At 47.8% G+C, this 71323-nt stretch overlaps 2 protein-coding genes across 5 annotated transcripts; one reads left to right on the forward strand and one right to left on the reverse strand.

Moving 5' to 3' along the window:
* The first annotated feature begins 5953 nt into the window (after positions 1-5953).
* CIPC (CLOCK interacting pacemaker) lies at positions 5954-24674 on the forward strand. 4 transcript variants are annotated; one of them, XM_080941021.1, is made up of 4 exons: positions 5954-6082; positions 11718-11905; positions 18782-18951; positions 21183-24674. In XM_080941021.1, exons 2-4 carry the CDS (start codon positions 11728-11730, stop codon positions 22068-22070), a joined length of 1236 nt encoding a protein of 411 aa, XP_080797147.1. In that variant the 5' UTR covers positions 5954-6082; positions 11718-11727; the 3' UTR covers positions 22071-24674. The 4 variants fall into 4 exon arrangements, with proteins under 4 accessions (XP_080797147.1, XP_080797148.1, XP_080797149.1 ...); XM_080941022.1 differs by lacking the exon at positions 5954-6082 and adding an exon at positions 6992-7114; XM_080941023.1 differs by lacking the exon at positions 5954-6082 and adding an exon at positions 12481-12529 and having other exon boundaries at positions 11811-11905.
* A 16942-nt stretch (positions 24675-41616) lies between these two features.
* ZDHHC22 (zDHHC palmitoyltransferase 22) lies at positions 41617-46868 on the reverse strand (the record flags this gene model as incomplete). Its single annotated transcript, XM_080920003.1, has 2 exons — positions 41617-41882; positions 46343-46868. The coding sequence occupies 2 exons, from the start codon at positions 46866-46868 to the stop codon at positions 41617-41619; spliced, it is 792 nt and encodes a 263-aa protein (XP_080776129.1).
* Between the last annotated feature and the right edge of the window lie 24455 nt (positions 46869-71323).

Consider the following 71323-nt stretch of genomic DNA (forward strand, 5'->3'; position numbering starts at 1 on the left):
ACAATTAGGCAGACTCCACCCTAACACTGGGCACCCTCTAAGCAGCCTGCTGCAGTGTGGTCAGGGCAGAGGTAGGAGACAGTCAAAAGAAAGACGGTTGTGTCCCTCCCTCTGGCTATCATGCCTTTGAAACAACAAACTCCAGCTAATTAAATTTTCTCCAGGAATCCCTTTGAGGGAAAGGAAAGGCTGAAATTCTCACACCCACCACTGGGGGAACTTGCTTCCTAGGAAGACCTTTCACATGGCTCTGAGAGCTTTGCACGTGTATATTTCCTGGCTTATTTAGTTTTTCCTGCAGAGGAAATGCAGAGAAAATAGTTTTTCTTTTCTTGGTTCAGGCAAACTATACATAAATACACTTAATTTCCTTTATTAATTTACATTTACACACACGAATATACATACACAAACAAAAAAGGACTTTTGAAAGCCAGAGGACAGCTTTGAGTCGATCCTCAGAAGCCATCCACCTCAACTTCTTGACCAAGTCTCTCACTGGGAGCTGGGTCTAGCAGATTAATGCTAGGCTAGCTGGCCAGAAGTTCCAGGGATCCTCTCATTTCTACCTTTCCTGTGATAGTTTGACTGAGAATGGCCCCCACAGGTTTATATACTTGATTGCCAGTTGGTGGACCTGTTTAGGAAGGATTAGGAGGTGTGGCCTCATTGGTAGAACTGTGTCACTGGGGGTTGGCTTGAGGTTTCAGAAACTCAAACCAGGCCCTGTCTCACTATCCTCACTATCTTTGCCTGCCTGTAGATCAGGATGCAAACTCTTAGCTTCTGCTCTAGCACCATGCCTGCCTACTTGTTGCCATACATCTCATATGATGATCACAGACTAGTCCTCTGAAACCATAAACAAGACTCCACATAAATAATAAATGCTTTGTTCCTATGGTTCCCTTGGCCACGGTGTCTTCACAGCAATGTAACAGTGACTAAGACCTCTCTGTTGCTGAGATTACAGGGCATTGTTTGCCTGGCTTTTTACTTAGGTGCTAGAGCATGAACTCCAGCATCGTGCTTTCATGCTGACCACTTTCCTGACTGAGCTACCTACTCAGCCCTTCAGTCTCTTAATCTCTGAAGATACAAGAGAAACGATGAAGCAGTTTGATGAGTCTAAGTGTCCCATTAATGACACTGCCTTAAATAGGCCCAGCTGGTCAATCCTTGGAGTGACACTTTTGAGGATTCAGCCTACCTCCCCTTAGAGTGTGGTATACAAAATTCTTAGAAATGTTTTGGTCTGTCACACAGACACAATTGTCCTCTCTTTTTGACATCCTTTTGAAATTCCAAATACCATCAGCCTTGAGCCAAATCAAATTTAAGAAGGCAAAAAAATATTTTTTTTAGAATGTCAGTTTTTAAAATTATTTTTAAAAATATTTATGTATATGGGTACACTGTTCCTGTCTTTAGACACACTAGAAGAGGGCATCAGATCCCATTTCAGATGGTTGTGAGTCACCATGTGGTTGTTAAGAATTGAACTCAGGACCTCTGGAAGAAGTCAATACTCTTAACCACTGAGCCATCCCTCCAGCCCAGTTTTTTTTTTTTTTTTTTTTTTTTAAGGTTAAAAGAATGTTTATTTGTCTGAATGTTTTGCCTGCATGTATGTCTGAGCAGCATGGGTGGGCAATGCCTATGGAGGCCAGCAGAGGGCATCAGATCCCCTGAGACTGGAGTCAGAGCTGTTTGGTATGTGGGTCCTAGGAATTGAACAAGGGTTCTCTGGAAGAGTAGCCAGTGTTTTAAATCTCTGAGACATCTCTCCAGCTCTTTAAGGTCATTCTTGTATAAATGATCAGGATGGTAATAAAAAACAAAAACAACAAATAGCCATCAAATGACTCCAACAAGAACAATGAGCAGGGCTTCTGTGTTTCTTTCCTTCACTCCCTCCCGTTTCTCTTTGTCTTTCTCTCTGCAGGGTCTCATGTAGTTCAACTTGGCCTTGACTGTTCTAGGCACTAGAGGCTGAGTATCTGAGTGTAAAAGGAATGGAAAGTACCAGCCAGGAGAAAGAAGGCAAGCTAGCTGTTTGGAGGACTGTCCTGTGTTCGTGTAATCAGAGCTGTGGCTGAATGTTAACATCCCAACTGCATCCAAACTCGGTCTTTTTCACCATCCCGCTCTTCCAGATTCTCACCTATGAACACCAGTCAAGAAAAACTTGGCTGGTGAGGGGAAAGAGGCCATGAATCCTTCTACTTCTGACCTGTTCATGTCTCTGTGTGAGATCCGGGGTCTCTCTGGCCTGTCCAGGCTGGAGAGCTGCCTCTCTCTTCAGTATGACTCTGACACTCAGGTGCACACATGTATCCACCACACCATCAAATCCCCTTTGAAAACTCTATGAACTGACCAGCATTAATAATGCTAGGTACTGATTCAGACTAGAGAGTGAGAGAGATGGCTAAGGAAGTTCAGAACAATGAAATTACTGGTTCCAAATGTTGGTCCAAGAACTGATCCAGTCTTTTTTTTTTTTTTTTTTTTTTTTTTAATGGTCCTTGGTAAATCTGGAGAAATGAGAATGTGGTAATTTTTCTATATAGCCCTGGATGTTAACTAAGCAATTAAGAACAGTGTCACACAGCCAGGAAGAACTGATTCAGGTCCCCATACCTGTGCAATAAGCTAGGCATTGCATGTGTGCCTGTAAACCCCAGCTTTGAAGGGTGGAGGCAGGAGGATCACCCGAACCTACCGACTGGAACAATTGCCAACTCCAGGTTCAGGGAGAGACCCTGCCTCTGAGGAAGTCACGGTCACACAGATGTGCACACACGCTTATGCGTGCACTCATACAAATAAATCAGTAGTGTTTAGAAAACCAAGAGTCTTCTGCAGAATACGGGAGACTAGATTTTGGAAGATGAGTAGCAGTTTTTTAGCTGACATGGTGATGTTCTGAGACAGTGTCTTGCTTTGCTGCCTAGGCTGGGCTCCTGAGCTGGAGTGATTCTCTCGCCTCAGCTTCTCACTCCTGGATTCTCATAAACCCCAGGCTGGCCTTAAACGAGCTCCACAGCTGAGGCTGGCTCTGCACCCCTGTCCCCCTGTCTCCACCTCCCATGCTATGGAGCACCAGCACGCTAGAGTTGGTGGGTTTAGGGATCAAACCTGGGGCTCGTGTAAGCCGTGCAAACATTCTACCAACTCAGCAAAAGCACAGCCAAGCAAACATCTTCAAAATGTTTCTAACCTCCCTCCCTGATGTGTGTGTGCGTGCATCTGTGTACATGTGCCATGCTTATACCTGCTGTGGCATTCCTGTGAAGATTGGAAGGTAACTGGTGAAAGGCAATTCTCTGCTTCCACTTTGTAACCTCTGGGGCTCAAACTCAGGTCTTCAGGCTTGGTGGCAAATGCCTTTAAGTAGCTTAGCCATCTTGCTGGCCCCTCTACTAGCATTTTCAAATAAAATTGAGTAACTGGCTTAAAAAAAAAAAACCCTACCTATTAAAACATTTTTAAAAAGTAAAAACTAATTAAAAAATATATGCACATACATACTACATACAATATGGCTAACTCTTCATGCTACCTTACATGGGACTAAAAGTCAACTCCTGATATAGGTAGGTGATAAGTTTATCGAAGCAGACTGGAAGGAGTTGCTGTTTCTGATTCATCTCTGCTTAAAGGGGGAAAAATCTATACCCAAATCCTAATGCAGCATTTAAGGTAGAATGTCTCCCCCTGCTGGAAATGGTGTTGGTAAAATAGGTTTTAGTCTCCAGCAGTTCTGGGGAGGATTCAAATGGTTAAGACTTGAAACCCAGAAGAATTGTGCTTCAAAATTTGTTCTTCACCGCAGGAGCCTTAGCCCAAACAGGAATCCCAGAACAAAGACTACAGGCCTCAAGCCATAGGAATCTATCCATACAGGGGCCAGTTTACAACCCTGGACTATCATTTTTAAAAGAGGAAATTATTTAGCTACCTAACCACATCTACTTTCATAGACTTCATATACAATTATAGAGTAAAATAATTATAAAATTATGCCTCTCTATAAACACCACCGCTTTACTTAGAAATTCAAAGTACTTGGTACAGGATGGTCATCTCCTCATATACAAGGGAAATGTGATTTACTTTCCCTTTTGAAGTTCAAGACAGGCCATTCTTCATGGATCTGCGGATTTCATTTGTTCTTTTCTGCCTGTATTATCTCACCTGTAATCCAAGGCTGTAAATCCAACTTTCATCTGTGCTTAAAATTACCTGCTTTCCTTCTTCTTCCAACAGTGACTCAAGATAAATAATTTTTCCCCTTTGCTTTTACTGATTTGTTCACTTTTCTGGCACATATATTCTCTCGTGTTGGTTATTAGACCATTTTCTTTTTTTTAAATATTCATTTATTTTTATGTTTACAATGTTCTACTTGCATGTATGCCTGCATGCCAGAAGAGGGCATCAGACCCCATCACAGATGGTTGTGAGCCACCATGTGGTTTCTGGGAATTGAACTCAGGTCCTCTAGAAGAGTAGCCAGTGCTCTTAACCTCTGAGCCATCTCTCCAGCCCATGGACCATTTTATTTCATGTGTTTGATTTTTAAGGTGTTTGAGAGCAAAGCTCATTTTAGTTAGGAGCAGTCTTCCTGTTAAAAGAGTTCAGGGTTAGCCACGTCATGGGCACAAACTTCAGTTCCCTCATTTATAAACGAAGGGAAACAGCACCTAGGTCATACAATTGTTGAGATGTCCTGAAAGAATGCATGTCAAACTACAGGCTCTTAACCATTTGACAATGTTTTCATTTCCTCCATCCCCTAAACAACCGCCTTTCAATGTGTATGTAGGCATTCACCTACTATGAGTTGGGAGGGCTTATGCCAACAAGTACATTCATTCTCACTAATACATTAGCTTTATCTGTGTTCGGATGAATAACGCAATTAGCTATGACCTTTAAGCTGCTTGGATTACCAATGCAGGGCTATTTACCATCTAGATCTGCAAGGTGCAATTTAACTTTTTGCAGTGCTAAGAACGTGCGATAATCTTCGCGGTTCAATAAAGTAGTCATTAGCCGCATGTGGCCACTAAGTTCTTGTAATGCCGCCAGCACGGCTTGGAAACGTTAATACCCCCATTTTATTTAATCTTAACAGCTCTTCATAGAGTACCGGGTTGGAGAGACAGGGCAGCTCCAGAACCAGCTTCAAACTGTCAGCAACCCAAACTCGCTCGTTTTACTTCCCTTAGAGATTACGCTCATTTTGTCATTCCCTTTCCCTTCAGCGTGTTCGAGGGGCAATTTTCCATGGCCAGGCATGGGACATCGTCTATAAAACCTGACTTCGCCCGCTGCACGGGGCAAAGCAAGGCAAACATCAAAAGGCATGAAATCATCTCACTAAAATACTCATTGCTTCTGGTCTTCGTGCACGGTCTGGGGAATTGATGGGAAATCAAACCAGGCGACGAGCGTGGCAAAAAATGAGTGAGCCGCCGGGACACCGCTCACTGCTGCCTATCCGGGCGAGTCCTCCCTCCCACGCTGGACGCCGCAGCCGGCCGCGTCCAGTTCCGGTCCCCACCCCTAACAGAGTCAAGAGGCCACACCCCGAGAGCGGCTTCCCCTTAGTGTCCCCAAACGAGTCCCAATTCCTGCCATGTGGCTACAAGCCACTACTCATGCCTTCAAAATCAATCGTGAGATCTCGCCCTCAACACAATAACTCAAGGAACCTGACAAAATGGCGGCGAAGCCTTAAGTGCCAACCATAGAGAGGACCACCTCTGTGGAGAGAGCGACGCTCTCTCCTCGGTGCTCCTTGGGCCTTCCGGCTAGAGCGGAGAGGTGGGGCGGGTCTCCAAGTGCCCTTCTAGGAGCACGGCGCGCAGTCTCCATGGTGCTGGGTCATCCGAACCGATCACGTGACTCACGAAAGCGGTGGTGGAGGCGGAGGGAGGAGAAATGGGCGGGAGGCCTGGGGGATAGCTAGAGACCCGGCGAATACCAGGTTGTCATGGAGTCATGGGGCCCGTCTCGCGCATGCGCCAGCTAACGCGCCGGGCTGGTCATGGAGCGGCGACCCTGGCCCTAGGTGAGAAAGGCAGGGCTCGCTAGACTCCGGGCACAGGGAGAACTGGGATTGGGGTGAGGCTGAGAGGCTGGGACTGGGAGTACGGAGAAAGCAGGTGGGAGCAGGTGGAAGAAGAGGGAGAGCAAAGTGGGCCCAAGGGAGAACCAGGGCTTTGGGGATACGGGGGTGCCAAAAATTGGGAGCAGAGGGACGCGCCATTCCTGGCTTCCTTTAAGTTGGTTTGCTATGAGGGTCGGGCCTGCTGTGAGAAAGGGAATCTGGGGCGAGGCACAGACGATGTGTAGGGACGGGGTTTGTGTGAGGGGCAAGTGGTGTGAGTCTCTTAGAGCATGTGTGCCTTGGCCTGGTCCTGGATACCATTGCTCCCGCTGGAGGAGAATTTGAAGGCCCGAGGGGTTCTATGAATGGGCTGGTCGGTGGGCATGAGGACTGCTTACCGAGTGAGTGTCCAGGACCTTCGTTTAGGAGCTATACCCTAGACACAGGTGCACTGTCTATTTTAGAGGCCTGCGGTCTCTTACTTTTACTGGTTATTTCTCCTGGATGGATGGCTAGCCAAACGTGGGGCCAAGGATAGGGACATGAGGAAGGTGGCTTGTGCCAAGTAAGAAGTCAATGGTTAGTGGGTGGGCAGGACAGTTTTGATCTGGACCAGGGCCAGAGCCAAGCTCTCTTGTTTATCGCCCAAGTTCTGGCATTTGCTCTGGAGACTGGTGGTATGCCAGTCACGGCATGGTCCTGGGGTCTGCCCAGTTCTGCCCTGCTGAGTTGGCAGGCTAGTTGATGCCTGGAGAGTGTGCGTGCTGCCTGGCGCAGATGTCCTGTGGGCTGGTGCTAATGGATAGGTGGGCACTGTTACTGGGAGCCCCCTTTTTGAAGTGATCTGAGAACATTCTCTAATCACACAGTCCCATTTGAAAGGTGAGGATGGAGAGAGCCTCAGGAACAAGGCAGGGTCTTTGACATGACTTTTTCAGCCAGTTTTAAGAACGGGAAGGAGTGTGAAGAAGAATATGAATAATAGTCACGTAGGTAGGTGCAATTTTCCACCACTAAAATATACATTCTCCCGGAGTGGCATTTCTGAAAATGCAGATCAAAAGAAAAACGACCTCAGAGAAAACTTAGTAATAATACATCTGTGGTTCTAACTGGGGTTACTCATGGGTTTATGACTGATAAATTCACTTTCTATGCCTTACCACTTTATTATATGGAAGCCTTTGCTTGGGCTTTCACCTCACACCTCTCTGCACGCGTGTCATACACGTGACACATTTAAAGGGAATGTGAGCTCTCAGGAACGTTGCCAAGTAGCTATAAAAGGAGAGTGCTAAAAGCTGCACATCGGAGTCTTTCCTCTTGACACTTTGATCGCCTTTTCATCCCCAACTCAAAACTCCCGAGAGATTGTGGGTCACACCAGCTTTTAACTTGGTTGGTATACTTGTCCCTGTGGTTTTGTCTTAGATAAGGGGTATTTTGGACTACACCTGATAATTAGACCTTGAGGTGATCACAGTGTTTGAAAATGCAGACTTGACCTTCAAGTTGTTCAGGTATTTTGGTGACTACTAAAACTGCTTGGGTTGCCAGACTCTGCTGGGCTGGTTTGTTAAAATTTATTATTCTCTTGAATACCTCACAAGTCTATTTGCAAAGTTGAAAACAAAATATAGATAGAACCAAGAACTCTGAGGTTCTAGAGTGGTGGTCCTCAACCTTCCTAACACGGGAGACACTTTAATACAGTTCCTCATGTTGTGGTGACCCACAACCACAAGATTATTTTTTGTTGCTATTTTATAACTGTAATTTGCTACTGTTATGAATTGTAATGTAAATATCGGTGCTTTCTGACACTTGTGTGACTCCTTTGAAAAGGTTTGGGACGCACAGATTGAGAACCACTGTTCTAGAGACAAATAATGACTCAAGTGTAAAGAAGTGAAAAACGGAAGTGAGCAGCAAGGGCCGTGAAGCACCTTCTGAAATGTCATCCTCCAACAGTTTATGTGAGCGTTGACTAATTGTCCATTATGAATCTTATACACTGTCTTAAGGGATGCTAGTGGGAAATACCACCTCTGTTTCTCTGCCCAGGGCTTCCTCTGTGTGCTGCATGTGAACCCACTTCCTCCAAAAGAAAAGAGGCGTGTGCAGCTCTCTGTTCTTCTCACATGGGCCTCCACGGCTGGAACACCAAAGCTTTTTTTTTCTGCTTGAGCAGAACTTTATCAAAAACAGAGACTCTCATATTTTTAGTCTTTTTGCATCTAAAATAGACACTTTACCATTTTAAAGTCAGTCGTGTGGGTTTTGTTTTTCTTTTAAAATGCCACCAACTCCCCAGGATGTAAAGTTTTAGAATTTAGTGGATTTGTCAAAGTTTTAGTATTGTGATTCTGCTGTCAATAGTCTATAAATTCCCATGTGAACCAGAGTAAATTCCTAAGTGACTTTCTGTGGCTCCATTTTAATAGCTAACATCTTAATAACTCCTCATGGTCTTGTGACTGGATCATAGAAACTAAATTGGAATGCTTTCTCTAAAATGCCTTGTAAAAGATTCTGTTTAGTAAGATATTGTGACGTTTTCTCAGATTCTTAGTTGCAGCCGCCGTGACCTGCTCTTCTGGATCAACGGCCGGTCAGACCCACATTAGTCTGAAGACCAAAAGCCACTTCTAGTTTCATTTTAAAGAAGGCTCTAGTCACTGTCAAACAGTATTCTTTTAGGAAAATTACACTCTGCACTTTTGTTAGGTTCCATACAAAAGGGTTCTGCTTTAATTAGAGAGACAGCTCTACATCCCCACCTGCTTCTTAAACAGGATTGTCCAGGTTATCAAACACCATAGCTGTCAAACAAAGAGACAGTGCTGTGCCCAGTGCTCTGTAAGGTGTGACATTGTCCTTGTTTATCATTGTGTGTGGAGGGTTAAGCATGTGACTGGTGGGAGAGTCACATGATATGAGCTGGCCGAGGCTGACAAACCGTAAATGAGTTAGATGTGGGGCAAAATGACTTTCACTTGGAGTCATTTAGAATTTCCCTCCGTTCGGATCAGTTTGTGTCCCTTTAGTCCACTGCAGGTGTCTATACGCATATGAGCAAGAGGTTGCCCAAGAGTGCTGGACTCCTGTGTGTCCTGCTCATTCTACCATGCGTCTGTGCTCTGCTGTTTCTCACGAGGTCCTGAACTAGCAGAAAAGTTCAGGTGTGGCACTTGAAGATATCACGGACAGTGCTGCTTAGCTGAGTTGTGTGTTTTTATTCAGGGCAGCTGCATGGAGTCATGAGTGGATTGGGAATTCAATAGTTTCTGGGCTTTTTGTACTTCTACCCAGTCTCATCATTATTGTTTTCCTTGGTGGTACCCTCTTTACTCCTGAAGTGTCTTTTTTTTTTTTTAAAGACAGGATCTCATTAGGTAGCCCTGGCTGGCCTAAAACTCACTATATAGTCGTAGACCAGGTTAGCGTCAAACTCAGAGATCTGCCTGACTTGGCCTCCTGAGTGCTGGGTGAGTGCCACCACTCCTACTGCTCCTTAGTTAGTATCCAGTCTTTCCCAGTGTGCATGGCTCCAAGGCACTGCCTGTCTGTCCTGTGCGTCTGCTCTTCCATCTCTTCCCCACCCCCATGGTGGGTGCTCAGCATTCTGCTCTGACCTCCCTGGCCATTTTACTTCCAAAGGATACCAAGTTCTTTCTTCCTTCAGCCTTCACATTGGCTTGGAACACTGCACAGTCTACCTATGGCCTTTGACCTCACTAATGTGTGCTAACTCCCCATCCTCCAGATTCCAGCTGCAGCTCTTTCTGCCGCCCCAGACAATTAGCTTCACACCTTCATAGTGCCTGTCAAAGCAGTCATGAGCTGTATGACTACTTGGTTAATACCTATTGTTTTCTCTCTAGACCACAAGCTCCAGGAAGCATGCAAACACAAATTATTCTATTCTCTGAGTCCTCAGTCTAGCACAATGGCCAATTTATAGGGAGCACTTGCTACATTTTTAAAATGCATGTTTCTAAATGATGGAATGTAACTGTCTGAGCCTTACCTCTTCATTGCAAAAGGGATCACAGCTGAGCAGGGTTTTGTGAAGCTCAGGAGTAACAGTAACAGCAGTAAATGTTACACATCTTCATGTAAAATAAGTACTTACAGTTTATTTTTTTATGTCCTTTGTGTGTGGGGTGTTTTGTTTGCATGTATGTCTGTGTACCACTTGTGTGCCTAGTGCTCACAGAGGCATCGTATCCACTGGGGCTCGAATTGTTGTGAGCCACCATGTGTATGCTAGGACTCAACCCTGAGTCCTCTGAAGACTGGTAAGTGCTCCTAACTGTTGAGCCATCTTTCTAGCCCAACCCTCATAAGCACATTTTAAACATTTACAATTTTTTTTATTATTTTACTTTTTCACTTTACAGACTGCTTACTGCCCCCTCTCCCACTCACCTCCTCTCCCAGTTCCTCCCAAGTAAGCACTTTTAAAATACGTTGTGTGTACATAAAAGTTTTTGCTTTTTTTGTGGTGATGCTGGCAATCAAACTTAGGCTTTAAGCAACCAAGTAAGTGCTCGGCCAATAGTGCAGCCAGGGGATGGTGAGCCTCCTTGTGGGTGGACACCATTCTGTTTAGTAAACCTGAAGCTTGCTCAGCTAAGACCACAGAGAAGTTGTAGCTGAAGTGAGTGAGGCTAGTGTTCTTGGCCCTTACTTTTCAGGTTAAACTTCAGGCCTGTAAAAGTTGTGTGTGTGTTTTCCATTTAAGTAAGAAAGTAGTATATAGAGGGATAGAGAGATGGCTCAGGGGTTAAGAGCACTGGCTGCTCTTCCAGAGGACCTGGGATCCTACACTCTCACACAGACATACATATAGGGAAACATCAATGCATATAAAATGAAAAGAAATCATTAAAAAAAATGGCAGATAGGGCCAGTGAGATAGTTCAGCAGGTAACGGTACTTTCCACCTGACAGAACCCACCAGGTGGAAGGATACAGCCAACTCCTGTCGGTTGTCTTCTGACCGCTACATGTGAATCACGGCACATATGTGTTCATATAAATGTATATGCACACACAAAAATAGACCAATAAAATAAATGTAAAAAAGGATTTTGAAGTGTGTGTGTGTGTGTATCTGTGTGTGATGTTGGTTGTACTCTGGTCAGTACTTTAAGAACTGACAGGTTTATTTGAGAAATCCTGTATTGTTGAGTGGTCACACTAGGTCATAAGCCACATATGTCTACTGGGAAAGCATGCCTTGCTGGTTGATGTTACCTCTCCTCAGGGAGGAGGGTGAGTTTATTTGGTTACTCATTTCAAAAAGCCTAATCAAATGTCCCTTTGTTAACAGTTCACAAAGCTTCCACTGAATGTGGTTTCGGGAGCCTTGAATTCACAGTGGAATTAGTGCAGCCAGGGGATGGTGAGCCTCCTTGTGAGTGGACACCATTCAGTTAGGTAAAGCTGAAGCTTGCTCAGCTAAGGCCACAGAGAAGTTGTAGCTGAGGCGGGTGAGGCTAGTGTTCTTGGCCCTTACCTTCCTCATCACTTGGCTCATCTCATTCATGCTCCAGGTAATGACTTCTTATGTAATTGTTGTTTCTCATAGAGTAATCCATATGCAAAATCTACCAGTGATCCAGCTTCCAGCCCTCTTAGACATGGAGAGGAAAATCCCATCCAGAGAGAGCCCCAGAAGACTCTCCACCAAGCCAGGCCGAGGCACGGAGATGAAAAAACTAGCCCGACCACTTGGCAGGGTGGCTGCTGACTCAGACAAGGACTCTGGCTTTTCAGGTTAACCATACCTTACTCTTCTGCCTTTTACTGAATGATTTGCATGAAACCCTTCCTCCCTAAAACTCATTAGTGTAAGAAAAACAAGAAGCTTTCCCACACAGGATAACTAACTCTCTGAGCTCTTACGAATATAAGAACCAGGGTGATAGTGCAGGTGATTCTGTGGTATCTTAGGATCTGTCTGTCTATCATAGCACCATGGGGTTAAGTGAAAAAATGATCTGACATTCTTTTTAAATCAGACTTTCAACTTTTAATCCCACATTTCAAACTGTAGCTACTAGAAAAAAAAAATGTAAGCATAGACTAGAAATAGAGTTGAGTTTTGGAGTGCTTGCCTACTATTCAGGAAGCCCTGTTGGATCCCAGCACTTCATAAAACAGGGTGTGGTAGCTTGCTGTGCCTGTAATCCCATTACTAGAAGGTAGGAACAGGAGGATCAGAAGTTTGATGTCATCCTTAGCTACATAGAAGTTCAAGGCCTGTTTGAATTCTAGGAGATCCTGTCTCAAAGACAAGTGTTTTTAAAAATACTCAGAATTCTCTTTTGTTGATTTCTTCTATATGACAGGGAAAGAGAAAAATACTTCTGCATCTTGTTGCCATGTAACAGTGTGAAGGTCAGTTAAAAGTAATATAGTTATGTATTATGTAACGTGAGGCTGGTCCTTATGTGCTTTTTATCCTTGTGTGAACTCTAGGGTGTACTCTCCTAACTGATAATACAGCCCGTAACATGCTTGGTTATGTGGTATAGTCATTATCACATATGTGGTCTGTCATTGACTGAACCTTCTTTATGTGGTGATTATCATTTGTTAAGATAACACTGGTTTAGAAAGTAATTTTGCTTTATTTTAAAAAGTCCCTTCCGTCCAACTTTTTCCTAATAACTACAGTTTGTGTTTAGACTGTGAGCTCTCTGACCTAACTGTAAAGTCTGTTAGAGGTAAAGTAGAACAGGGGGCTGGAGAGATGGCTCGGCAGCAGAGGACATGGGTTCAATGTCTAACACATCAGGTAGTTTACCCCAACTTGTATCTCTCGTTCCAGGAGATCTGACACTTCTTGTAGTCTCTGAGGGCTCTTGCATGTACATGGTGCATGTATATACAGACAGACTAGCAGACACACGTGCACGCGCAAACACACACACACACACACACACACACACACACACAAGAAAATAAGCAAATCTTTGAGCTGGGTATGGTGGCATATTCCTTTAATCCCAGGATTGGGATGCAGAGACAGATGGATCTCTGAGTTTGAAGCCATCATAGCTACATAGTGAGTTCCAGGCCAATCGGGGCAACATGACGCAAAAAATAAAAACCAACCAAACAAACCTCCCAAAACAAATTTATAATTATTACCTTTTTTTCTGTTTCTTTCTTTAAAGATTTATTTATTTTATGTATGTGAGTGCACTGTAGCTGTCTTCAGACACACCAGAAGAGGGCATCAGATCTCATTACAGAGGGTTGTGAGCCACCATGTGGTTGCTGGGAATTGAACTTGGGACCTCTGGAAGAGCAGTCAGTGCTCTTAACTGCTGAGATATCTCTCCAGTACTTCTTTCTTTTCTCTCCTTCCTTCCTTTCTTTTTTTCTTTCCTTCCTTTCAAAAATTTTAAATTAAAAAATTTTTTTTGAGATAGAGTCTCTCTATGTAGCCCTGGCTATCCTGAAACTTAATATGTAGACCAGCTGGGCCTTGAACTCATAGTGATTCTCCTGCCTCCACCAGGACCGGTAGATGGCAGAAGCACCACCATCTCACATGGTCTCAAATACCAAATCTTTGGAAAAAATGTTAAAAAAGAAAAAATGATAGTAGAGCAACCTTCATTGTGAGATGTCCTGAGCCTTCCTTAGATGGGCTGGCTGCATCCCTCCGTGAGCCTCCTGATTTTGTGCTGATGCTCCTCTTTTATTTCTAGGTCTGAAGGTAGCCAGTGGCTTGAACCTCCCTAACTGTACAACCAATGCCAACATTGTCTCAGTAGATTCTCAGGCTCACTATTGTGAGGATGGAGTTTTTTCTAGGGAAAGATTTATACTCAGGCATACACATAGCTCCAGGTATTACCCTGGTTCCACCCATGTTACTGATTTACTACTTTATAGTTGGAAATGCTGCTGTTAGGAATCTAGGACTCTTCCTAGATTCATATGCTTCATCTCATGGGCATGCTGAATGAGAGGCTAAGTTATAAATAGACTGTTACTCAGAGAGGGACAGGACTGACCTGGGGATTAGAACAGAGGAATTAGTGTCCTACCCAGGGCCAGGACAGTGCAGGGAAGGGTGAGCCAGCCTCTAGTACTGTGGGTTCCCTTCTCTGAATGTAATTGCTTGCCAGGCTTCACTTCTCATAAAGCTCACCTGAAGCACTCACTGAAGATTCAGATCCCTCGGCCCTCCTAGAGATTCTGGTACTGAAGCTGGAGAAGGGCCCGGAATGTAGGGTCTATAAAACAAGGTTTAAGGACTGGAAACACTGAGGGCTTTTTTTCTCTTTCAGTATCACACTTGCTTTTGCTCTGCTTCTAGATCATACAGGTAATGCATGCTCATTGTAAAAGTTTAAACACTTGGGGAATCAAAGAAGAAAACAGACTTTACCCACAGTCCTTCTGTTTGTAATTCCCAGGACCATTGGCATTCAGCTCCTTTGTTTTAGTAAGTATTGCACTGTTCAGACACAGTGGTAGTAACTCAGTCGCCCCCACTCCTGTTTCAGAAGGTGGCTCCAGTGAAAGCTTCTGGTCATTCTTGGGGCAGGTTCCAGGGAGTTGGTCCAGTTACTTTGGATATGGTGAAATTTGTACTTGATCATAGCCAGAAGGCTGAAAAGCACTTTGGTAAAATTTGCAAAACAAGGCTAGAGAGGTGGCTCAGTGGTTAAGGGAACTGTCTACTCTTCCACAGGACCCAGGTTCAATCCCCAGCACCCGCATGGCAGTTCACAACTGTCTGTTATTCCAGTTCCAACAGATCTGACACACTCATACCAGTGCACATAAAATAAAACTAAATTTAAAAAATTGCAAAATCAAGATGGAATGTGTTTTCTATTTTAGTTATTTTCCCAAATTTATTTTGAGAAATTTCAAATCTAAAGAAAATGATTGAGTCCCCCACCAGAAAGATACTTTCTTCAGATCTACAGGGAATTATTATTTTTGCCTAATTACATTCCTCCCCTGTGTACATTGCTTAACTGTTTGAAAAGTAAACTTTAAATAATTAGCATTTCATCCCTATAATAAATTCTTCAGTCTAAATCTCAGAAGCGAAGACATTTCTCTGTATGACTATGATGCTGTCATCACACCCAAGAATGCCAACCCTTGTAGAACACTAACCACAGTGGGTCTGAAGTCCCTGCAAGTGAAGTCACTGTAGTGGCTTTTGGCTCCAGCACCCAGTTGAGTGTGCACTGCATGAAGATAGCCTGTGTTTTAATCTTATTTAATCCAGAGTAGCTGTCCATCTTTTCTTTCCTTATGATACTGACATCTTGAACTAGACAGGACTGTAGTTTGATAGAATGTCCCACATTCTGGATTTTCTGATAGCTTTTCCATGTGTGGAATCATTAGAACACCACATTGTTGATGTTGTATACTTTCCATTGCAAAACACAAGGAAAGTGTTAAGTCAGTCTTATTCTACTTTTTGTTTGTTTGTTTTGTTTTAAGATGTATTTGTATGCATGTGTTTGCACACTATTTACATGTAGGTGCCTGTGGGGGCCAGTAAAGGGCATGAGATTCCCTGGAACTGCAGTTACAGGAGGTTGTGAGTCACTTGATGTGGGGACTGGGAATTGATCCTGGGTCTTCTGTAAGTGCTCTTAACTACTGAACCATTTAATTGCTCCCATTTTCATTTTTGATATTCTGATCACTTGGTTAAATGGTACCATGTACCAAATTTCTTTATTGTAAAGATTACCTTTGAGTCAAGCCTGGTGGCACATATCTAGAATCCTAGATTTGGGGGAGGCTAAAGCAGGTGAATTACTTGGTCATGACCTGCCTGGCCTCCTGAGTGCTAGGCCCATAGGCCAGTATCATTACACCTGCCTTCTAGCAAACACTGGTTAGTGTAATGTTTTTGCTTGAACTAACCATCTCAATGATTTAAAATTATAATCTTCTAATGCTGTCATTTTGCCAACTGAACCTTTTTGTGAAAAAATATTTTTCTTCTGTTTCATTTTTGAGTATCATCGTGGATTTATAGAATTTTTTAGTGTTGGTTCATTATCACCATTTTCTGTTAGTACACTGTCTCATGTGACACCTTCTCCCTCAGTGTTTGAGTGAAAGGAACAGGTTGTCTAGGTTCATCTTATGCCTTTTTAGCAAAAGACCTGCGGTAACTCTTTCTCCAGGACACTTGGTTTTTTTTTCTTTTTAAAGATTGATTGATTGATTGCTTGATTGATATGAGGGCACTGTAGCTGTCTTCAAACACACCAGAAGAGGGCATCAGATCTCATTACAGATGGTTGTGAGCCACCATGTGGTTGCTGGGAATTGAACTCAGGACCTCTGGAAGAGCAGTCAGTGCTCTTAACCACTGAGCCATCCCTCCAGCCCTAGTTTCATTATATGTACAATGCATTTCAACTTTAAAGTCCAGGAATCCCATTTGTTTCTAGTCTGGTAGTTCTTAGTCAGAAGTATACATTTAGGTTAACTGTCTGATCAAGGGGAGGACTCCAATAGCCATGATTTTTGACAAGTGTCACTAGACATTCTGAATTACACCTTTGTTGATAAATATCTTTCTGATCACAGTCTTTGCCAAGCTGCACAAAATACATGTACAGTTTATCTTGCTTCATTCAGATTACTCTGACATACTTATGGGACTTTGTTGTTTGTTTGTTTCTTTTTCTTTTAAAGAAGGCATTGGGTGCCCTGGAGCTGGAATTTCAAGTGGTTGTGAGCCACCGTATGTAGGTTCCTGGAAGAGCAACAAGTGCTCTCCAGTCCCCGTTTGTTTTTTGAGATTGGGTCATTCTGTGTGTAACTGAGGCTAGCCTTGAACTTCTCAACCTTCTGGCCCAGCATTCTGAGTGATGGGAATATAGTATGTGCCACCACACTGGTCTGTTCTGATCTATTTCTTCCCCATTTGTCTCTTTCTCTTGTATGCCTACTCTCAAACTCTATGTAGTCAAAGATGATCTTAGACTCCTGATCTTCCTGCCTCTACCTTTTGAGTGCTGACATTACAGGTGTGCACTAGACCTCGCTTTCATGGAGCTTGAGATGGAACCCAGGGTTGCATACTTGCCAGGAGAGCTCTTTGTCAACTGAGCTGCGTGTTGGTGAGCATTTAGAGTAGTTCCAGATACTTCTGGGTTCGTTTTAGCAGGAACCTGGTTGCATTCCTTTTATATGGAGTTTACATGGGGAGAGTATCTGTACTGTCTCCCATCACTATAGCCATGATATCTGACAGGAAGGTTTATGTTGCTCATAGTTTCAGATGGTGTCAGTCCTTTGAGGCAGAAGCTACAGTGGAGCAGCTCTGTCTGTGGAGATGGAGGTGTGCAGCAGTGGGCCAGGAGCAGAGAAAGCAGGCCAGAGCCAGAATCTGGTATAACCTGCAAAGGCCTGCTCCACCCGTCTACCAGCCAAGTCCCCTCTGAAACCTCATGTCTTCAAAATAGAGCCACAAGCTGGGGATCAAGCATTCAAATCGTGGGCCCGTGGGAGACACTTCCGATGCAAACCATAACAGCATCCTTTTATGCCCTGTTGTCCTCTCATGTGTTCAGGACTTCAGCAAAATAGGTACTTAACAGGGTGGCTGGGACAACAGAGCGGAACTGTTTAGCTTCAGCTTTGACAACTGACGTAAGTTTCTTTCCCTGTCACTGATAAAATATTCTCACAAAAGCAACTTATGGGAAAAGGGGTTTATTTCAGTTCACCGTTCAGAGTTATAGTTCACCCTGGCAGGAAAGTCGAGGCAGCAGGAACTTGAAGCAGGGAGCAGTGAATGTTGGTGCTCTGCTTACTTCTTTCTCTGTAGTCAGGGCAGAATCCCTGCCCTGGGAGTGCTCCTGCCTATGCCATTAACCTAACTGATAATCCCTCCCTGGCATTTGCAGAGGCTAAACTTGATCTAGATAAGCCTTGTATTCCTAGAGCTTTGTCTCCTAGATGATTGTAGATTCTGCTAATAGTGGTCACTAACCATTCACATCAGAAAATTCAGGACAGAGCGAGTTTCATTGTAACATGGATAAAAATTTTAATTGGCTTTGCTTTTTATATTTTGTATCTTATGGTTCTAGAGCCTCTGAGGATCTTAAGAATATTACATTTTCTCCTCACTTCTCAAAAACAGTTTTTAAAGTAATGGCCTGGCCCTGGTGAAATGGCTCAGCAGATAAAGTCACTTATCACCAAGGCTGACAACCTATAGCAGAGAATTGACTCCCACAGGTTTCCTCTGTCCCCTACATGTGCAGTATGACACGCATGGCCCACCACGTCCATCCATACAAACTGTAACCACAAATTGTTAAAATAAGAAGATAAAAGTAACCATTTAACTTTGCAGTCTTCAACTAATTTCTCTTGTGATCTGGTGATGATTGCTTTTATACAAACCTTGATTGACACTGGGCTTTGAAGAGTTTTGAAGAAAGTCAAGCAGAGTAGTTAAACCTGTGGATCAGGAAAGATAGTTACTGAACAGCCAGTGAGGTTTCCAGCTTTAGAACATTCACAGACACACCTCTCAAAGATGTTTCTTTCTCTTTGAAGGGGTCCATGGCTTCTTAGGAGCTGGGTTAGAGCCATTAGCTCAAGTGAACTGACCATTTTTCTGCCCACCAGATGGGAGCTCAGAATGTTTGAGCTCTGCAGAGCAGATGGAGTCAGAGGACATGCTGAGTGCCTTGGGCTGGAACAGAGAAGACAAGCTGAGGCAGAACTCCAGAGCGGCAAACCATGCTTTTTCTACGCTGTCCTCCATGGTTGTCATGAAGAATGTGCTGGTCAAGCAGGTGAGGAGACATGTGGATCCAGAGTCTTTGCAGATGAAAGTTTCTGAGCTTCCCATGTGCTCAGTGCAAATGCTCTCTCTGAGGAAGAGATTTCAGAAGATGCTGGAGCCATACTGCTGTGGCCCTTCTCTCCAGGGAGAGACGGTGTTGCCTTTCCACTGTGGATGCTGTTTGGTTTTGTTTTCTGACTGAAAATGTTTTCTTTAAGCACATACACACATACACACACATGGGGAGGGCACTGAAAACATGCAGCCTCTCAGGTGTGAGTGAGGTAGTGAGTCAGGAGTTAGGAAGCTCAGTGACAAACTACCTTCATGGAGTCACTTCTGGGTTTTATTTAGTTATGGAGTTTTTTAGTTTTTGTTTTGAGACACGGTCTCCAGGAGCCCAGGCTGATCTTGAAATCCTTGTGTAGCTGAGCATGAATTTGAGCTCTTGATGTTCCTGCTTCTATTTTCTGGATGCCAAGATGATAGGCATCTGCCACTGTGCCAGGATTGTGTGGGGCTGGGGACCCCATAAGAACTCCAAGCATGTTAGCCAGCACTCCACCAGAAGTGTCACACCCCAGCCTGAGCTTAGCATCTTTTAACCTTGCCAGGAAAATACTCTCTCTGGTCTTAGTGCCTCAGCTCTACCTTACCAATGCCAGTATTTTATCTGCCTCCAGTTTCTTTCTCTGAGTGATAGCTCTTGATTCAAAACAGGTATTTCAGGCTGGAGGGATGGCTCAGCAGTTAGGAGCACTTGTTCTTCCAGTGGACCCAAGTTTTATCCCAGCACCCGTGTTGGACTGCTCACAACCATCTGTAACTCCATCCAGGGGATCTGACATGGGCACCTGCACTCATGTGCACATACCTATTCACAGGCTATCACACATGTGCACATACCTATTCACAGGCCATCATACATGTGCACATACCTATTCACATGCCATCACACATGTGCACATACCTATTTACAGGCTATTACATATGTGCACATACCTATTCACAGGCCATCACACATGTGCACATACCTATTCACAGGCCACCATGCATGTGCACATACCTATTCACAGGCCATCACATATGTGCACATACCTATTCACAGGCCATCACATATGTGCACATACCTATTCACAGGCCATCACACATGTGCACATACCTATTCACAGGCCATCATACATGTGCACATACCTATTCACATGCCATCACACATGTGCACATACCTATTTACAGGCCATCACATATGTGCACATACCTATTTACATGCCATCACATATGTGCACATACCTATTTACAGGCCATCACACATGTGTACATACCTATTCACAGGCCATCACACATGTGCACATACCTGTTCACAGGCCATCACACATGTGCACATACCTAGTCACAGGCTATCACACATGTGCACATACCTATTCACAGGCCATCACATATGTGCACATACCTGTTCACAGGCCATCACACATGTGCACATACCTAGTCACAGGCTATCACACATGTGCACATACCTATTCACATGCCATCACATATGTGTGCATACCTATTCACAGGCCATCACATATGTGCACATACCTATTCACAGGCCACCATGCATGTGCACATACCTATTCACAGGCCATCATATATGTGCACATACCTATTCACATGCCATCACACATGTGCACATACCTATTCACAGGCCATCACATATGTGCACATACCTGTTCACAGGCCATCACACATGTGCACATACCTAGTCACAGGCTATCACACATACAGAGATGGAATTAAAACAAACAAAACAAAACAAAACTCCCCAGGTATTTCCTCAAGTTTTCTCTTAAAAAAAGTTTTGTGTTTGCTTTTGCTTTCTTTCTTTTTTTTTTTTTTAAGATTTTTTTTTTTTTTTTTTTTTAATGTACACTGCCTTTAGACACCCCAGAAGAGGGCATCAGATCTCATTATAGATGGCTATGAGCCACCATGTGGTTGCTGGGAATTGAACTCAGGACCTCTGGAAGAGCAGTCAGTGCTTTTGACCGCTGAGCCATCTCTCCAGCCTGCTTTTTCTTTCTTTTGCTTTTAAGTCTGATGCAGATATAAGGATTTCAGTTCACTTCCCCTGTTCTCAACAAGGGCTCCCCTGTATATGAGGGAAACAGCTACAGCTAAGCATCCTCCTCCTCTGCCTTGGGTGGAAGCCGGAGGCTGCTCTTATCCATTGTGGATGCAGCTGCTCTCTTCCTTTGTTTACAGGGCAGCAGCTCATCCCAGCTCCAGTCCTGGACTGTCCAGCCCTCCTTTGAGGTGATCTCAGCGCAGCCACAACTCTTTGTCCTTCATCCACCTGTGCCATCTCCTGTCAGCCCATGCCACACTGGTGAGAAAAAGTCAGATTCCAGAAACTACTTGCCCATTCTAAATTCTTATACCAAAATAGCCCCCCACCCAGGCAAAAGGAGCCTCAGCTCAGAAGAAAGAGGAACAAGTGGGGTACCAAAGAAAATCTGCACGGAGAGACTGGGGCCAAGCCTGTCTTCCAGTGAGCCAGCCAAGACTGGCCGTGTGCTATCCAGTCCTTCCACTCCAGCCCCGCCCAGCTCCAAACTCACCGAGGACTCGGCTCTGCAAGGGGTCCCCTCCCTTGGGGCTGGCGGAAGTCCACAGACTCTTCAGCCTGTGTCCAGCAGTCATGTAGCTAAAGCTCCCAGTCTGACCTTCGCTTCACCCGCCAGTCCTGTGTGTGCATCAGACAGCACTCTGCATGGCTTAGAGAGCAGCTCCCCTCTCTCCCCACTGTCAGCCAGTTACAGCTCACCTCTGTGGGCGGCGGAGCACCTCTGCCGAAGCCCAGACATCTTTTCTGAGCAGAGGCAGAACAAGCATAAGCGCTTTCAGAATACCCTCGCGGTCCTCCGGAAGTCGGGTTTGCTGGGAATCACTCTGAAAGCCAAGGAGTTGATTCGTCAGAACCAAGCAACTCAGGTGGAACTGGACCAGCTGAAGGAGCAAACCCAGATGTTTATAGAGGCCACCAAGAGCAGGGCTCCTCAGGCGTGGGCCAAGTTGCAGGCATCACTAACGTCGGGGTCCAGTCATTCAGGCAGCGACCTGGACACCTTGTCTGATCCCCCAGACATATAGCACAGAAGCATTTTCCAGTTGTTTGAGTTAAGTCTCTTGCTATTACAACTACACTTGTTTTCCACAGCCTGTTTAAGAGCTTTTCTTTCTAAACTCACCCACAGAGCCACGTGCCAGTCCCTGGCTGCTGTCTTAATCTGTGGCCCATGCACAGGTTACATGTGTTTAAGTTCCTCTGAGGACCTTCAGCTGGAAGTATCTGTGAGTCCCCTTTCCTTAACCTGCAGGCACTTAGCTGGAACTTGGGACAAAGGAGCAGTGACTGTGTCTCTTCCCTCTCACTGTCCGAGATCAGGGTGCAGTGACATGGATGAGTGTAGACAGTGACACTTGTCTAACAACCAAGGCTAGGTGACCTAAGGATCCCTTCACTGTCCTCCTTCAAGTGTTAGTCACAGAAAAAAGCAGGCATTGTGCCTGTTGAAGGAAACGTAAATGCTTTGGGCACAGGTGCCTGAATGCAAGCATTTATCACATAAGGCTTTGTTCCTTACACTTGAAAGTTAAGGGAGAAAGGGCAAAGCCATCTGACACACACACACTGACTGCACACCACATCTCACCTAATACAGGTAGGCGAACACTTCAGATTTCTGAAATATAGAATGGATTTAATACCGTCTGGATTGCTTTTTTGATTTAAAGGTCAAAGAAGCCAGCATTTTTGGTTACTAGCTAGAAGGTTTTGTTAATTTATGCTTGAAATAGCACAACCTATCTAAAAGGCTTGGGATGGGGCTGCAAGATGGCTCTGTGAGTAAAAGCGCTTGCTGCCAATGACCTGAATTTGATCCCCTGAACCCACATGATAGAAGGAGAAAACCTACTACTGCAAATCATTCATCACATGGGCACGTGCGCACACACACACACACACACACACGCCCACACATGATAAATAAGTGAATATAAAATTAAAAATACAAGCTATCATCAACATGAAAACAAGGTAAAACAATCAAAATGGTGAGATGGCTTAGGTGGGTCCTCAGGGTCTAGTGTAAGTCCACCCTCTGCTATTCCTCACAGCTGTGTCTGTGAGGGAAAAATGATTGTGCTTATAAATTTAAGTTAAACAAAACTCCAAGGCCACAAGAATCAGAAAGGATCCTTTCTGTTTTCTTATCTGGACTCACACATGCCCTGTGATTATGGGGGCCACCGTGGATCGTGGATTAGGCTGCAGTGTGATGTCCCTCTCTGAGGCTGGTCTTAGGGTGGGAGCGTGAGGAGTTTCCATTGTCTTCAGCTCCCCAGTACTGGTAACTAAGTGTCTAAATGGTAAAGATCCAAAGGCTTGTGTCCTCTCTGTTAAATTTTCATCCTCCTGGGAATTTTTGTTCTTTACAAATTAACTTGGGTTTTATGACTGGCATCATCTTTTTCTGCAGAGAGAATGCTCTTGGGGCTTTACTAGGTCCAGAGTTAAGGATCACATTTATTCCATAGTTGGTTGTAATTCTAACATAGCTTTAAAAGTATAAGACTCAGGTTGGCTCTACTGTGCTTATCAAGATTGTATTACTATGATATGACTGGTTTAAAAATAATCAACTTAGTAAAATTTCTATTCTTTGGTCAACATAGAATTATTACCTGCTGTTTGCTTTCTGAAAGTTTCCAAAATCAGAGTCAGTGTTTCTGGGTAGACTCAGCTCCTCATGCTATGCTTTCCCTGAATCTGTATGGTATGGTGACCATTCTGCACTCCACTAGGAAGCATCCTCTCTGGCAGAATGTTTGGCAAGAAAGCTGTAGAGACAGGTGCATTCAGAACAGCCTGGGCACCAGCCGAGAGTCTTCCCATGTGTCAGAAGGCTGGAAGCACTTGCTGGGAGCCAAATGTACTACTCCGCTGGAAAAGCCCTCTGTGGTGCTGTAAGCCTATTGGACTCTTCCTCCTAGATCCGGGTTTTCATTTCCCTTTCTGTCGCCATAAAAGATGATGAAAACCACCGAGCATCCTTACTGCTGTGTGGTAGGAGGGTTGGCCCCTTCACTCACTGCTCTGAGATCTCAGGCACAGCTGCAAGTCTCTAGGCTGTTAGCATAGTTCTCTGTTCCTGGTGCAGCTGAAGCAGGTGGACTCCCGCAGAGAAGCTAGAGCTTAGAAGGAGCGACCCTTTGAGGCCAGAGGCCAGACCAGCACTTGGAGGAAGTCTGGAGTAGACCAGAAGAATCTTCACTGGTTGCCCAAGGCTGTAAGTAGCAATGGCCTTCGTGCATGCTGTGAGCATTATGAAGCATTATGTAGGGCCATTGTTTTCTCAAGGCAAAAAGTCAATTTTAACTCAGACCAACCCACAGGAGAACCTTCGTCAAGTTGTATTGGCAATATTGAAACACATTTAGAAAGGTTCCTGACTGAAATTGGTAATGTAATTTACTGTTGTTTGTAACTTACTACACTGTTTTTATTGATGATGGTATTGTCTGACTTTTCTTCTCTAGTATGATTCCTTCAGCAGACAAGTTACTCTTGCCCATATACTGAAGTGGCTTTTCAGCCACATCCTCCTTAGGGTAGAGACTATTTACCAAATGTGAATTCTAAGAAAGTGTGAAGTTCTGTAGAAATTGACTGTGAAATGTCAAAGAAAAAAATAAAAGTCACTTACTTGAAAGCTATTTGGTCTGTTTGCGTTGTAACTGCTTAAACATTCTAAGGCCTAGGCATGTGGCCATGCTTAGGTAGAGTGCTTGCCCAAGTGTGTGAGGCCCTGGGCGCGACCCCTAGAACCAGTGCCCTCGCTCCCACTTCCTCTAAGCCCCTCCAAGTTTCAGACATTGTCTTGTGTTGCTTGGGATAGGGAATTGGATACTGAATATTGGGGACTGTTCAGACCTTGAGTGCTGTGTGTAGCAGCCTGCCAAGGTCGGAGGAAGAAGAAGGACATCCAGTGGCTTCCTCGTCTGACATGTCAGGAGAGAACTCTGAAATGAAGTAAAGCCACCTTAACTGAAGTTCTTTCTACAGCAGAAGGATCCTTAGCAAGAATGTCTCAGCTTCACTTTCCCACCCAGCGAACTGCTTCCCAGCACGGTCCACACTGGGAGCATAGCAAGCCCGCTTTCTCTTTAAAAGATCCACAGGACTGGCAGTGGGACATCCTGTAGACGTGTTTCTGGCCCACATAGTGGACGTGGTGACTTTGAAATATGGTTACAAAGCCACTAAAATGCATTTAAAATGGATAAAGATGACTCAAGAAGGCCCTTCTGAAACAGACACGCCATCCCCCAGAAGTGGCGCTCAGAAGAGAGCAGGAGAGGTGACCCTGTCCTTGATGTGTATCACCTCACCACCCACAACATGAGGATGCAGCCTGGCTTCCAGGTCCGCCTGTGTGTGAGCATGCGTGTTTACGCCGTATCTTGGAAACTTCCACAGTTCAAAGCCTGGTGCAGAAGAGACGAAAGCCTGGCATTTGTGTGCTATTTCTATTTTACTTTTGCTTTTCCATGGTGCTGAAAATTGAAACTAGAGCCCCAGGCATGGTACTGGGTTAAGTCCCCTCCATACCTACTATTATTGGTGACTTCGGCTGACTCGGCCCGTGAGCTGAATAATAAGGAGCTAATCTCCTCCGAGGCTCTTACCAGCATTACCTCTTGTGAGACCTTTGGCAGTGGGTCAGCAGGACAGCCCAGTGAGTACAGGTATTTACTGCCAAGCCTGCTGGCCTGAGGTACCCACCGAGCCTCATAAGCTAGGAGACAACTGGCCCCTGAAAGTTGTTTTCTGACCTCCACATGTGCACTGTGGCACACACACCCCTGCCCCAAACACAAGCAAACAAAATGTAGTTTTACAAGGTTTAGTTTTTAGAAAAACTATATTAGCATAAATAAAATCAACAGACTCCAAAGAACTAATGTGAGGACCTTAGAAATGGGTTGCCTGCGTTCTAGCGAGGTGACTATATTAGTGTCGGTTGGATCTTACTTCTTGCATGTGACTCCAAACAAGCATGTTGCTTCTTTTGCCTTTCTCATAAGTACCTGATTGTATCCTGAGTAACCACTATTCCCATATAAAAACTGCCCTCATCCAGATGTGGTTGCCCAGGCCTTTAATCCCAGCACTCAGGAAAGCAGAGACAAGTGGATCTTTGTGAATTTGAGCCCAGCCTGGAAAACAGAGTTCAGGACAGCCAAGGCTACACAACTGTCTGAACATCAACAAAACATTGCATTCAGACTTTTTTCTTTCTTGTTTTGGGGCAGTGTCTTGCTATATATAGCCCAGACTAGTCTTGAACTTATGGCCCTCTTGCCTCCACTTCCCAAGTTAGACATACGTTTGTCTGTCTGTCTAGTGCTGAACATTGAACCTAGGGCCTTGCATATTAGACAAGCACTTTGCCACATTGAGCTACATCCCTAGGCCTTCAAGCAAGGAATATTGTATGTGTGGTATATACATTGTATATATACATATATGTAGATGTGTGCTCCTCTGTCATACTCTGCTTTTTTCTCTTAACACAGGGTCACTCACTGATCTTGGAGCTCCATGGTTTTTGGCTAGACTGGTGGTCAGCAAGTCTCAGTAATTCTGTCTCTACCACTCATTGGTGCTGGGGTTACAGGTGCACAAGGCCACACATAGCTTTTTACATGGAACCTGGGGATCTGAACTCAAGTCCTTATGCTGTGCAGAAGTATTCTTACCCACTGAGCCGTTTCTCCAGCCTCAAATTCTGTTTTGTTTTTTTCTTTTTCAAGACAGGGTTTCTCTGTGTAGCTCTGGCTTTCCTGGAACTCACTCTATCAAAAAGGCTGGCTTCAAACTCAGAGCTCTGCCTGCCTCTGTCTCCCTGAGTGCTGGGATCAAAGGTGTACACCACCACTGCTGGCTCAGATTCTTATTAGCTAAAACTAAGGGCGTTTGGGGATTAACTCACACTGTGGTCTTTGCTGGTCAGCTGTCTGCAACAGTCCTTTCATCTGAGATGAAAGGCATGAATTTTAGGGATTTTTTTTTTCCTTTATCTTTTTAGAGTGTGTCAGTTGGCTTTTGATTTCCTTTTTGACTTCTCTTCCCACAATCAGGGATGATGTTTCTCCATGTATTGTTAGGAGCTGCGGACTGAGTGAACATTTTCACTGCCAGTAGTCAGGGCTACACAGATGCTAGTGCTCTTTGTGAGGTCTTTTATTCTGGTCCCTGCCTTCGGGTGTCGCCTTTTGTCTGCTTGGAAAGAGGTGGGAGATGAGAAGACCTTCTGTGTCCTTGGCACAGGCGGCGTGGTTGAGAAAGAAGCACCGAGTGTCCTGGCTCTTGCAGCTTTTATCTCTGGTACTTTTAGTTGGGAACAGGGTGGGACTCTGTTCTCGGTTGAGAACAGGGCTGAGATCACAGTGTAAAAGAATGTCATCTTAGGTTTTAAAGTTGCAGAGTAAGGCCACCTTCATTCGTGCAGATCCTGTGATGGAATTCAGCTTCAGAAAGACTTGCTTGGGGATAATTAAGACTCTACTGCCAGAATGTATAGTTAACCCCAAGAAAGCGGATGGCAACTCAGGATGGTTATTCTGCCTGGCTTCCTAGAAGGCCGTGTTCTGTGGGCTCACACGTGACTGCTTGGGCTTCTCTCAGAATCCTTCCTCTTTTTCAGAACACGTGGCTCCCTTGCATTTCTGAGGGCTGGTTATGCAAGACATTAGAGACTTGCTTGAAATAAGCCTGCACGATCCCTGCCGCACACTTCGGCAGCTGGAGATGAGCAAGAAAGTGAGAAAAGCCCGTGACATACCAAGTGAACACAGCAAGTGGGTGGGAACTGGGAGGGGATGAGGGGGGAATTAAAAAAAAAGATGAAGGTTGGATTCTGACACTGGCTCCTCTGGGGGCCTTGGTCGGGATGAGCGCCTGTGCTCTCTGTCAGGAGAGGCTTGAGAACCCCAGAGTAAAAATAGATGCTTTTAAATTTTCCTAGAGTTTTATCCCAGGACCTACAGTGGCCCTGGTAGAGGCCCTTCATCCTGATAAAGACCCTTGTAACAGCTGCAGCCTCTGTCTCTGCAGACAGTCCAGAAGTGTTGCCCACTAAGGAAACACAGGGGAGCTCCTGATACCCTTTATACGGGGGTAATAGTGAAAAGTCAGAAGCCCTAAAAAACTGAGACACCCCTCTTACCTACTGATGGCAAGCCATATCTTCACAGAGCATCACTAAAGTGAGCATCTTCATTCACTTCTCCTAAAATGAATAAATTCTCCCCGGAGGGGCCAGAGGGGTGCTTCCCTGGTGACAAATGAGAGCAGACCATGAGGAGAAAGGCCTTTCCGTTTATTATTGGGGAATCTCCGAAGAGCGCTGGCTCAGTATGTAACCTAGCTAGGCACAGTTGTCTCTGCCCTTTCCTACAGAGTGGGAGAGAGGGGAGATTCAGACAAGTCCAGGAGGAATAGTATTTAAGAAGAATGTAGCTTCTATCAAAAGATGACATTCCCCACCCCCACCCCCCTTTCCAGAAGACGACTTGGGAAGGGACCTCTGACAAGTCTGGGATTTCAACAGATAATGGAATAAAGCCTCTTCTAGTGTCTGCTGTTTGCTAAAAGCCTTTAATTTAATCAGCATCCAAGGGTGCTGGGTGTGTGCGTTCGTGTGTGCATGTGCATGCATGTGCTCCTGTGTGTGCAAGTGCAGAAGCTTGAGCAGGAGAATCCTGGAACTCTTCCTCCATCGTGCTGAGCCTTATCGCCTTAATACAGGGTCTCTCACAGGACGAATCTCGATGGTTTGGTTAGGCTCGCTGGTGAGCAGCAATGTCATAGATAGGAATTTACCTATCTCTGCTTCCCCAGTGCTGGGGCCCCAGGCACCAGCCATCATGACTTCTTACATGAGAGCTTAGGATTCAAACCTGGGTACTCATGCTTGTAGAGTGAATACTCTGACCCACCCATCCCCTCCGTCTCTAGGGTGAAAGATTGCGGTAAAATTCCCTGGGCTTTTTAACTCCAGCATTAGGAAGGGGACACACACAGACACACAGCAGTCTCATAGAGCCGGCAACTTTCACATCCGGGGAAGCCTGGCTCTTAAGCCTAGGAGCCTCCTGTGAGTGTCTCGTTCTTCTGGCCCCTGGCTTTTGGCAGGCCTCTGTGCCTCTCTTTCTTAGGTTCACAACCTAAGCAATCTGAAAGGGCAACAGATACCACAGCCAACCAACAGCCACATACCCAGCCTGACAACACAGCAGGAGACATGGCCCAAACAATTGTCTCCTGACCTCTACAGGCAGCCCGGGGTTGCAGTGACCCAAGGTGGAAGCTTTTCTCCCTCAAGGCTTTCCCAGTACATGTTCATCAAGACAAGGTGTTGGCTGGCAAAAGTGTTTCAACCTTGTGCTGGTTTGTGATTCTTTCAAAAGGCGGTTTGCAGGCTTTAGCTGTGTGTGAAGTCCACACTACTAACATGGCTGATTAGCCAGTCGGGTCAGGTCACAGTGAGGGTACCGTTTCTGCTTATAACCAGGATTGGCCTCCTTGACCTCCAAGTACAGGAGAACTAGGACGAGTGGGTCATGACTCGGGCACAGTTTGTTTTTGCCTGTTGCTATTGTTTTGATTCAAATGGGAAAGGAAAAGGGCATAGAGTCAGGTGAGCAGGCACCAGCAGCAAAGGTCAGCTCCAGGTAGATTCCACGCTGAGGAACCTTAGATACCCTTAGCTGTAGTCCTTGTCCTTCGGATGTTCATTCTCCCCTCAAAGATTTGTATTGCCCCAGACTTGTATTCTCTAGGGCTGCTAATACAGACTACTTGCCTCACATTTGCAAGGCTCTGGGTTTGAGCTTCAGGTCCTGACAATAAGGTGTTCTCTGTTGGGAAGCCCATCTGGCCCTGGGAAAGCTTGGCTTGGGTAAGTCATATTTTGAGGTACTAGCTCTGAGCTTAGTACCAAGAGTGGTGCTACAAGACTTAACTCTGGTACTTGGAGGTGGGGACGAGAGAGCCAGGAGTTCAAGGCTAACCTGGGTTACATTTGACCCTGTCTCAACATCCCACAAAGATCCCAAAATAAAACACCACCACCACCACCAACACACACACACACACACACACACACACACACACACACACACACAAACATACACAGAGTGTGTTCTCAAATCTGATCATTTTCACTTCTGAAGGTTTTTATGATCTCTCAGCCTCAAGTGACCAAAGCAATGACATTGTTATTTCATAGCAATAGATTCCTTAAGCTGTCAGTGTGGTTTGTGTTCCCAGTGCTGACCTAGCTGTATGCTATAAAAAGAATGACTTCTGTTTCTGTGATAACTATCATGACCAAAAGCAACTTAGGAGAGGAACAGGTTTATTTGGTTCACACTTCCAGGTCTCGATCCATCATTGAGGCTAACTCAGGTCAGAAACTCAAGAAAAAACTAAAATAGAAAATGTAGTGGGATGTTGCCTGCCACACCACCTTTCTAATACAGCCCCGACCTACCTGCCTAGGGATGGCGCCACCCGAGGTGGGCTGTACCCTCCTCCATCAGTCTCTCACATACACAAGCAAGCCAATCTGATGAAAACAGTTCTGCAATTAAGGTTTCCTCTTCTCAGGTAACAACTGGTTATGCCAAGTTTACAATAAAAACTAACCGCATGCCTTTAATCCCAGTGCTCAGGAGGCAGAGGCAGGCAGATCTATGTAAGTTCGAGACCAGTCTAGTCTACAAAGAGAGTTCCAGGATAGCTAGTGCAACACAGAGAAACCCCATCTTGAAATAAAAAAACAAAACAAAACCAACCGACCAAAAACTAACTAGGATAATGACTCACAGAGAGAAGGATGCCAGTGACTGTTAAACCATTGATGGATTTGGTCTCCGTAGGCCTTCGATAACCTTGGGGCAGCAACACCCAGTGATGAGGGCCAGAGACCTCGGCTCAAGTTCCTAAGTTAAGAGCAGAAGGCAGTCGCTGCAGCAGGCACAAGCCATTGGCGGGTTGATAAGTTCACCCTCACACCCTACGCTGGGAGAGTTCTCAGGTAGACTATCCGGCTGGGTGACTCTCTAGTGTCCTGCATTCCCCCAAACCACAGCTTCATCTGGCCTCAGCGGCTGCCAGCAAGGACACCCACACATTCCGGCTTGTGTCCAGCAGCACCAAACACTTGGGAGGCACTGTCAACCTGCCCTGAGAGTCCTGACACCCGAGCCAGGAGCACATGGGGAAGACAGTGACATGAGGTGGTGCTTGGTGTCCAAAGTAGTTCACCCTAGAGCTGTGGGGGTTCTGCTGGGCCTGGAGAGAGGAAGAGCAAGGTAGGTGGAAATTTGAGCTCAGTCATAGGATGAAGCTCCGACAGATACTAGGGAACAGGGTTTGATTTTATTCATTTAATTTTAATTTTGTTGTTTCGGTTTGGTTTTGTTTTCTTTTTCAAGACAGACCCCCCCCCCCCCCCTAGCCCTGATTGTCTTTAAACTCTCTCTTCATAGCAGACTGGCCTTGAACTCAGAGATCCACCTGCCTCTGCCTTTCAAGTGCTGAGAAAGGCATGTGATGCCATGCCCACCTTAATTTTGGTTGTGTAAGTGTGTCAGTCTGCTTGTGTGGAGGCTGGGTTGACAGCTTTTAGGAGTTGCTTTTCTTTTACCAGGCGGGTCTGGAGAATCAAACTTAACTCATTACACGGGGTGTGTCTTTACCCAAAGAGCAGCACAGAGGCCCCGATCTTGATTTTTTTTTTTTTTTTTTTTTTGAGACATGGTTTTTCTCTGTAGCCCATGCTAGCCTCGAGTTCTCTCCAGTCCTCCTGCCTCTGCCTCCTGAGAGTTGGATTGCAGATGTGTGTCACCATGACTGGCTGGAATAATGTTTTTGTCGTGGAAAGAGCATGAATGGGAGAGAATGTGGGGCCAGGCCCCCACCCTGTCTCTCAGAGCCTCGGTAGCTGCTTGTGTGTTGGGTTATTTCTATCAACATTAAAAGACTGTTGGACCTTGATGTGAGGGAGTTCAGTGTGACCCCGAGTGGTGAATGTTCAACTCCAGTGATCCCGGCAGGTGAACTGTGCCGGTTAAGAAACTGAGGCTGGGCAGGCCGCACTGGCCTGAGCCCAGGACCAGCCCTCTGTCTGTACTTACAGTTACTCAGCAAATAGGCCAGCTGCCTGCCTGCTTCTGGCACCGCCCAGACACCCAAAATGCAGCCCTTCGTGGGCATAGCCTAGAGAGTTTCTGCCAAATGGCTCTGTGTTTCCCAGCCTGTCCCAGGCCCCGCCCCTCTTTATAACCAGGCAGGCCAGGTGGGAGGACAGGGCCAAGGCCATCAGCCCCACCTCTCGGGTGACTCAACCTTCAGTGCAGTCTGTCCTTCACACCTCTGATAACCCCTTCTGCACTCCTTCGGACACACCCACTGAGCTGTGAGCTGGGCTTCAGAGCAATAGCCTTTGGGATCTCTTTAAAAAAAAAAAATCCATGCCAGGTCACACCCAGACCAGTTTTATCAGCCTCTCCGGGAGGGAGGACACCATGTTCCACACGCATCAGTAATTTCTGAAACTCCGTGGTCGCTGTAAATGTGAGCAGACCAAGTGGGAGGTGGGAACCGACGCTCCTGGGGTAGTGTGAGCTCAGAAGCAGCTTGTGAGAAATGCAGAGTCCTGCTGTGTTTTAATAAGCTCCCCAGGGATTTCCTGAACCGTCAAGGGTCGGGGATACCACCTTTTGCTGGTCCAAGTGCACTGCCAGGGATTTCACACACACACACACACACACACACACACACACACACACACACACACACACACCATCTCATGCACTTCCCTCTCAAACACGAAAACGAACCTGCAATTCATCCGGGAGTTCTTATTTAATTAGCATGTATGTAAGCCTCTGTGCTAGAGGCTTGGGCTAAAATCAGGTTAGGCAGAAGCTGGGGAAGGTCTCAGAGGCTAATGGAATGTAGATATCAACCTCTTCACTCACCAACTGTGCGTTTCTGGGCAACTTCCTCAGCCTCTTTGTGCCCGGGCTTCTTCTTCAGAACAAGGCTATTAATAATCACACTGCACAGGGCTGTGGCCATGATTGGGGGAACTTCCCTAAGCCAAGCACTCACCAACTCTGGGACTAGGTTAAAGCAAGTAAGGACACTATTATAACAAATAAAACCACAGGGTGGCAGTGAGGGAGGAGACTACAAGCTGAAGTGCGGGGGCTCGGTCCCAGGAGCGTGCTCAGTCGGGAACCTGCAGGAGCACAGCCCGGTCCCGGGTGCTGGGTCCCCGCCCCTCTTGGCAGGGTGTCTGCCCCCTGACCAATGCGGAGACCGGTCAGCCTATTTTTGGTAGCAGGGATCTGGGCCCCAGACTACGCTCTTTCCCCGCTAAAACCCTTTGTGGCTCGGCGAGGCCAACACCCGGCAATCTCTCTCTGGCCCTGGCTGGGGTGGGTCTCGCGCGGCTGCTCCCCGCAGGCTGTGGCCTCAGGCACGGCGGGCGACGGCGCCCCCTCCCGGCCGATGCGAGCACCGCATCTCCCTCTGAAGGCTGGTGGCTAGGTGGAAACACCACCCCCACGCGCGATCTGAGTGGCGCAGGGGGCTCCAGGGTCCTCCAACCGTTCTGTTGTCTCCTGTAATTTAATTGTCTCTCCCGAACGCGTTGCTAATTAACTCCTTTCTCTGAGAGCCGCCACACTCTCCCCAGCTGTTGTGGATTAATTATGCTGTGCTGGTGAGGGATTTCTCAGCCTCGGCGGCGAGCTCTGTGGATGGGTCTCGCCTCCCTGTTCCATCGCCATGCGTTCTGTGAACAATCTCCACAGTCTTGGACTAAAGGCAAGAACAGTTTTGTCTTGTTTGTGCGACCTCTGCAGCTTGTATCCACCAAAATCAAACTTATGTTATTTTATCTCCTGTCTTTCCAGCCCTCGAACTATATACACCCTACTGCTTCTTTTAGGTTCGATCCCTGCTGTCTTATCCACTGTCCACGGCACAGCGCACTACGTGGAAGGTTTGCTACGGGGCAGAGTGGGCCAGGTCACGCAGCACATCCACAGCGCAGATAGGACTAGAACTCGGCTTTCCTGAAGCTTGGGCCAAACAGGGAGGGATGCGGGACAGCAGTCTGTCGTGAAGCTCATCATGCTTGCCTCTTTAGGGGTCATCCCAAGAACTCAGAATCACCAGGCATGCAGTACTCGGTGTGGTGATCCTCTGGGGGAGGGCAGGGGCACTGACTAGCTGAGGACCTATGAGGCCATTGCTCAATTCTTTCGTTGTCCCCTGCCCAGATGTCTTGCTGCTCTTCTTCCAGAGCTGCGTCCCTGGAGACGTCCTCAGGCAGCGCCCTCCCAGGGCTCCCACCCAGTGCACCCTTGAGATCTCACTCCACCCCACCCCCAACCCCCCACACCCGCCAGTTCAAACCTTCCCTAGCCTCTGGCCCGCCTCTCCTCTAGCTCCCTACCTAAGGAAACATCTCATTTCAAGAACTTTAGTGGCAAATGCCACCTAGAATTTGGAAATACTTTGCGGGAAGAGCCAGAGGGAGGGCATTTGGGCACGGGGTGGGGGTGGGGTCGAGGGTTGGAAGAGATCGCATGCAGGATTGCTTTTTATCTTAGTGGTGAGCCCTGTTCCTCCCGCCTTCTCTGAGGTTTTGGTTTGGGGAAGTGCCGGCCCCCTTCTGCAGAGCGTTGCATCTCTGCTATCCTCGGCCTGGACGATTTAGCTTGTGAGACACACCAGCAGCCAACCAAGGTTCTGCGGGAGGCCTCTTTCCCAGCACAGTAGATGAGCTTGTGTAGAGGTTCTGGAAGCCTATTCCCCCTGACACCCGACCCCTTACCCCAATGCTTCCTCTACCTGAATCTCCAGAAGCTGGGGCTATGCTGGCCCTTTGACCTTGTTAAGTTTCTGTAGGGTGTAGCTGGAAGGAGCCTGGGCTTTTCCTTAGAGATGTGTCATCCTAGAGTCTAGAAATCGGCTTTTCTCCATTTTGGGGAGGTCTGGCACATCGCCAGCAGACCCGTCATGAACCTCCAGGCAAAGGACAAGCCTCGCTCTTCCGTACCACTACTTCCTGTGACATTCTAGCTGTTCGATGCATACATTGAAGGAATGAACCCAAGAATTACCGAGGGAAAATCTGATTCCATGTTCTTTTCAGCAGAGAATTTGTTGAATGTTTACAATAATTCACTGCGCTCGAGGCAGAGGATCCACTCCCGCTCAGGCTATGAAGCTAGGCTCGGCCACTTTCTAGCTGTGAGCCTTGGGCAAATCACTTCTCTGTGCCCCTCCCCCCTCTTTTTTTTTCGTTTTAAACTTGGAAGATAGGGTTTTAACAGAGCTGACTTCTAAAGGTTGCTACAGGGAATAAATGATTTAATACAGGTAGAGTTTATGAGTGACAAGGCCCAGGCAATGGGAGGATGCCCACTAATGCTAGTCATTATTAATCCTATTAATCAAAATATGTCAACACGGAGAGCTGGAGAGGCTAAAAGTTCAGGAGGAAAGGCAACACGTGCCGGCCAGAGAGGGGCCTGATTTCTGAGTTCAATTCCCATCTCATCTATAATGCAGTCTGGCGCCCTCTTCTGGCGTTCAGGCATACATGCAGGGAGAGCATTGTATACTTAATAAATACATCTTTTAAAACATATATGTGTCATCATGGAGTTGGGGAAAAACCACCACTCTCTCCATTCCTGTCCTCTGAGGTGTGTGGGGCAGGCAGGAGACAAACGCTTGGGAGGAGGCAATACCAGTAACAGAGAATCATGGGAATTTAGGAAGATGGCTCCAGACTAGTCTGGTTCAGGTAAGGGGAAGCCCTGTAGAGGAGTGAGGTGTAGACAGGCTGGAGCTATGGAGGCTAAAGACGTGGGCAAAAGGAAGCACTATAAGAAGGCACTAGGTCACTGGACACAGAGAACCACGAGGGAACGCCTTGCCAGGCAGGTTAAGGGTGATGGATACAGGAAGGGTCAGCCCCACACTTCAGGGTTCTTTCTGATCTTTCTGTAGGTCACTGTGGTACGAAGGCATTCTTTTACCCTGCTTGCTGAGCCTATGCAGGAAGGCAGGGATGGTAAGATATCTCATGAGCCCCACTTGGGGCACAGAGCGTCAAGACATGTTTTTATGTTCCCACCGGAATTCCTCAGTGGCTTTAAACAGACTCCTTCAGAAATGGTCTCCAGTAAGGAGGCCGTTCAGACATCAGGTGGCCTTTTGTTTGCCCAAAGGACACCATGAGCTGAGGCGAGGCGTGGCTTCCTAAGACATTATCACAGATGAAAGAGGGTCCTCAGAGAGTATGGCCTAAGGACAGGATTCCAAACGGTTGCTGCAGGACATAACGCTATCACTTCCAAACCCTGACTCGTAATTCCCAGAAATCCCAGGAACCTCTGTCTACGCACAGCCTCCCTTCCTTCATGTCTGGTGTGCTTCTGATCTACATGTTGCCTCCTCTGGGAAGCCTTTCAGCCCACCCACGTCGGAGGGTCCTCCGGGCTTCCGTAGCACCCTGTCTTCCCTTCAGCCTGCTCCCTACTGCTGAATCACAGCCGCCTGCAATTTGTCTTCTTTCCCGTAAGCTCCCCGAAGCCTCATTCATCTTTGCTTTTCTGGTTCTTGGCATCATGCCTGGCACAGAGTCAGCCTCAGTGAATGTTTGAAGAATAAGTGGAGTAGCTGGGCCTGCACTGTGTACAGAGAGAAGACGGAGGGTGGGAGGAGAGCTGTTTCCAGGCATTTCCTGCTCCACACGGCAGGCTCTCCGGGCCGAAAAGGAGATCTAGGCTCTGCCTCCACACCCAAGCAGTCGGAGTCTAAGTTCCTGCAGTCCTTTCTTTAAAGTTCTTTTAAATTGATTTTTAATTGTGCAAGTGTGTCTATAAATGTGTGTGGATGTGTCTCTGTACCTGTGCACATGAGTGTAGATTCCTGAAGAGGTAGTGGAACCCCACGGAGCTGGAGTTACAGGTGACTGTGAGAACCACCTCATGTGCGTGTTAGGACTTGAACTCAGATCCTCTGGAAGAGCAGTATGTGTTCTTAATCGCTGAGCCATCTCCTCAGCTCTCCTCCTCCTCCGTCATATGGAGGACATATCTCAAGTCCCCCTGTGATTGTAACTGGAGGCAGCACAGGACCATGTGGAAGACATAGGGCACAAAGAGGATCCAGGGCTCTTGAGCCCAGACAATGGCGAAGACCATGAAAGTCCTAAGGATGGAGGTTATTTCCTGGGACCTCAGGGCCAGCTTGTTGCAGCAAAGGGGCCATACATTCAAAGCTCCTCAGGTTTGTCCCTTTCTTAGGCGCTGAAGGGAAAGAGGCAGGAGTCTCCTCCATTACTGAATGTAAAGACAGAAGACCTATGGTTTTTTTTTTTTTTTTTTTTTGGAAATAGGCACATGGCCTTTACCCTGCTTTGGGGGTCAAGAGTTGTGATACAAAGTGTGCTGGTAGATGCCCTCACCAAATTCCTTCCTCCACCGGGATGGCAGAGTGGCCAGTTATTATCAATAACTGTGGTATTATCAATTGTTTGATAAGCCAATGCTAAAGGCAAGTGCTCCTGTGGCCCAGAGCCTCAGCACCCTGCCCTCCCTGTCCCAGTGTCCTAATCAATCTGTCCTTTGAAGCCACCCACTTACTCTGTTCCAACCTGCAGGCCACTTTGACTCCTCTCTATGGCCCCTCCAGTCATGTGTGTCTGGGAGATGCCTCTCACCCACCATCACCTCCACCCAGATTATATGGTCATTCCGCCTCATTTCCCCCATTCCTCCAAGACTCTACTTTTTCTTCTTTGCAGTCTAGTACTGAACCTACCATGTCAAAATGCCTGTGGTTCCCTATTGTCCTTCAAACTCATTACAGACATCCTGGCTTGGTGTTCAGAGTCTCTCCTGCTCGCAGAAGCAGCTCTGGGCTTTCCCTCCCTGTCCCTTGGGATGGCCTCTGCCTTCCAAGGCTCCAGGCATGTTCTCTTACCCAGAAACTCCTTCTCCATCTCAGGTTGCCAAAATCTCATCCATCTACCCAGGCCTGCACAGATGAAAACCCTACCCCATCCTGACACCTGGATGTACACTCTCTGCCTCTCTGAGCACTTCCGGGAACCACTTCCAGAGCGAAACCTCCACAGCCTCAGAGGTTTCTGAGCCTCCCATATGCAGAACGTGGCACCGGGGAAGAAGCACTCAGTACCAATTACTGAGCAGTGACTAGATACCTCACCCCAGCAAAGCAACAAGGACACAGGGCTGACAAGGACAGCTGTGGTACCCGCCTATGGGTGGACAGGCCATGTTCTCTAGAACGAGCTGACAATGAGCTGCCTGCTCTGTCAGGATTTGTCTTCCTGGCTGTGTGTTGGCTGGGGCTTTGATAGGTCACACAGAGTCAACATTTACCCTTTGTGTCCTATTTGTCCAGGCTGCAAGTCTTCAGGACATTTCAGAGGCGACGCCCTCAAGAGCCTGGTATCCTCCTGGTTGCCCCTGAGGCAGTCAGTCTGAGAGGTCAGGAGGCCCTGCCTTGTTCAAGTTAATCTGCTAGCTGATGAAGAAGCAGATGGCCTCCCATTCTCTCCCCTACCGTTCCCTCTGTATCAAGGAGATGAGTTCTTTCATTCCTGGTCTCTGTGGTGCTACGGCCTTACTACCCACAAGGGCTAAGAGTCACATTACCACACCACACCACATGGCCTTGACCAGACACAAGATACAGGTGTGTGGGCAGTGAGAGGAGTTTGAAGCAGAGTCCTGGATTAGTGCCAGATTGTTCAGTAAACCCGAGGCCGTGGGGGTGGAGCAGGGGTACCAGGAGTGCATTGCTTAGGAAAACCTGCTGTAGTTACTTACCCACTGGAACAGAAGTATTCCTGATCATTGTAAATTTGTATTAGTGCACACTGTACCTGCAGCCCTAATGCCAACCAGACAGACAAAACCAAATACAGTTTGACATCCACATATTTTATTGATATTTTCATTAACAACAGAGGGCCATGTGTTCAAATGCTACTCAAGTACCACATCTGGCAATCTCCCCACAGCCACTCCTCCCTGACCAATGTTTAAAGGGCTGGCCACCGGAAGTATTTCCTTTCCCTCTGGGATGTCAGGCTCCGTGGTACTGAGCCTGGACAACGCAGGGCTGGTTTTCAAGTTTGAACTCTAGGGTCAAGAGAGCACCAAGGCCTGAACTGTCCAGACATCTCCCCTCCCTTGTTCCTCCATGCTGCTAAAGGGTGCCCAGAACCGCGAGTGGAGATACCTCGAATGGCTCTTCCACTGAGGAAGCCTGGGCTCCCCCTCAGCCCTGCCACACCATTCTTCTCCAAGGGCCAGCTGCAATGACTGCCAAGAAAGGAGAGCGCAATGGTAGGAGTCGTCTGCCTTCCGGATGGTGGGCATCTGGATTGCCAGTGACTGAGACTCCGCCCATTCTTGGTGCTCTATACACATATGAGTATGTGATGAACGGGTGGAGTATGAACAAACGGAGGTCCAAAAGAGTAACTGCTGAAAGCAGAAAGCCATTACCTCACCAGCCCTCTAGGGGGCGCCAAAGTCAGGCCTGAGTAAAATCTGCCCACTCTTCTGTTCAACAATTCCTGCTCTTCTTGGGCAATGGCTGGGGTCACTGTGGCCACCCACTGGATACTGTAGAGCATAGGCTTCAGCCTCAATGTCTGTATACATGTTATATTGGCCCTGGGACCGAGTCAGGAGAGGGTGTTTATGTGGCTCCCACTCCTTCATGTGCCCCATGGGTCTGTCTGGTCTCTGGGGTCTCAGGATACAAGGCAGCATTGCTATCTAGAGCTAGCCGGACTGGAAGAAATGGGCTGGCAGTTGCACCCTAATATTCTGTCAACCCCACAAACACCTCAGGGCTGAGCGTGACCTCCAGGCTTTTCTCTTCCTACAGTTAACTGCACCAACCTGGCTCTAACATAGTTATAACTCCCTGTTCTCCACAGCAGGCCCTGCTCAGCCATTGCTAACATCAGGAGTCTCCTGGATGGCTAGATTGTGTGCAGAAAGTCCGGTTTATGATTTTTAGACCCTTTCCATAGTTACCCTACCTCCTGCCCCATGAAAGCAGGTAAAGATCTTGTCTCTAAAGATCTTTCTGTCTGTCTGTCTGTCTATCTATCTATCTATCTTTCTTTCTTCCTTCCTTTTTTCCTTTCTTCTAAAGGCTTATTTATTTTATGTATGTGAGTACACTTTGCGCTCTTCAGACACACCAGAAGAGGGCATCAGATCCCATTACAGATGGTTGCGAGCCACCATGTGGTTGCTGGGATTTGAACTCAGGACCTCTGGAAGAGCAGTCAGTGCTCTTAACTGCTGAGCCATCTCTCCAGCCTAAGATCTTGTTTGTAAAGATCTTGTCCCTGGGCTCAGCAGTATTAAAGAAGACATTGGAATCCAGGAGTGAAAAGGAATTCTAAATTCATCTAGAACAAACTAGTACAAAAAAAATCTCTTCTGGTAGATAACCTCTTAGATACTGTCAAAACCCCTCCAGTGGCCAGCACCCACTTCAGGTGCACTGGCTGGCTTTGGTTGCAAAAGAGTTAACCCCCCCCCGCCCCCAATACTCACTTTCTCTGTGTTCATCACCTCTGCTCCCTCTTACACACACACACACACACACACACACACACACACACACAGAGTTATATAAGGCTATATAAGTAACACACTTCTCTTATTACTTATGGGTAAGTAACTCCCAATCCTCTCTCCCTTCTTCCCTTCTCAATATCTAGCAAAAATCTGGAGACTGGAGACCAAAGGGAAAGGTCAGAGAAATTCCAGAGAAAGAAACTATCCAGCTAACTCCTAGGCTGGGCTGGGCTGGGCTGGGCAGATGGGCTCAGGTTGAGCAGAGAACAGCATTTAAGAACACCAGGCTATTGATTGCTGTCTCTAGGAAAAGGGCCTTGTACTTGGGCTAAGCAGTAAGTGCCTGTGCTCCCCCCTTCACACAAATACTACTGCCCCTCACAGGGATGAGGGCAGATCCCTGCCCCACCTCATTCTCACTAGCAGTCCGCAGAGCTTACTCGACTGCCTCTCATGCATAGCAACTTCCGTTTACCAGCTTCTAGGTTCTAGGTTCTGTGGAATCTCCCGCCAGCAGCTAGAATGTAGTCTCTCCACTATCAACACAAAGAGAAGGGCTTTAGCGAAAGCAGCAATGACCTGAGACACAAGAGTGGATGTGCCAGGCAGGAGGCAGGGAAGGGCTTCCCAGAAAAGAAAAACCTTGGAGTAGAAACACCCTAACAACTTAGCAGCTCCCTACCTGGCTGGCCCTCGAGCAGCCTAGTGGTGCCCGGTTAGCAGTTTTCCTTCCATGTCAGGATGCACCTGTTAATATGTCCTCTGAGGACTGAAAACCTGGAGTGGATCTGATGCCCTTCCTAGGGGAGGGTGTGGCGTGTCACAGGTGGAGACAAGGGTGCTGTGGTCTTACGTTCAGGAGAAACAGAGACACGGAAACAGCAGGAGTGTTTACCAGCTATTTGTCCTGCTGCTTCGAGCTCTCAGTGCCGACATTGAACATGGGGACCAGCAAGCCAAGCAGCCACCTCTTTCCGAAGACCTCCTGTAAGTTCTTGCGCCAGGGCCGGGCTTTCACAGCCACCCCCTTTCGAACCTGGTAGCGGGTTTGCCCCCGGAGGATCAACAGCAGTTGGTGGCAGCAGAAACCGGCGCAGGCCAGGCCGACAGCAAACCAGAGGTAGAGCATGAGAATCACGAACATGTCAGAACCGAGGACAGCTCCTGCGGGGCGGGGGAGGGGAAACACCAGACCGCTTTACACCCAGGCCACGTACCCAGGCGGTCAGCGCTCTGGCGCTTGTCGCTGCGAGGCAATCTCAGCTCTGCAGCCTGGGAGGACTGTGACCGAGCTCCTTGGCCCAAGTTTTCCTTAGTGCTGATGGCTCCTGAGGAGAGGGGGGGAGGAGAACGGGGTGCCTGGGGAGATGCTCAGTGAAAAGAGCCCTCAGCAATCCCAGCACTGCCTAGACTGCACATTTCCCTTGCACAGTGCCCCTCATTTCGCTCTTTGGATTGGAAGCGAGGTGGGGGAGGGTCACAGGAGGAAAGAAGAGCGAGTTTAGGAACCTAAAGAGGGAGCTGGCACCTGGGCAGCTGTCTAGACTGCAGCCAGTTCTCCCTGTGAGTCTGGGAGCACTGTCTGGGAGGATCTGGAAAAGCGACAAGATGATGGAGAACAGAACCTAGTCATGGGGACAAGTCACGAGCTCAGCCTCAAGGGCAGCACACGGAGCCGACTTAGGGAACAATTCAGCCATTAATGTTAATAAGAGAAGGAGACACCGGAACACTCAGCCAAAGCAGTCCCGTCAGTCAAGTCAGTGGCTAAGGCCCAAAGAAACCATCATTTCATACACTGCTGCTGGGCAGGCTGGACAGCAGCCGCGCCACACCCTCTAAACCGAGCACTTCCTGTGGCTGTTTTCAAGGTCCACTTTGTAAGAGACCTCATGTGTCCTCAGAGTTTGAGGTGGGGGGATTGGCCTATGCTAGGTTTGAATCTCTCAGCGGTGTGGTCCCTTAACCTCTCTGAGTTCTAGGTTGCTCATCTACACCGTGGCTCTAATGCCACATTCATAGGTGTTCGGGATGACTGGTGTTTGGAGTTGCCAGCATCATGGTTTATACCTGGTGCTGAACGCTATGGCTTGGAGAAGGGAGACTGCATCTTCAAATGTTTCAGCTTGAACTCCCAAGACCCGCAGACCTCCCCCCACCTTTCCTGTCTGGGCTGTAGGTTTAGCAGCTGTAGCAAACACATCTACCTTGGCGTGTTTAGCAGCCAGGGCAGTGGGTTGAGAATAGAACTTGGGGGCCTTTCGTATCTCCTGGGCAACCCCACCACCACCTTCTCCAGAGAGGATTGGGTGCCCGTGCAGGGATATCAATACACAAGCTACCTACAAAAACCTCCGTTATTGTCTAACCCCCGCCCCCCAGCATCTACTTGCCGAAGCCTACCCTCTTCTCAGGCTCCAGTTTCTGGACTCCTGAGAAGTAGACTGTAACACCTGTCAGTCTGATCCATGATGGATTCAGCAGCCAAGATGAATCGATCTGCTGGCTTGCTCACTGGAAGTGTTTTCCCTCAACCCTAGGAGCTTAGGTGGCAGGAGTGTCTTTGCAAAGTTAGAGACAAATAGGTCCAGATGCCTGGAGAACAGAAATCTTGTTCCAGCAGCCATTTAGAAAAGCCTCTACACCATTGTTGGGGGTCAGCAGACCGACAGATTTAAGTTGAGCTGGACCATCCCCTGACCCACTTTTTCCTTGTCAGTACAAATTAGCTTGGGCAGCTATGTGCAGGACAGAGACTCCTGGGGCCCTGGTGCTTTTTCAGCTTGAGGAACACTAATGTACAAGCTATCCATCCCTCAAGCTAGGGTGTGAGAGACTCAGCTGTCCAGCTTAGGCCTGCCTTGTAACTCAGCCCCAGGAACAAGTCAGGCAGACAGAAGCCATTTACCACAAATTTCTAAATCAAGGCATGAAGCAAAAACCTTTTGGCCTTTTGCTGGCCCCGTGTAGCAGCTACAAAAGGCTATTCTGGGGACCAAATTTCTTTCTTTGGAAGTGTTTGAAGTTACCTGTTCTGGCTGTTTCAGTGCCTCTAAACTATGTAATAATAGTTTCTCTTTCAGAAAACCACACAAGTTTCTTAAAGGATCTGAAAGATGACATCATCTAATTTTCTCTCTCCTTGCTCTCCCCGACAACCATCTCTAACACTTCTACCAAACCATCCCCCAGCATATCCTGTAATACATCTGGGCACAGGCAGAGGCTCATTCAGCGTGAAGCAAGACTAGACAGGGTGGCAGAGTAGAGAAGAATGAACCTAGAGTCCAAAACAGGATGGCTCAGAAGCCACCTGACCTTTGGCTCCCTGGCTTTTAACAAAACAATGCAATACCTGTCTCCCAGATCTGCCCAGAGACTTGGGTGCAATGAGACATATCTAGTGGGGCACAAAATAGGTATTCAATAAATTCTAGTCTCCCTCCTCTCTTATGGGGCCTTCTAATGATATCTACCAACGGATACTAATCCAATGCCACGGAGCATGTCAAACGGTGTCACTTCCATTCTCTAGATAAGAATGAGGCTCACAGAGGTGACACAAATCCAAAAGTAAGGACATCTTTTCAGGACTCCTCAACAAACCCCTTTCTGACCTTTGGCATCACCTGAGGGTCTGGAGTCAGTAGCCAGCATTTTGGAAGAACACCCCCCCCCCATAAAGGTAGGAGCTTTTCAAGGCTCTGTTCAGAGCCATCTTAGGTACTAGTGGCAGGTCCCCACCACAGGGTTAATTTCTGGATTAAACAACTGCTTTTGTGCAGCCTCCTGCCCTCCTATTCTCCTGAGCAGCTGAAAGGGTACGCTTTGGACCACTCGGACTGGGAACTGGGGAAGAAGAGTCTCAAAGGAGGAGGCTGAATAGAGAGGATCATGTGTGTGTGGACAGGGTTGGGGAGGGATGTGAAGGGTGAGAAAAGAAGAAAGATGAAGTGGATCTGGTGGTCGAATTCCTTTTTCCTGTGGGTACGGTGAAAGATGGTACGGCTCATTCTAAAGCCAGCACAGATGCTTGGGCCCTGAGGTGGGCATGGGCTGGCTTTTTTCTTCCATCAGATCAAAGCAAGAGGCTCCCTCCCTTCCATATTCTCTAAACCTAGCACATATGGGCAGGCCTCACGCCCAGACTGAAATCAAACCATTCCGAGGTCCTCCTTCTGGAACCACCCATTTTTATGGCTGGAGAGACAACTTGGAAAAGGATGTGCAGTCAGGTTCTCTGGCTCTTCCCCATCACTCCACCTGCCTGCTCTCACACTCCACCCCCAGCCCACCCACCTGCCCTCCCCCACCCTGCTTATTTCAGTCCTGGCAACCTTCTATGCCAGCACCAAGATCCAGAAAGCCCCAGAGCTCCAAGTTCTGGGCCCGGTTTAGCCACCATTCCTCCAGGCATTTCTCATGGCCGGTCCTTCCTGGGCTCCTGTGTTCCTACTGCCAAATGGCATGATAGTTCTATGTCTGTGAAGAGCTGAGCTAAAGATACAACTGAAATGAGGGTTCCCCCGGGGTACAGAACTTTCTTAAGTACCCAGGTCAGGCCAGGACAGTCTAGGTGTCAGGACAGTCAGGCTCCCTGTAGAAGTAGCTGTCTTTCTCTGACCCTGGAAGGTCAAGTTAAAGTGTTTGGGAATATGGGCCCTGAAGAAGAGCAAGGAATTGTGGTTTAAGTACCTGGATACAAGCCAGAGACAGCCATTTTAGGGAAGTACAATCCTAGGCAGGTCATTGAGCCCCAGCTAAGACTCAGTTTATGAGCCTGAGAAATGGACCTAAGAACACCAGATACATACTTTTGTGTCCATACTACTAATTATAGAGATCAAATCGGTCAAAATTCGAGGTCAAAGGAAAGAGTGGAAGGCAAGGAAGTAGGGACAAGTGACAGGGTCAGGTAAGATAGACTGCCACCAGGAACAGGGTCTTCCAGGGCCAGGTACCACAGAATGTTCTTAGAGACACACAATTCAAAGTTCAATCCTCACCATGGTGTCCCTGTGAGCATTGTTCTGAGGACCCATGTACCTGGCTGGCCCCAGCAGGTGTCAGAGCCTTCCAGAGGGTCAGATTCCACAGCAGGCTGGATCTGGGGAGCATCAGCTTTTATCCAGCGAGGTGGCTCTGAGCCGCCAAGAGTCTGGTTTAGTCTAAGGTAGTGGGTGAGAGGTAGCCTTGTGCTCAGCCCAGCCTGAAGTCAAGTTTAGCCTGGGTGGGGTTGTTTGCTAAGAACTCCTGAAGGAATGGGTGAGTAGGCCTGGGGTCCAGGTCTATGGAGAACACAGCATATACCCCTGAAGGGGCATGCCTGGCCTAAGAAGTGTATAGATATATACACATTGGGTACCATAATTTTATGAGTAATATATAGCATGAAAGATGAGGGTGTGGACATCTGACAAAACAAAGCATGCCCAGTTCATCCTAATCACTGATCGATTACAATCTATTCTCTTACTATGCCTCCCAGAACACTGGGGCATCATCATACCAAACAACCGGTTATCTGACAGTCTGAGCTGAGTATCCTGTGTTTTTATTTGGAAAGATTTGGGTTTGGGCTAGGAGGTCTTGTCTGCCAAACCTGCCTGCCACGGCCCACTCACCGGAGAAGAACTGGCTGATTGAAGTGGGCAGGAGCGTGAGGAAGGCCAGGGGGTGGGCGAAGGAGATGGAAAGGACAGCTGAGATGTAGGCCACTCCGGCCACCATGGAGTAAAGGCAGGCCAGTGAGGTGTAGAGGCAGAACAGGATGAAGTTGCGCATGTTCCTGCTGCCGATGCAGTTGCCAGTGAAGAAACAGTGATGATCGTGCCTCAGCGTGACTCGGGAGCACACTCGGCAGAAGTGGGTGCTGGGTGGTGGGCACTGAGGTCTCTGGGACGAGGTTCCCTGGCAGGCACTCAGGTCGTCTGGGGAGTTCTGGATGACCAGGACATAATTGCCCAGGGCATTGGCTGAGAGGAACAGGAAGAGCGCCCCGTGAAGCATGGCAGGCGAGAAGAGCGGAATGGCTGCGGGGTCCTCACGCATGCTGGGTAGGAAGAGGAAGAGCTGCAGTACGAAGGTCACCAGGGAAATGCAAAGAAAGTAGGCAGGGGCCACCACGTTGAGCAGCCGCAAGGCGAGCATCCTCGATTACATTCCTAAGGGGCACAAGGAGAGAGGAAGCCTTACAGCGTTGTCCGGGGTCATGATGGCGCTCCTCTCCTTGGTCAAAGGTTCGCAGGGCTGGACACAAAATTACCCAATGCCTGCCCTTGGGTCACCCTTTCTGGTTTCCCTAACTTGGGACCAAACAGGTTAGAGACCCAGAGCTAGTCAGCCTCTGGCCAGACCTACTTTGGCTAAGTCCTTGTTGCCTTGGAGTCTGGAGGTGAGGTACAAGAAGGGAAGGACCTGTTGGCAGTTTGGAATGATTGTATGAGGGGCAGGGGAGAAGTTTAGGGGCAAAAATACTACTGTGTCACGGTAGTGGGTACAACCCGGGTTTGGGATCTCTGGGGCTTCCTTAGGAGAAAGAGAAGGATAGGAGTTGGGGGTGGTGGTGGTGGAGAGACTCCTGCAGATCCTAATTCACCCTTCCCCCTACTCCTACCTTTAACAGTATTCTGTGACCTCACTGGCTGCCCAAGGCTCTCTGGAAGTAGCTGTGCTGTGGACCATGATGTGTGTTGCCTTGTGTGCAACAGTACATGTTATCTGTGTGCGTCAGGGGATGCGTGTGTATAACCACTCCTTGCCACCTGGCTTTAAAAAAATCAATTAAAATACTGTATACAGTCACAGGTGTTCAGGTGCTTGGGTAGGGTGGAGGTAGTCAGAATACCTGTGCCCGTGGGTCCCGGTCAGTTCAATTTCCAGCCGCTGGTTGCCCTGTTTCTATAAAATCTTTGCAAAGAGTGTTTTCCTTTGAGGCAGTGAAATTGAAATTCCCCATTCACACCCGCCTTTCACTTTCCTGGCGGGAGAAACCCAAACAATCCCCAAGGCAGCGAAACCCTTTCGATGCCAAGAAGCTCGTCCTGGGTGGACTAGGGGATGCTTGGCAGCTTTTCCTAGGATGACCGCCCCCTCCCCCCCAGACGAACGCAGCCCCACCTCCTACAGCGCGGGCCTCTCCCTAACTTCGGATACCACCGGGAAATAGGTTCCGTGTGTTGAGAACAACTTTCCAGTGTTCTCAGTAATCGACCAGAAGGAGGCACGAAAAAGTTCTGGAAAGGTGCTCGAACCCAAGATGGATGGATGCCACAGGGCCTGAGGTCCAAGCTGTCCCGTCCGGACCGAGAGACATTGCTCACCTTGAAATCTTTGCAGGTGACAGTGCCTAATGATCTGGGGACCTGCGGCCTCTCTACACTGCCGAGGCGCACTGCAGGGCAAGCCTGGGGGCGATTGCTGGGGCTCACCACCAACCTCTCCCCGACCCGTAGCCGTGCATCCCTGGAGGCCACAGGGGCGCTGCCCACTCCAGAGAACCCGAGGTACCGGGCTCCAGCGAGGGAAGCAAGTGTCTTCCCGGCGCCAGTCGCCAGGGGGGTGCGGGAGCAGCCTCCAGATGCGCCGCGGCTCTGGGAAGGCAAAGGACAGGGGCTGGGGGGGAGTGCGGGGCGCCGAGTGGGCGGCTGCTGCCCGGGCCCTGTGTCCCGCAACGGTCCGCAGAGAGTGGCGGGCGAGGACGAGCGTGGAGAGCTGTCCGCTCAGCACCGGCGTCCGCCTCACTGGCCTCCGAGGGCGGCACCGGAGCCTTGCGGACCCAGACAGCGCGGGCACCCACTGGCTCCTCCGCCACTGCCTGCTGGACGCCCGGGCAGCCGCCCCCAGGAGCAGCCGCAGCGCCGCAGAGGGCTGGGGAACGAACTCACCGAGCTCCAGTCGCGACAGTAGGAGCCCCGAACGCCAACCCTGGTCTTCCCCGAGGCTGCAAAGTTGTGGGCTCGCCCGACTGGCTCGCAGCCTCCTCACGCTTCGCTTCAGGGACTGGGCAGGTAGCGGGGGTGTGGGAGGAGGGAGCGGGCAGCTGCCACCCTCCTACTTGGGTGCCAGAGAGTGGGGGCCAGGAGACGGAGGGGATAGCAGCTGGGCACCCCCCAGCTCCTCCACCCCTCCCTCCGCTCCTGGGGGCGGTGCTCTGGCCACTGGCTCAGCACTGAGGACTTGCCCCCCACACCCCCGCCCTTCTCGCCCCCCCACGCCCCAGGGCGGATTGTGGCGCCCAGCCTTGCTGCAACCCTGGTTCCAACTGGGAGATGGGGATTCAGCCTTGATGCAGAAGCTCCAGCCATATCCTGACCTCCCTTTCTCCCCTCTTCCTGCTTGTGACCCCTCCCTGCTGTCCGCTAGAACCAAGGAATCCTTGTGTGTAGGTGGGGGATGGGGTGGGAGTGATGTTAAGAGCCCAGTTTACCAGGGTAACACCCATGAAGAAAGATCAGCATTATCTCAGAAGGGCTGTGAGCTGAGGGGTTAGAGTCCGTCTACCTGGGTGTGGGTATTCACCACTCACCATTTATTGGGTAAGCCTACATTCCAGTGTTCTGTAGAACAGAGGACTGAATGACAGGCACTATGAAGCCTGCTTGGGATGGGACGATTCATGTCTCAGACCATCACCGTTCAGATTGGCTCTCTCCTCAGTAGCAGGTACAGAGCTGAACCCATGACACAACGGCTTGCATTCGCCCTCCAGCATCCCGAAGCTAGGTGAGCCCCATTCTAGGGACAAGAAGGCTACATGAAGCCGCATGCCCAAGGTCATGCAGCAGGTGAGTGGTAGGGCCTGGATTTGAACCTGGTTCTAGCACAATGCCCCTGTTCTCAGTTTCTGCCCACATCAGCATCACTTGAGACCCAGGAGCAGCGTTGGTTTGAGAGAGGAGAGGACAACGGGGTTTATACACCGAGCTGGGACTCGAAGCTTCTCCTGCCCCCGTCTTTTCATTCTTTCTCATGTGTGTGCCATGAGACACAGACAAACATCTCTCCCTCCCCCTTTCTCTGTATGTGTGTGTGCGCACACACCCACACGTGTAGGGGGACTCTAAGACCATGAAACATTACAAGAGTATCAGTACCTTTACCAGCTTCAGTTTCCCAAGCTGTCGTGGCTCCCACCAGTGCCCTCTCCACTCCTCTGTGTGTGAGCAAACGTAACAAATGTTCGTTGCTGTCTCGACTGGTTGATTAAAACGAGCAATCCTTTGAAGTGAAGGCCATATGCCGATCGGCTTAGCCTCTATTTTTGAATCATCAGACACTGTTTTCTCTGTATTTTATCAGCATACATAAAAATAAAAAAGGGGCCAGGAAACCTTTTCATGTTCTAAAAGAATCTTATATATGAAAGGAAGAACAGCATACCAGGAGGCAGCTTCTGAGAATCCAGTGGCCCCAGAACAGACACAGGAAGCACAAGGGGTCCTTTTCTTTCCTCCGGAGTCACAAGTTGCTTGGCCCCTTTACACAAGCTCTGCCTGCCTCTCACACAGGCCTGGAATGCAGGGGGCCCAAACAGCTCAGTCTGGGCCATACTGATTGAGATATCTCCATTCCTTAAATACCTTGGAAGTTGGGCGTATTTCTAATTTTATTTTGCATAGTGGTGTGTGGGGGGAAGGTGAGTGAGTATGTGTGTGTGTCTGAGTTCATGTGTGGGGGGTAAAAAGAAGGAGGTAGGCAATGTGGGAAGATGTCAGTGGGGGGAGAGAGTAATCATCCAGGAGGGAAGAGACAGGCAGTTCAGGAGTCGACAGGAAAATTGTTTATTTAGAAACCATATTAAACAAACAGGAAAGGACACTAGAGCTGAAGTCCAAGCCTAGTGATTCCTCAGCCCCTCAAAGAATAGAGAGAGAGAAAGAATAGCTAAGTGCTCTGCCCTTGACAGAACCTCATAGGGAGGTCAACTGGAAACTTCGCTTTGATACAGGCCCCGAGTTAAGCAGAGGAAATGTTACCATCACTAACCAGCCATCTGAACCTGAACAGGTGATTTAACCTCTGCATCCTCATCCTTAAGTGAGCATGCTTGTCAAATGCCATGCTGTGCCAGAGGTCAGGCCCAGGGAGAGGCTTCCTTCTCTCTTCTAGGCTCCCATCTTTAGCCCCGTCTTCTTTCTAAAACGAGAACTCCCATCCTGTATTAGAAATATTGGCAGTGAGGGGTGTCTCTGACTTGCCCGGAGTAAACCAGAGTAAATATTCTGGCTGACAAATCCATACTGGTCTCTCTGGAAAGAGAAAAAAATATTTGTATTTTGAGGTTTTGAAATGTCTGGTGAAGACACACACATATGCCCTTGATCTTCCATCCGGCCACCACCGACCCTGGTGATAGTCTTGCTCTCCACAAACGGTATCAAAAGTCGTGTCTCAACCACACTTTCCGTTTCCCTTCTCATCTGCTCTCAGACCTGATTATGATGGCATCCACAGGGTTTCCTGAGGGGGCCATGAGCTCCTGATTGCTGCTGAGCACTCTCCTGGAGACGTGTGCTGTAAATCTTTCAATTTAGCGATATTATTTGAATGAAATAAATTCCCTTCCAAGTGGCAATCATTCCACCTTACCACAAAATAAATGTAGTACCCAGAGGAAGGAACTCCATGAAGTGAACAGTCTCTTCTCCCTGGAATGACACCCCCCATCTCTCAGGCTCCTCACATGTTTAGATGGACACTGTCCCTTGACACAAGGAGCTTGACTGAAGGAGGCTGGTGGGTAATGTTTCATTTTATGCTCTTAGCACGGGTTAGGCTGTGCAGAATAGAAACAGGGTCTCGAGGTTAACTGATAGTCTGAAATGAAGATGGTAATGGATCTATCCCTAGACAGGATGCTCTCTTCAGCCGACAACTAGCCAAAGCCACGAGCAACCACAAAGTGCTTCCAAGCCTCAGGAAGCTTAATGAGAAAATGCCATCCCTACCTGCCCAGATTTGGAAACCATCTTAATGTGATCTTCATCTCAGTCAGCGGAACACATCAGAATTGGATTATCACAGAATATCTACCTAGAGGTGCAACCTTTACTTTGCCAGCACTGCCTTCATTTCAACAGCAACTGCATTACTTTGATGTAATAAGGTTGTAGCTTCACAAAATTAAAATTTCATTCTACAAGTCTCTCAATAGGCTTATAGCTGGGAGGGAAAGCAATATTAAACCCGTTTTTCTTCTGAGAAAACTGAGGTTCAGAGATTTGCCTCAGGCTAACCCACAAGCCTCTCTCGTGTACCAGATTTAAAGTGCTATTTGAAAGGCTGGGCCTGTTGGAGCATTCCTGTGGTCTTGGGACTGGGGGAGTGTTAGTTGGAGAATCAGGATTTTGAGGCCATTCATCCTCCCCTATGTCTGGTCCTCCTCAAAAAACCATACCAAAACAACAAGCCAGCCAATCAATGAACCTCCCTCAATGTGATTCCCCAGTGCTTGTCTTTTCTGGAACATGACATTTGCATAAAGAAAGCAGGCAGGTCACAGGTTCTCCAGAGCAAGACCCTGCCCCATCTCCCTTTACCTAAAGTGGTACTGTTCTTCACCATGCCCTAAGTGCTCCGGAACATGTGTCCCCAAAACACCCGACACCACTTGATCTTATCTGTCTACTGTTTGTCCCTCGTTATTAGAATGCCAACTCCCTGAGAGCAGCATGTAAGCTATTTTATCACCCCATGTCCCCAGGACCTAGTTCAGCGTCATGTGTGTAGTGAGTGTTCAATACACGTTCGCTGGCCAAGTGAGTGGACACTAGGCAGGACACAGGCACACTCACTCACCCGATGTCCTCAGGTGCTCTGTTGTTCTCGGTGCTAGAGAAGGTGACAGACACAGAAGTCCAGCATCCAGGCCCAAATGACAAGGTAGACACCCAGGTTTGCATGGCAGGTAAGCCCACAGCCCTCTGTGATGATAAGATGCTTCAGGGTGGAAATCTTTGTTTAGCTTGGAAGAACCCCCTCTTTGCTGTGCTCAGGTCTCAGAAGGATGAACGAAACCACTACCAATTAGCCACGCGTTTCCAGGACCACTTAAGCAGCCTTGGTAGGGATATTGATAGGCGGGACCAACAAGCAGCTCAGCTCATGGGTGGGGGTTGTAGCAGGATTAATTGGTCCTTTCATCTCAGAGCATTGCAGGAGCTGGGGGGGGTAACTAACGGGGGCAGGGCAGAGAAAAGGGGCAAGGAGAGGAGTAGGGGAGGGTGTGTCGAGACAGTCTGGCACCCCACAGTTTACGTCTTCATGATGGAGGATGTTCTGGAGGCACAGGAGGGAATTGTTGGCCTCCACTGAGCGGCCTCCCATGCCAGGTGTCCAGAATGGGCAGAAGCTGACATCTCAATTAGAAGGGGGGGAGGGAAGACATGAGTAATGAGGTCGCCACAGTGCCCTTAGCTGTTCAGAGACCACTTGGATGTCCTTGCCGCCCTAGAACAGCAGGCTGCACATATCTCACATCTCTGACCCCTCCCACCTCACTCTTCGCTCCCAGCTGAGGGAGCAGGGCTCAGGAGAGAGGGAGTGTGGTCTGCCAATAAAAGCATAAGTGTTTGGTGTTCGCTGACCGGGACTGAATCGCTTTATTCTTACTCGCTGTCTAACCTTGGCAAGTTCCTCTGCCTCTCTGAATCTCCAATGGTATCTCCACGACATGTGAACCGATCAAGAGTTTTAATTCATTCATTTTTTTCTTACTGGCTTATTTGTTTTGAGGTAAGTGTAGCCTCAAACTTGGTGTATCGGAGGATGACTTTGTTCTTCAATCTCCTGTCCAGACCTTCTGAGTGCTGGGGTTACAGGTACCACCATGCCTGGTGTACATGATGCTGAGGAACAGAGGCAGAGCCTCATGCACACTAGGCAAACATTCTAACAATTGCCTCAACTCTAGCCAACATCCTGAGTTTTAAGCAGCAAAAATGTCATGTCAGGAATAGCTTCCTTTCCACCTGACATGGCCTCTAGCTTGCTGTCCACATAATCCTGTCTGTTTTGGGTTACTTCCTGTGGGTTTCTTTCTACACTCGATCTTAGCCAAAAGGCCAAGAATCGATGTGGGTATCTTTCATATGCCGTCTTCCCCCCCCACCTTTTCATTTTCTCTTCCTTTCTTTTTGAGACAGAGTCTCACCATGTGAAATTTTGACCAGACTGGAATGCACTCCGTAGACCAGGCTGGCCTCCAACTCACAGAAGCCCACCTGCTTCTGCATTCTCAGTGCTGGGATTAAAGGCGTGCATCCCCATACTGCCAAGATACCTTTGTATTTATTGCCTTTTTCTGCCTCATCGGCAGAACCTTACCTGGCAGTAGTTTTGTAGCCTATACCCAAACATAGAGTCTTAGGGTAAGGAGGAGGTCAGTTAATATTTGAGTGAATTACAAATAAGTATAATTATAAATAAATAATAAACCATACCTTAATATTAGATGTTCTTTTAAAAGTCAGGCTTGAGGGGCTATCGAGAGGGCTCAGTGGTTGAGAGCAATGGCTGCTCTTTGGAGGCCTCAGATTCTCAGCACCCACATGGTGGCTCACACCATCCTTAACTCCAGTTCCATGGGATCTGGTGCCCTCTTCTGACTTCCACGGACATCAGGCACACACTGCATGGTCACATACACGCAGGCAAAAACACTCGTACACATGAAATGAAAATAATTTTAAAAAATGCAGGCTTGAGAGACCAATGAATAAACAGAACCAAGCAAAGGTGTCCATTTCCTGCTTCCTATTTTGTGACCGGCCAGCGGGGTTGGAACCTAGCCCTGCTTACTTCATTTAGCCCTTACCACAGCCCGGCCTAAGACAAGCCAGACTCCAGAAATTTCATAGAGGACAATAATCAGCCCAGAGCAGCCGGGAGGCTCGCTAAGGTCGTGATGCTTACTGGCAGCAGGCATGAAATCCAGGTCACTTGATTCTAAAGCTCAAGCTTCATGGCACGTGGCCTCTCTCTCACACCAGTGTCACAGGATGTAGAGATGAATAATGTCTTTTCTTATGGAGAGGTAATATGCTGTGCTGACGATGTCCTCGTATGCTTTAACGTGGATCAGCCTTTCCCAGGGAAACAGGGTGGGAGAGAGTGCCTTCTTGGAGAGGAGGAGTGGGGTTGGATGGGTGACCAGAGTTCAAAGTATGCCTGCATCTTTGTGGCAGAAGTGTATTTGGGACCAGAGGATAGCAGGGAGGCGAGAGAGGAAAGGGGACAAAGACAGTTCTAGGATTAAATGTTGCTATTCAAGTTCAGCTCTGTGCATTGCTCCTTGTACAGTCTGGAGCAAAAATCAGTCAGCTGAGCCCATTTTTTTTTGTTGTTGCTATAACAACATACCTGTGCCTGATTTGTTAAGAATAGAGGCTTGTTTAGCTCATGGTGGAGGCTGGAAAATTTAAGAGCATGATGCATGTCTGGGTGTAGCTTCTGGGATACAGTGAAGCATGAGACAGAATGGGTGTGTCAGGCCAAACTTTCCTTTGTCATAAGGCCTCTTTCAGATTATCCCACCAATCCATTAGTCTACAAATAATATTAAGCTGCCTCGATGTCTTAGATACTTCTTGACCCCAACACATGGGAAGAACGAACGTGCAGAACACAAAATTTGGAAGGCATGTTTAACCCATGCACCCTTTGAACTCTCTGCATCGCAGCTTCCTGATCTGAAAGACAGGTCTTAGTAACAACTCTGGCTGCACCGGGTTGTCATGTAGACGAAGCAGAGATTAAACCTGTGCAGAGTATGTGGAAGAGGGGCTGCACAATGTGCTAGCTTGCTACTGCTATAATTATCACTGGGTTCCATGGCAGGAAAATAGTGATTAAATTAATGGGGAAGCTTAATGGAGCCAGTCTAGGATGGGAGCTGACTCTATGGTATGAAGCCAGTCTAGGATGGAAGCTGACTCTATGGTATGAAGCCAGTCTAGGATGGGAGCTGACTCTATGGTATGAAGCCAGTCTAGGATGGGTGTTGACTCGATGAGGAGGTAAGACTTGGATTCTCTCTATCTTGTTGCTCCACCCTCTCTGTTGCCTCATGATCTAGAATAGTTAAGTGTGCCTTCTCCATCTTGTTCATATTCTTTTCTGGAGTGGTAGACAGGGGTATAGTTGCTTTTCTTGCCACTGTGACAGACATAGCAAGAAGCAACTTAAAGGAAGAAGGGTTTATTTTGACTCCCAGTTTGGCAGGACAGTCCATCTTGGAGGGCAAGGCACAGTGGTCAGAACAGACTCCAGGTGTGGTGGCAAGAATGAGAGGTGCTTGTTGATGATGATCAGGAATATATATATATATATATATATATATATATATATATATATATATATATATAGAGAGAGAGAGAGAGAGAGAGAGAGAGAGGAGAGAGAGAGAGAGAGAGAGAGAGAGAGAGGAGAGAGAATACAGGGGAGAGAGAATGCAGAAGAGAGAGGTGTGTGTGGAGAGAGAGAGAGAGAGAGAGAGAGAGAGAGAGAGAGAGAGAGAGAGAGAGAGGAGGGGGAGAGGGAGGAGAGACAGGAGGGAGAGAGAGATTGAGACCATCAGTCTGGAATCAGGCAGAGGTATAGCCCCCTAAAATCTACACCTGAGTGATCCACTTTTTTCTAGGCTAGGCCTGGCCTTCTACAGATTCTAAAGATTTTATTTCCCTGAACTTGCCAAGCCAACGATCCTGTGACCCTGTGACCCTGTGACAGTGTCCCATGCCTTCACATACAATGCCTGTTGACAAACACCATACAATGCTTACTGTCAAAAAATGTTCAGGGGGCTGGGGAAATGGATCAGCAGTTTTGAGTACTTACTGCTTTGTAGAGGATAAATTCAGTTCCCAGCATCCACAAACACATGTACCTCCAACTCCATGGAGATTCAACATCTCTGATTCATGTAGACAGCCTCACACACGCACACACACACACACACACACACACACACACACACACGCACATACCACCCATAAATAAAAATACATATCAAAAAATAACTCTCAAATGTAGGTAATCTAGATCAGCTTGCAGCAAATCTCTCCTTCCAGTCTGTTGCAATTTCATCAGACACAGGAGGTGTGAATCTATATCTTCTATTGTTAGACTAGCGCGGTGTTTTACTGGGGCTGGCCTCTCATGATCCCGCTTACAGGCAGGAAGAACCAAAAGCTAGGAGAGCTCAGAGAAGGAAAGCCGTTGACAGTGAACACGAGCATTGAAGAAGCAGGCTCGCCGGACACTTCTAAGAGAAGTGTTGTGAGGCAATGATGGGAAATTAACACTAGAAAACAGAAGAGTAGGCATTAAATTTTCTCAGCATTCCATGCAGCCTTGTTTCACAGCACGAAACAAAGCAGCTTTCAAAAACAATCAAAAATTTTCAAAAATTCTAACTGTTCTCTTCTATTTATACCATAAAGCTTTCTTTAAAGCCCCACTTATAATTCTTTATTTAAAGTTTAGGTTGTTTTTTATTACTTTAATTTTTTTTATTATTATTTTTTTAGTGTGTATGGGTGTTTGGCTGCATGCATGTGTACTACATGTTTGCAGTTCCTGTGGAGGCCAGAAGAGGGCATAAGATCCCCCTGGAACTGGAGTTAACATATGGGTGTGAGTTGCCGTGTGGGTGCTGGGAATCAAACCCAGGATTCTCTGGAAGAGCAGCCAGTGCTCTTATCTTAACCACGGAGCCATCTCTCCAGAACCTCGTTTATAATTCTTGACATCTTGTAAACATAAAAAGAAAGCAAAACGTCGGTTAAGTCAGTTTCATGTTTTCGTAAGGGTTGGACGAATCGCGTTTAACCCATCGCGGGACTATATTGATATACAGAATATACAGAATATGAAGAAATGTGAACAGAAAAGATGAGGCGACACCAGTCACAATCAATGTAAGCATCAATGTTATAACAACAAATGCGCGTGGCCCACAGCACTAGAACCACACAGCCACACTGTTCAGGCTGAGAAGGCTGCGCTCCTGCATTCCTGAGCCCCTGCACCCCTGCGCCCCTGCGCCCCTGTGTCCCTGTGCCCCTGCACCCCTGCGCCCCGCTCCCCCGCTCCCCTGTGCCCCTGCACCCCTGCGCCCCTGCGCCCCTGAACCCCTGCGTCCCTGCACCCCTGCGCTCCTGCACCCCTGCGTCCCTGCTTCCCTGCACTCCAGCATCGTAATGTTAAACTGTGAAGCATTCATGAGGATACCGCCTGGGCTTCACGTAGAACACGGGTCTTAGCACTTGACCATCTGGCCTTCACTCAGAATGTGAAGCACATATCTAACTTTAGATTATTCCTAACGTCTCACTATTATTAGTAACGTTGGGATGACTGTCCCAGCACAAACAACACCATGAGGCTTATGACTGTTTACTTGGACGACTTCCTAGACATGAAATGGCTGGGTCAGAGGAACTCTGTTGTCCAAGCAGGCTCCAGAAAGTGTGTCCTAGCTCCTCCAGCCTCCATAGAGGAATGAGACAGGGGAGGGGCTTGGCTCTAAGGACCTGTGCGTTCACCTGCTGATGCTTGGATCATGAAGTGAATCTTTCAGCCAGCTACTGGCGCCTCCTAGGGTCCAATATCTGGTACTGCAGCCGTGCACCTTTTGTGTTTACCATTATTCAGTGTTTGCATGCAGTGTGAAGATCATTGTGCCGCCTCTGCGTCTTAATGCCTGGGCAATGGTGCAAAGTAAATATGATGGTCTCATGTCACAAATGAACAGAATCTTAGAGGGTTGGGTGGCCCTGTCTGAACCCTAATAGAAGTTTCCAGGGACCACGGTCAAGTGCTGTCAGCAAGCTTTCCCTTGCTGGTACAAGAAAGCTGCCATGCCTGGCTTCCATTGACTCCAACTATGCAGCCGTCCCGGAGACACAGGACCCTCAGCCCCTCCCAGTCAGCGTCAGGTTCCAGCCAGGGATTGAAGGGGGAGAGAAGACCAGAGCATACTGAGCTTGTAAAGGAGCCTGCACCGTGCCCTCACTTTGTGCTTGCTGGTTGCTTGTGAAGGGAAATACATTGTAGCTGGTCTCCCATGAGGGAACCTGGGGTACACCTGTGTGACTCAGGTCTAACAGTTTCAGGAGCAGGCCAAGTGTTGGCTGTGGACTCTCACAGCCCTGAAAATTAACAATCTACCCTTGGGGGCAAGGAAAAGCACTTGGCTACACGCCAGGGATTTTGTGTTTTCACTTGGGCCTTAGGCTGCCAACTAAGATAGCTAACAGAAAAGGAACCAAAGGGGTAAGCAAACCCCAAGAGTCCACTGAGAGCCAGCAGTGAAGGATCTAGGTCAGTGCCTGCTGCTGATGGAAGAGTGGTCTCTACAGTAGAGAACCGAATGTGTGTGTGTGGGGGGGGGGGGGAAGACTGCCATGGACTCTCTTTGTGAGCCAAGGACACTCAGGAAAGAAGGGAGCAGACACTGTAGCAAGAGTGACTTTTCCCCTCAGTCTCTCAGGCAAGAACAGTTGTGTTTAGGGCCTAGGGCTGTCAGGGTACTGTACTTTATGACTCTGGGAGGTGGGTTTTTTTTTTTTTTTGGTTGTTGTTTTTTGTTGCTCTTTCACACTTAACATGAAATTGAATGATCACTATGCCAAACTCCCAGTAGATGGCAGTAAAGTGTCTTCAGTTAAAGGGTCTCTCCCTCCCTATCCCCCCCCCCCCCCCGCCTCTCTCTCTCTCTCTCTCTCTCTCTCTCTCTCTCTCTCTGTGTGTGTGTGTGTGTGTCCCTGTGCTTAAATATGTTTGGGTTGTGGGCAAAGCTGGGCAACTTGTCTACCAGTCTTTCACACTGTTGAGAGGTTGTCTGACAGTCTTTCCATCCCTTGCTTAACATCCACTCCTTCCCAGCCTCCTCATCCCACCCTGAGGGCCTCAGCACTTGGCATTTCCTAGTGACTGACCCTGAGCAAGTGACTTCTGCCTTCTGGATTCTGGCATTCTCTTCTGAGCACGATGTGAGGAGCAAAGGCTATCTCAGCCATCACTAGCCATGAAGACCCTCTCCTCCTCGCCCTACCCCACCCACCTCCACCTCCAGAGAGCGGGATAATACAAAGTCATTCTCCTGGCCCTGGGAGGACGTGCTGTTTGGCTGGGAGGATCAGTTTTGCAGGTGCAGCCCACGCCTGGTCCCTCAGTCATCAGGTGTCTCTCTCATAGGCCTCTGACACTGCTCTAGACCTAGGGCGTACCTCAGCCCCTCCCGTCCCTAGTCTGAGCTTCCCAGTCTCTTGCATCAGACAGGCAGCTTGCACATATTTATGCAGAGACTGGCATCCTTTTTTTCACAGCTTCCAACTCATGGTCCACATGGTTGCTCACAAGGAGGAGGGGCAAGGGCTGGCTCCTCTCTGGAAGGGTTCGTGACATTCCCACGTGGCTGCCACTGGTTGGGATGTAATCAAATAACCAAACCTAGATGTAGCAATGGCTGAGATGGACGAGTCTTCATTCCTAAGCCTAGCTAAAGACTCTAAGTTTGATTCCTAGGGGAAATAGGACAGCGGTTATGGATGGGCCACACTTTGCTGACGAGGTGCCACCTCCTGCTTACAGAGGGCCCGTGTATCTAACCCCCCAGACTCCTTGGTGTAAATTAACAAAGAACCCGATAATTAAGACATTACAAAGGAAGAATTACTCACGTACAGTCCTGCGTCATTTCCACTCTGTATGTAAATGATACTTTACCATCGTCACAATAGAGTGTTTCATAGCCTGGACCCCAGCCTAAGCAGTCTTGTCCCTACCAGTCCCAGTGTGGACACCTCTCTCATTACTGCCCCCCCATCTGAAATCCAGCTCCCGTCACCGCCGGGGTGGGGGTGCTGTGTCGGCAGCAGCAGGGACAGGCGACTATGGTTGCCTTGGTGAACTGAACAGGTGGTTTCTATTGCTGCTTAGTCATAACGTCCTGACCTGACACATGCCTTCTCCTTATGATAGCTCGTAGTGAAGAGACTCCAGCTCCACCGAGTCCTTTGTTCCCTTTTTTTCAGAATGCTTAGGTCCCTGCTGGTGGCTCCTTCCTGTTAGAGCTCCTTGGACTTCTTTGGCCCTCTATGGTGTAAAGGGATGACCCCAGTAATGACTGATTTTCACAGATGGGTTTCCGTGTGCCCTGAGACCAGCCCCACGCCTCTGGTGTCCTAAGGCCTGTTTGACAGGAGGAGCCTGGAAGCTGAAGGCATTCTGTCTGTCTCCCTGTTCCAGCTCCTGGATGGCAGCTCTAGGAATCAGACTTCTGACTCTAAGGCACATGATGCCTTCATGTTTCATCCTTGATGATGGGACTGCTGGTGGGATTTTACACACACACACACACACACACACACACACACACACACACACGCATGCATGCGCACTCCTGCTCGCATCCACAGACACACATCTCTACACCTTAGTTTAAATTCTGTAAAAAGCCAGGCATAGGTGATGCAGGTCTGACATCCCACAGCTACTTAAGAGGCTGAAGCAGGGAGACTGAGAATTTGGGGGGAGGGGACTAAAGATATAGCTCAGTGTCAGAGCACTTGCCTAACCTGCGTGAAGCTCTGGGTAGGATCCCAGCACAGGAAATACAGAAGTCAGCAGTGAGGCCGTTCCCTTTTATGGCTAGGTGAGGGGTCTGAGCTCTCAGGGCTGAATGGGGTTTTTAACAGTAGCAATGGCTCCTTGCTTTCAGAATTGTGCAGTCTCGAGCATGGAAAGATCTCGGGAGCACAGACCTTCTTCCACCTCCGTCCCTCATCTCTTATTCCTCTCACCAGGGGCAACCATGGCCATCAGTTTCTTCTAGCTCCCTGAGGGGCTCGGTCTGCAGACAGAAGCCTCCAGGGCTGGCTGGAGGCAGGCACGTGCACGCCCTAACTCCTACACAGCGCCAGCTCTCCGCTTTCCACCGTGCTGTCCTCTGGGACTGCTCCCCTCTTTGCATGCATATCCTGTGTTTTGGATACCTGTACTGTGCCTTACCACATAGCTGCACCACCGTTTATATAATGTAATATGTTCTCCCAGATGAGCGTAGGTTGTTTCCAGCTGCCGCTTGCTTCTCTTTATCCCTGCTTCCTGGGGTCCTTTAAACAGTGTCCCAGCTCTGACCCTTGAGACCACGTGGGTGTGCACATCTGTCACAACTGGGTGAACGAGTGCTGGGTCAGTGCTCCCTCCCTTACTAAAGGTGTAGGTGAGAGTTATGAGCACAGCACCCACCAAGGTTATATATAGTGAAGAAACCCAGCGTGAACAGGTAATTTAGGAATCCTCTTAACAGGCAACTGGAAGGAACCAAGGGGAAGCTTCATGCTGTCTAGGAGGACCAGCCCCTCCTCAAGGCCATAAGGGGAGGTGGTAAGAGGCACAGCCGCTAAGCTCTTGGCCCTAGCGAATAGGGTGAGAGATCGAGGCCCCTATGCCAGCCAGTGTGGGTGCACCAAGGAGGAGGTGAGGAGGCCTTGGGTGTGTGGGAAGCAGATTGGCTTTCTTGCTGAATCATTCCCACTGAGCATCCAAGGAAAGGAGCCAGGCTGACTTTGAAAGGGAGAGTGAATGTGTGTGTGCTACAGACACAGAGAGATACACAGACACGGACAAAGACACGCACAAACATACACACATGCATGCACACACAGACACACCTACAGACACAAATAGACACACACACTCTCATGTACATACAGATACACATGCACACACATGTACACACAGACATACATGCACATGCATGCATACACACATGAACACACACACACAGATTGCCTCACTTCTAGCCTAAGGCAATGAAGCCCCTCTCAGTAGAGAGCAGTTTTGTCCCCACAGATGCATAGGTGAGCCACTGCTGGCCCACTCCCCTTTCCACTGTTTCTCTGTCCCTCCCCCTCCCCCGCCTTCAACCCATGGTTACCTCAGGATGACACTGGACCAGAAGTTTCCCAGGACAGTGGGCAGATCTAAGTATAATGACATCCTCTCCCATTTGCCCACAGCCCTGATTCTGAAGTGGGCTCTGGCAGGGAGGTGTTCACAAGACTGGCTTTGTCCTGCAGGTATGGGGGGGACATGGGAGGCGAGAACAAGTTGAGTCAGGCTGTTCACGGGACTGGCCTTGTGCTGGGGGTGTGGGGTCAGGGTTGAGCCAGGCCGGTCCACAGACAGGAGCTGCCTGCGTATGGCCCAGTGAGCAGGACTCCAGGAGACTCCAGGGGCAGCTGTGGATGGTCATGATCACTCTCATCAAAGCTGCTTTTCTGTCAGTACCAGATCTTCACATCCAGCTGCTGTTCGATACCTGCACACATCTTTTTAGGAGTATTTCCATCCACAGGCCCTGATTATAGAAAAGCCCCACAGCACGTACAAGCAAAAACCCTTGTCTCTTTGTGATCACAGCCTTCGACTGTATTTTCTTAAATCCCCTCTTCTGTCCCCGAGCAGTATTCCTGAGAGATTTACCAGCTTTCTAGCCATCTTCAGTTATTAAAAATCCAGATTAGCCTAGTCCAATTAAAATGCCAAGCATCACAAGCAATTATAGGCTCCTTCCTGACGTGTTAGAGTCAGGCGAGGCTAGGAAGGGAGTCGGGGCTGCTGTTTCTCCCTCCACCCGCCTCTTTCCATTTTTAGCGTTGGAGGTTGGGGTCGGATGAGGGGGGTGGTGACAGTTGCAAAGGTCTGGCTCCCTGGGGGAAGCTCCTGGGTGGGGTGTGTGGTTGAGTTTTCATGGGGAAGTGGAGAGAGGGATGGTTACACTTTAGCCCAGTACCCTCTCGGCTTCACTGACATTTTACCATAGCAACCTTTACTGGACCCACAGAAATCACCTGTGCCCCAGCCTGGCAGAGGTCAGCACGGGACCCCATCCATTGACCCTGGCAGAGGTCAGCACAGGACCCCACCCATTGACCCTGGCAGAGGTCAGCACAGGACCCCACCCATTGACCCTGGCAGAGGTCAGCACAGGACCCCACCCATTGACCCTGGCAGAGGTCAGCACAGGACCCCACCCATTGACCCTGGCAGAGGTCAGCACAGGACCCCACCCATTGACCCTGGCAGAGGTCAGCACAGGACCCCACCCATTGACCCTGGCAGAGGTCAGCACAGGACCCCATCCATTGACCCTGGCAGAGGTCAGCACAGGACCCCACCCATTGACCCTGGCAGAGGTCAGCACAGGACCCCACCCATTGACCCTGGCAGAGGTCAGCACGGGACCCCACCCATTGACCCTGGCAGAGGTCAGCACGGGACCCCACCCATTGACCCTGGCAGAGGTCAGCACGGGACCCCACCCATTGACCCTGGCAGAGGTCAGCACGGGACCCCACCCATTGACCCTGGCAGAGGTCAGCACGGGACCCCATCCATTGACCCTGGCAGAGGTCAGCACGGGACCCCATCCATTGACCCTGGCAGAGGTCAGCACGGGACCCCATCCATTGACCCTGGCAGAGGTCAGCACGGGACCCCATCCATTGACCCTGGCAGAGGTCAGCACGGGACCCCATCCATTGACCCTGGCAGAGGTCAGCACAGGACCCCATCCATTGACCCTGGCCTGCCCAGTCACCTTTCTTCATCTTCACCTTTCCTGTTTCCCCGGGCCACATGGATGGTGCTCTTCCCTGCTGGGCAGCCTCTTTGAGGGTCTGAGAAGCTGAAAGAAAGGTGGCCCATAGACCCCATGCCCAGAATAGCCTTCTGCTTGCTGCATTAATCTGCTGCCTTAAAGTCCCTAGGTTTTGAGCAATGAGACATTCATTTTCTCTTTATAGTGGGTCCTTACTTTGTATCATGTGCATGGCCTTGCCTGTGATTGGTGGCTCCGTGAGTTCTAATCTGCTGTGGGCAGGAGTGGAGGGATTCTGGTGACCTGGAGAACAGAGGGGCTGGTTCTGGTCCATTGATGTCCCACAAGGTGATGTGGTGTATAGAGATTCCCACATCTCTTTAGAGAGAGGGATGTTTGTCCCTCTGACATCTTGTGGACTCCAGTTAATAGCACCCACTACCCAGCCTTCTACATTGGAATGGGCTAGGTTTTAATAACGTGCTTTAAAAAAAAGATTTTACCATTTTAAAGTGTGTGTGTGTGTGTGTGTGTGTGTGTGTGTGTGTGTGTGCTTATGGAATCCAGGAGCTGGAACCCCAGGTGGTTGTGAGCTATCTATCCCACATGGGTGCTGGGAGCTGAACCTGTCTTCTGCAGGAATAGCACACACTCTCAACTGCCTCACGTGCTTTCTTTAACAGCAAAGGAATCCCAGGGCGATACTGTTTTGTAGCCTCTATTTTTCACTTAATACACTGGAGATTTTTCAAGTCGAAATATCCATCTGCAAATCTAATTTTCCAACACACCATACTAATGTGAGGCGAACTTTCCCAAACCCAGATGTTTAAAACGATGATGATCTATTTGTTTCTTGCTGTGTCCTGGATACACTTCATGTACAGAGAGAAATCTGGGGGGGTGCAGGCTTAGCTGGGTTACTTCCTGGTGGTGTGACCAGGCCTCTCCTCACCTGTGAGGACAGCAGCCATGTGTCCCTTGCTGGAGACATACAGGAGGTCCAAGTAGAACTATAATAACATATCTCTCAGCCCAGCATGGCGCCTCACACTTATGATCCCAGCACATAGCAAACTGAGCCAAGAGATGGCAGTCACCCTGGCTAACAGAGTAAGACCCTGTTCTCAAAAACAATTTCACAAAGGTAATGATGTCTCCTTACTGCACAGGTTCCCAACCAGTGGGTCACATCCCCTTCGGAGACTGAACCCTTCTATAGGAGTCACCTAAGACCACCGGAAAACAGATATTTACATTATGGTTCCTGACAGCTATGAGGTAGCAATGAGGATAATTTTATGGCCGGGGATCGACACCATATGAGGAACTGTATTAAAGGGTGGTAGTGTGAGGGAGGTTGAGAACCACTGCCGTCTTGGATAGAAAGGATCAATGCAGATTAAGAGTTAAGGGCTGGAGAGATGGCTCAGTGGTTAAGAGCACTGACTGCTCTTCCAGAGATCCTGAGTTCAATTCCCAGCAACCACACGGTGGCTCACAACCTTCTGTAATGGGATCTGATGCCCTCTTCTGGTGTGTCTGAAGACAGTAATAGTGTATATAATAAATAAATAAATCTTTAAAAAAGAGTTACATAGTCGAGGTAACTTTTACTACTGCTGTTGTAATTTGGAAATGCCTTGTCAAAGGTTGAGGCTCACGCAGGGCGACTTATTCCATTGCGGAGGCCCTGGAGGCAAGGAGGGGTTTCTTTTGGATCCCGAAGGACAGAGGAAGCGAAGCCAAGAGTACTAAGCACTGTGGTGCCTAAGGGAGGAAACGAAGCAAGAAGAATCTCACTGCAGCATAAAGGCACTCAGCCAGCAGCCTTGCTTTCCTACACCCCGGGAACATCCTGGGAACAAGGGGAGGGGCGCCGTGTGATGAGCAGGTCAGAGGTGCTGCGGGTGCCAGCAGCCAACGGCCTGCATACGCTCATTCTAACACTGACGCCCTTCAGCTGCGTGTGGAACAGGAGACCATCTCCAGAAGACAGGGCTAATGTCAGGGTTCACATCTATACCCCAAGTGTTTCCGAGCCCAAATATCTTACGTCAGTTCTTCCCTGTTTGCTTTTAGAGACTCTACTGTTGGAAATATAACAGGACCCTGCGTGTGTTTTTAAAATATGGCAAAATTAAAACCAAAGCTGTATAAAATATCTTGCCTGTTATCTTGCCACCGGTTTAAAGAATAAAATATTCCCAGTACAGTTAAATTATTGGTAGACTTATTACAGGTAAATTATTGCCTTCTTCACTCTGGCCACAAGAAATAACATCCCCTAACCCTGCTATCTCTCTGTCTGTCTGTCTGTCTGTCTATCTCTTTCTCTCTGTATGTCTGTGTACGTGTGTTTTGGACCCAAGCTTCAAATGAACTAGGCAAGTGTCTGTTGAATCTTGTTTCTCAAATGTACAGATAAATCCCAAAGTTAAAAAAAAATGGAGGAGGGGGAGAGTTTTACAGAAATTTAACTCTTCCGGAAAGGGCTTTGGGGTTCCCTGGAGGGTGTAGATGACTTCCAAACAGACAGAAAGGCTGAAAAGACAAGAGTTCCTGCAGCCAGTGTCACCTGGAATAACCACATGTCATAAAACTCTTGGAGAAAGACGGATGCATTGGAAGAATAATGGTTGATACTGTTTTTCAGATTTGATGAAAGAACATAAATCCACAGACCCCAAAATAGGAATGATCGAAAATCCCAGTGAAAAGCACACAAAGCAAATAATCTTTAAGTGGCCAAAATAAATGAATAAATAAGCAAATAAGTAAATAAGTAAATAAATAAATAAATAAATAAATAAAAACAGGGGTACAGAGAAGAAAATCTGTGTGACTGGGGGAGAAAGACGCAGGAGGGGAAAAGATGGTTGAATTTCTTAAAGACGTCTTGTATTTATATTTTACATATATGCGTGTTTTGCCTGCATGTATATATGTGAGTACCACGTGCAGCTCACCAAGGTCAGTCCCCTGGGACTGGAGTCACCGACGGTTGGGAGCTGCCATGGAGGTGCTGGGAATAGAAGCCAGCTCCTCTGCGAAAACCACGGAGCCATCTCTTCAGCCCTGATAATCACACTTCTGACTTCTCTGACGATAACAGAGGACAACAGACAACAGCATCCCACCCTTGACACACAGAGGGAAAAACTCCAGAATGGGGTTCTAGACCAGAGACTTGATTGGCAACAAACATGGAAATATAAACCTGTTCAAGGCTTTACGGGGAGCATTTGACATAATGAGAAACAAAATTTAAATGTAGCCCGAGCCCTTTTAAAGTAAGGCCAGTGTTCAGGGGCACTTTCTGATCTTTACCATTTTTTTCACCAGCCAATTTCTTTATTTCTTTTCCTATCTCAGTTTTGGTTTTTGTTTGTTTGTTTGTTTTTGTTGTTGGTGTTGGTGTTGTAAGCTGGACATTTAAATATTGTAATGTAGCAACTCCCCCTGCCCCCCCAATCTATCTCTTTACTTGTTATAGTGGTTGTAGGTTTGCTTTATGCCTTTTCTGGACTAATTTTAAAACTACATATTGTATTGTATACGTCCCCCGAAGTCTCTGTCCTGTTTCCTGAATGGATCAGCTAGTGCCTAAATGGGTTTCCTTAACCATTTGCGACACTGCATAAAGCCTGACAAAGAGGAGAAAAACGTTTTTTATGGCATTGTTTCAGAGCTGTGTGTTTTCTGTGGGGCTGGTGTGCCCAAAGAGATACATCAAAACCATCCATCCAACCCTGGCCCAGGAACTCTGCCCAAAGCACAGTCTCAGGCAGTGGTCATGATGGGGAAAAAGCTTGTAAACATATATATGTGTGTGTGTGTGTGTGTGTGTGTGTGTGTGAAATGATTGTTGCATATTATATTCTGGTTCCGTGAACTTCAAACAAGGTAGTGCAGACATGGGGTCTGGAGAAATGACGAAGCAATTAAGAGCTTAACTGCTCTTGCAGGGGACCTGAGTTTGGTTCTCAGGACCCATGCCTGGAGGCTCACAACTGCCTAGAACTGCAGGTCAGGGAGATCTGAAGCTCTTTTCTGGGCTCTCTGGGCACCTGAACTTATATCACAAACGCACACATACACATGTACACGCATGCACACGCACACAAAACACATATACATACGTGCAAAAGTTTACAGAAAGAACACAGATATTTTATTCCTCTCTCTGTTCTCCAATTTGGGTATCAAACAATGTAACCTAAAATTCCTCTCTAATAAGTGTTCATCTTACTATATATTAAAAATTAATAAGCCAGCTACTAGTCCTAATGGACTCATATTTAAAGTTTTTAAAAATGACTTCTGAACTTAAAAAAAATGCACATTATCCTGACAGTCATAAGGTTATTATTATTGTTGGAGGAATAACAGAAAGTGTTAATATGGAGGAAATTCAATATTGCATTTTTATAATAGAAATGAAGAAAGAGGCTGATTTAGTGTTATGACATCTCTATACAATAACACATTATGCAACTGTTAAAATGCTGTCTGTACTGGGACAAGGAGAATTTTCATTTACAACACAGAGTTGAACAGTCTTTAGATTTCACACAAGGGAACAGTTACTTTCATACTATACTAAATAACATAATTTTTTAATACCCGCTCTTTCTCAAAGCATTTCATTCGCTAGCCTAGAGGTAGGCACATGTCATGAAGCCCAGGTTGGCTCTGAAATACTCATGCTCCTGTGCCAGCCTCCTGAGAGTCTCAGTCTTGAGGCGGTTCCCAGGCAGGCGAGACGAAGCAGCGTTCCTGGTAGGCAGACATGCTGCAGGTCCGGAGAGAGGTGAGGAGCCCACAACCAACTGCAAGGGGGGGAAAGATGAGTCAAATGGGGGACAGGACTTTGGGAAGATGACTTAGAGAGGAAAAGAGCTGAGTGGCTGCCTCCGAGCAGGACAACCTGAGTTCAGTCTTCGGCATCCATACAAAACAACAACAAACTGGTGTGGGCGCATGTGTACCCTAGCCCCAGAGCTGGGGGACAAAGGCAGGCCGACCTCGGGGCTCTGTCAGCCAAGCGAGCAAACCGTGAGCAGCGAAAGACTGCCTTTCAAAAATGAGGTTGAGAGTGGTCAAGGGAGACATCCACGTTGATCTCTGCCTACCCTTCCTCACCGACACACACGTGTTTACCGTCCCAGTCCCCGTGTGGCTATTTCTGCTGTTTTCGGGGCTGATACAGGATATGAAGGGTGCAGTCACTAAAACCAGTGTCGGGTGTGGGTTGGGATTAGGGAACTCATGACACCAAAGGCTGATATTCAGCTGGTTTCGTTGCCACTTGCTTTCTCTGATTAAGTGTTTCCCCGCTGATGTTAGTGTTTGTGGACGCACAAAGGCCGGCTCTGCCAGTGCAGTAATATCATTACTATTATTTGTAAAATGATAGTCTTCTGCGGTGCTCTTGCCTCTGCATTGTCAGCATATCCTGCTGGCGTTTGTTAGCACAACCAGTTAGGCATAGACCTTTGGAATACCTGCTGCACTATTCTCAAGATGCATCACAAGGTTATTACTTAATAAAGACAACCAAATAATCAAACCAAAACCTTCAAACAACCACCACAATTACCACCAAGAAAAATCCTACAAAACTTAACCATAACAGCAACAACCAAAAAAAAAAAAAAAAAAAAAAAAAAAAAAAAAATTCATAGCTTTTGAGAGATCATGAGAGAGAGTATCTTTAAACTCTCAGAAAAAAATTCTTTTTCAATTAAAAAATAAGTATGTTTTGTGCGTGCATGTGTATGTGTGTGTGCATGTGTGTGTGCATATGTGTGTGTGCATGTGTGTGTGTGTGTGTATACATGTGCTATGGCATACAAATGGAGGTCAGAGAGCAACTTATGGGAGTTCGTTCTCTCCTCCCTGTGGGCTCCAGAGATCAAAATCAGGCTGTCCGCCTTTCGGGATTAACATGGAGCTATCTCCCAAGGCCATGGATTTTTTTTTTCTTTTATGACAGGTTTTAAGACAGGTCTTATGGTGTAGGTCTGACTTCCCAGAACTCACTATGAAGACCAGGCTAAAACCAAGCCAACTGACAAAGCAGTAACCCACCTTAGATCTGAAAGACAGTGAGGTCACCAGGCAAGCCACAGCCTCCCTGTCCCAACAGAGAGACGGGGGGGGGGGGGACCCAACCAAGCAAGCAACCAACCAAACAAAACAACACGGCCAAAACTCCTGTGGGAACAGTGCTGGAGAGGCATGTTTCAGTCACTATGTTAAATGTAATAAGCCAGTCACAATAGTAAAAACACTGAGTCTACGGACATGAAGACATTAGTCTGGGGGTGAAAGAGGTGGCTTAGTGGTTAAAAGCATTGGTTGCTCTTGCAAAGGACCCAGGTTTAATTACCAGCACCCACATGGCTGCTCACAGTATCTCTAACTCCAGTCCCAAAGGACCCGACACCTTCTGGCCTCCTCAGGTACTACATACACATGGTAAACACGCATGCAAGCCAACACTATGAAATAAAATAAAATAATATTTAAAAAAAATTAAAGAAGGAGGCTGGAGAGGCTCAAGAGGTTAAGAGCCCTTAAGTCTTCCAGAGAACCAGGTTCAATTCCCAGCACCCACGTGGCAGCTCACAACTGTCTGCAACTCCACTTCTAGAGGATCCAATACATGTAGGCAAAACACCAATGCACATGAAAAAAATTAAACAAGTTAAAATAAGCTAGTCAGAATCAGATACAGGAAGTATAATCCTGGTTTTCAGAGGTGAAGGTGGGGAGAGGACAATAAGAAACTACTGCCCAATGGGCTCAGAGTCTCAGGTTTACAAGAAACAGGCTCTGATGGCTATAGAATACTGTGAACTTAAAAATTATGTAACTTAAAAAGGATAAAAATCGGGTATGGTGACACAGTTTTATTATTTTAGCACACATCAGTCTGGGGCCAACCTGGGCTACCTTACAAGTTCTAAGCTAGCTTGAGCTATAATCC

The sequence above is a fragment of the Micromys minutus genome (genome assembly GCF_963924665.1).
Source record: "Micromys minutus genome assembly, chromosome: 1".
In the NCBI taxonomy this organism is placed as follows: Eukaryota; Metazoa; Chordata; class Mammalia; order Rodentia; family Muridae; genus Micromys; species Micromys minutus.

Bases quoted from the DNA above. Each gene is read 5' to 3' on its own strand.
- CIPC (XM_080941021.1), top strand. From the start codon at position 11,728: ATGCAAAATCTACCAGTGATCCAGCTTCCAGCCCTCTTAGACATGGAG. The intron at 11,906-18,781 runs GTTAACCATACC...TCTGCCCACCAG, and splicing joins CAAGGACTCTGGCTTTTCAG to ATGGGAGCTCAGAATGTTTG. The intron at 18,952-21,182 runs GTGAGGAGACAT...CTTTGTTTACAG, and splicing joins AGAATGTGCTGGTCAAGCAG to GGCAGCAGCTCATCCCAGCT.